We start from the raw sequence: 72089 nt of genomic DNA, 5'->3' as shown, positions 1-72089 counted from the left end.
AAACTGTTAACAAATCCTTTGTGTTCTTTTAAAAGGTAATTTATGGAGAATAATAGTATTAAGTATGAATTAAGTAGTAATAGTAATAAGTAAGAATTAAGTATGCAAGTGTATGTGTGTGAGAGAAACAGTGGGTACGTGACAGTTTTCTGACTAGGATGTCTTCTGTCTGCAGGTGTCCAGTGCAAGGTGCGGCTGGTGGAGTCTGGGGGAGACCTGGTGAAGACCGGGGGGCTGGTCCCTGAGACTTTCCTGTGCAGCCTCTGGATTCACCTTCAGTAGCTACTTCATGAACTGGGTCCACCAAACTCCAGGGAAAGGGCTATAGTGGGTCATAGATACTAGCAATGATGGAAGTAGTGCAAGCTACGCAGATTTTACGAAGGGCCAATTCACCATCCCCAGAGAAAACAGCAAGAACACGCTGTATCTGCAGATGAACAGCCTGAGAGCTGAGGACACAGCCGTGTATAACTGTGCAAGAGACACAGTGAGGGGACCTCAGTGTGAGCCCAGACAAACCTCACTGTAGGATGGGATTTGTACCACCAGAGGGTGCACACCACTCACCAATTCTGTCTTTAAGCACCAGGAGCAGCTGCAGATGGTGGTTATGAGCAGGCTTCCTGTCAGGGTCTGGGGCTTCCTCTCCATAGAGCAGTTCCCCACAGGAAGACTCTTTGAACACATGATTCTGTGCTTACTTCTTAATTCTCTGACTTAGAAAATTTGTTCTAATGGGAAAACAACTACACAAAATTTTTAAAAAAAGATATAAATACACAAAATACAGAGTCAGTTACATTGTTTATTTCCATTACTAAGTACCAATGGATTACAAATATTCTGGTGCTCATGAACTGATCCTTTACAGGAATCCTAGCAGCACTCAGTATGCATCTCAGCTCCACACAGCTCACAGTGCAAACTTGCTAGAAGGAACGTCCATGCTGGACATAAGGCTACAGAGGCATTGACAATGAAAATCAATGGAAGAGGACCCATATTAGGGTCACTGTCTTGAACCATGCTCACAGCATCAATATAGTGATGGTCTGGGAAAGCAGAGGGACACTCAGCCATACATGGTGTGAAAGTGGAGTCTGAAGCGCACACACACACACACACACACAAACACACGTATATAAAACCATCACCACCTTCACCATCATGCGTGCTGAGAGTGGGGCAGGCCTCTCAGCAAGGCATAAATGCTTGGATAGAATCAGAGAAGGACACTGGTTCAGGATGTGTGTTGCATGTCAGTGGTGGGGACAGGGTCCTGCTATGGGAGGGACTTGTGTGGAGTCAACCTTCCACCTGCACTGAAGTAAGGAGATCCCCTGGGTCCTTGCTGGATTTCCCATGTGTGGGGTATGAGGAGAAGTGGGAGGAATGAAGATCAAGGAGCTAGCAAGCAATGGTCAAGGGATACAGTGTGATGACAAATTCCACTAAGCAAGTACAAAACCAGTGAGAACAAAAAGAGAGAAAAGGCCATCTTAAGTAGAAAAAGGTCTGAGTTTCTGGAAAATGAGGAATGATCTATGGAAGCAACACCACAGAATTGCACTATGTTGCTATAGAGTATTTTCATTCTAGTCAGAGTTGAAAAGCACAGTCTAGGTCCATGATGACTGAAAGGAAATAAGTCCATGAAGTCATTAGGAAGCATACATGTTTCCATCCTCCTTATAAGCCTCAGAAAAGTTGGCAAATTCAACAAAAGGAGAGTCCACAGGGGTTAGGTATGCTCTGTGGGGTGTCGGCAGATGTTGCTGCAGAAATGGGTCCTCTCCATGCACTGGTGACCAGGAAAGAAGGCTCCTGGTTTGAGGCAAACAGTGGCTGTCATTCCCAGGTGGGGCCTGTAGCTCACAGCTGAGGTTAGCAGTGGAATCCAGTGGAGAACATGGGAGATATGGGCACAGTCATAGGCTGGCCACTTGACATAACTTCCATAGCCTGGTGCCTGAGTTTTGGATTTGCATGTGCACAGGTTCCTTCTGCAGCCTGGCAAGATCCTTCCATACTGCTCTTCCTTCCAGTGTCTGGCCTCTGCCAGTGAATGGAATTTCTGAGCTTCTACCTCAACATTCTCCTGGCCTGCTGTCTCTTGGCGCTCTTATCCACAGCCAGTGGGAAAGGTTCATGAACAACAAGGGGTTGTTTCTCTTTCTGGGATCGAAGAGCTCCTGGGAAAAGAAGGTGCATGGATGAGCCTCAAAGCAACCTGCTGCTTTCGGCCGCTTCAGATCTTCCTCAAGCTTGTGCTTCCAAACCTGTGCCTTTGGAGACACCAGTCTTGAAACCAGCAATTCCTGATACACACAGCAACATGGCTGTGTGTACAAGGATTGATGCTGAGCCAAAGAAGCCATGCAAAGACAGTACATGTAGTACAATGACCCATTCATGAATCCTACAAAATTAAAGTCTAAGGTGACAAGAGAAAGAACAACTATATGGGGAAAGGGTGAAGCAGTGAAGAAGAAGGAGGAATTCCAGGGAAAGTGGAAGAAATTTTCAGGAGAACTGATTTCCTCACTCTTGATACTGTTGATTTTGACACCTGTGTTTATCATGTCACACACTCCGCCTGTGCGCAGTTCATCTGGTGTCAAGTACATGCACCAAATCTATAAGAGATAATCACAGAGATGACTCAGGAGGAATGCGGAGATAGTGGACGGTTAAAGACTTGGAAACACACCTGCACGATCTGATTCTGTCTGTAATTCAGGTAAACACTACAACAAGCAAAATCATCCCATCTCCATCACAGGAGGTGTTCCACATTTTTCATGAGCCTGCCCAATCTGTCCTTCAGCTGATTCAGGGATGCAGCAGGTCCTGAGGGGAGGAACACTGTCCCATATCCTGGGATCACTCTCACCCTACAAATGATCATGGACACCTCACAAAACCTCTCCAATTCTGAGTGTAGGCTAACAACTTTCATGGAGTACATGACACCTACATTCTGAGATTTTTGCAAATATGGAAGAAAATAAGTAGAAGATATAGCCAAGGTATATACTCTGGAAATATATATAATAAAAAATTATATTTTTTTCAGAAGTGGTCAATACCACCAAATCAAAGACAGTCACACCTGCTACAGTCACTGCCCTCTCTCTGAGCTAAGATCCCAATCTGGCTATACACAGAGAACATGCAAATAGGGCCCTCCCCATGCATATTAAGCCAAGCCAGCCCTGACCCTGCAGTTGGGAGAGTAGCATCAGCTCCAGGATTCCCAGGTGTTCCCCTCAGCAATCAGGAAAGAACACAGACAACTCAGCATGGACTTAGTGCTTTCGTGTTTTCCTTCTTCCAGTTTTAAAAGATAATTTATGGAGGACATGGGGAGATGGAAAGGAGAAGTGAGTTGTGAGGAAATCAGAGGGGGGAGATGAACCATGAGGGACTGTGGACTCTGAGAAACAAACTGAGGGTTTTGGAGGGGAGGGGCTTAAGAGGGTGGGTGAGACTGGTGATTGGTATTAAGAAGGAGACATACTACATGGAGCACTGGGTGTGGTGCATAAACAATGAATCTTGGAACACTTAAAAAAATAAAATAATTTTTTTAAAAAGGTAATTTATGGAGAACAGAAGATATTGAGTATGTGACTGAATATGAGTGATAGAAACAGTGGATGTGTGACAAATTCCTGACCAGAATGTCATGTGTCTGCAGGTATCCAGTGTGAGGTGAAGCTGGTGGAGTCTGAGTGAGACCTGGTGAAGCCTGGGGGTACCTGAGACTCCTGTGCAGCACTTGGATTCACCTCCAGTCGCCGTGCCATGAGCTGGTCCACCAGGATCCAGGGAAGGGGCTACAGTGTGTCTCAGGTGTTAGCTATGATGTAAGTAGTAAAAGCCAGGCAGATTCTGTGAAGGGTCGCTCACTATTTCCAGAGACAAAACCAAGAACATGTTCTATCTGCAGAAAAGCAGCTTGAGAGCCAAGGACATGGCTGTATTTTACTGTGGGTGAAAGACAGCGAAGGGACATCAGTGTGAACTCAGACAAACCTCCCTGCAGGGACACACCAGGGCATTGGCTAAAGAGGCACACAGATCACCAGGGGATACTTAGGTCACCAGGGGAGACTTAGGTGATCAGCAGCATTCAAGACCAAACAATACCCTTTCCACACCAGAAGCAGGTGCAGGTGGAGATTAAACGCATGTTTCCTGGCACAGTTTGGGGCTTCCTTTCCATAAACCAGTTTCCCCAACGAGACTTTCTAGAATTATTTGATCTTACTTCTTACATCTGTGAATAGAAATGTTGGCTATCATAGAAGAAAACTATATGTACATTCACAAAATGCAGGAAGTCACTTACACTTGATGAATCTTTTCCCTCAATGACAATTACGGACATTCTGATGTAAGCCTGCTAAGTCTGTAAAAGTTTCAGCTGGACTCAACAACACAGCATCACACAGCCCAGTGTAGAAGCTGTGAGCCAGCATCATCATGTTCATGCTGGACATCAGGTACAGGGCCATCATGAAGCCAAAGCCAGAGAAGAATGGCCCCAATATGGGGGGTCATTGTGTGGAACACATGCTCACAGAATCTATTTAGCTGACACCATCCAGAGGCAGAGGACCTGAAACACTCTTGGTACAGTTGGTGAATCAGATGATACGATACACACTTACAAGAGATTATGAAATGTTAATCACCTCCATCATCAAAATGTCTGTTGATTTCAGGGAATGCCTCCCTGCATGTCAGAAATGCTTCACTAAACCTTAGAAAGGACACAAAATCAGGGATTTTTTATTGTTCTTGTGAGTTAGCGCTGGAAAATTCCTTAGGGATCTGCAACATCAAGGGCACAGAACCTAGGCTTTCATACAAGATTCCCCATGTATGGAGCATGAGAAGAAAGAGGAATGAGGCTTCTGGTGCTAGTAAAAAATCATCAGAAGATAAAATGTCATGACTAATTCCATGCAACAATTACAAAAAGGAGTGAAAAGGAATATAAGTGATCAATAGGTGTAGAAGACCATCTGAGAGGCACCTTGGTGGCTCAGTGGGTTAAAGCCTCTGCCTTCACCTCAGGTCATGGTCTCAGGGTCCTGGGATCAAGCCCCACATTGGGCTCTACTCAGCACAGAGCCTGCTTCCTCCTCTCTCTGCCTGCCTCTCTGCCTACTTGTGATCTCTCTCTGTCAAATAAAATAAATAAAATCTTTAAAAAAAGAAGAACATCTGAGTCCCTTAAAAATATGAATGATAATATATAAGTAGACAATAATAATAATAAATCTATGAGAATAGGGCAAGGGTAGTACCCAGTGTCTTAGGTGAAAGCTGTCCACTTCCCAAGATCACCAGCAGGTTCTGATGGTCTTGTGTCCCCTGTAAGCACACAAAGACTAGAAGCTACAGCAGGATCCATGAGAATGCTCAGGTTGAGGTGCTGGTTGGGAGGAGCCTTCCACCTGCAGAGATAAATTAATCCTTCAGTTACTGATATCAGCCCAATGTGTTTAAATTCTACCATCACTACATTGAAACCTAACACCAATTTAATGGAATGAGTGGGTGGGGACTTAGGGAGGCACTTAGGTCAGAGTGTGCAGTCTCATAATAGGATTAGGGCTCTTATACACCAGGAATGGGAAAGCTTTCTGCCCCTTGGGCCCATGTGAGTTAACAGGGAAAGGACCATCTAGGACGTGAGTTCTCTCCAGACACCAAATCTGACTGCACCTTCAGATGGCACTTCCCAGACTCCAGAACTGTGAGAAATGTGTGTCTAATGTTTGAAACCACCCAGTTCGTGTACATTGTTACACCAGCTGGAACACATGGAGACATTAGTGACACATGAACCTAAGCATTTTTTCTGGCATTTTCAGACTTTGTGGCAGAGATAACTGATGGGATTTGAGTCTTACCATCATTTTACAGAGTTGTGTTATGCTGATTGCCATGAGCTGTGCAGCTCAGTCACTGGACATAATGTTGTTACCCCATGTCCCCAACATGAAACCTAGGTTGTGGGTTTCTGTGACTCTCCATCTGATCGTGAGGGTAGGTTCCCCATGACGTGCTCATTACTGGAAACCCTCAAGGCACCTACATTACTTGTTTATCCTTTAATGTGTTGTTTATATGCAATCCTTTTTCTAATGCATTTTGCACCAACTAGGTAACAACAAATAATGGCAATACCTAACAGCTCTGCCATCCTATTACATAGTTAACCCATGAACACACCTGGTAGCAAACCTGTTTCAGTAAAGTTGAGTGCACTGATGATGAGTGGAGCAGTTCTGAATTACCAGAAGCAGTGGAGAGGTCCAGATTTGTCCAAGTTCAACAAGATTTGTACTTAGCTGCTGTCCCCCAAACTTGCACATCCATGACTTTAAGCATGAGAGGATCAAGGAGGCAGTGGATAAAAGAGGTTCTCTAACAGAAGGGAGCCCCTTGACTAGTGGTGGAGGTTGATGAATGTGTGAGCAGCCCCTGGGGCAGAGGAATGTAGTCTCTCCCTGCAGGAGGATCATCTCCTCTGTCTGTAACCAGGTCTCTGGGAAGCTCCATGTGGACATTCCCCACATGGGAGAAAGAGGGTCCTGGGCATGGTGAAGGGGGACCCCAGAGAGCACACTGAGGTCCCTAAGGGTACAGGGAGACCCTCCTCCCAGGGCACCCCCAGGAACTAGTATGCTCTCTCCCCTATTCCCAATTCCATATAAAGTCACCTCCCACATGCCCATCTCTACCTGGACAATAGATGGAACCCCAGCCCTCATTTACTTACATTTTGGTCCTCCTTACCCAGGACTTACCTATTTTCACCACCTCTTACATTTTTCTACATCTGTTCCATGGATTCATGATGTCACAGTGTCAAATTTCTGCACTGAGGTCCCTGCAGTCCTGAGAGCCAGGCACCATAGAAACAAAGACAACATTAGCAAACATTATAACTCCTAAAGACCAACCACAGGGTCTTTTACTCACCCTGAGCACAGAAGGTTCTAGGGAGGAAGACATTAATCTGAGTTTGAAAGAGAAGCTTGGTGTTCCCTTCCCAGGTAACCTGAGACATAGAGACCCTACTAAACAGGCACCTTCAGGGGCTCTAGCCCCAGGATGAACCACCCACCACCATCCAGACCCCAAATTCTCATGGGAAAGAGGAGGATGAGGGGGAGGCTGGAAGTGAGCTTTCACACAGGATCTAGAGTATGGAGATTCTTCAACTTGATTTCTCTGTCCTCTGTGGTCCTCATGGAAAGGTTCAGCATGTATGTTATGTTTTGGGGGTGTTGAGTATGAGAAGTTATTTCTAGATCATGGACACCAGCCCTTTGACTGTAGTGCCATTTAAGAATATCTTCTTCCATTTCATGAGTTACTCTTTATTTAGTTGACTACTTACTCTGTTGTGCAGAAGATTTTTATCTTGATGAAGTCCAAAAAGTTCATTTTTTCTTTTGTTTCCTTTGCCTTTGGAGATATGTCTTGAAAGAAGTTGTAGTGGCCAGTGTTGAAGAGGTTACTGCCCATGTCCTCTTCCAAGATTTTAATGTACTCCTGCCACACATTGAGGTCTTAAATCAATTTTCAGTTTATCTGTGTATGGTGTAAGAGAATGCTCGAGTTTCAGTCATCGACACACAGCTGTCCAATTTTCCCAGCACCATTGAAGAGACTGTCTTTTTTCCACTGGAATTTTTTTCCTGCTTTGTTGAAGATTAGTTGACCATAAAGATGACAGTCCATATCTGGGCTCTCTACTCTGTTCCACTGGTCTGTGTTTCTGTTTCTGTGTCAGTACCAGGCTTTCTTGGTGATCACAGCTTTCTAGTAAAGCTTGAAATCAGCAACATGATGTTCCCAGCTCTGTTTGTCTTCTTCCAAATTTACATAGCTAATTGGGATCTTTTCTGGTTCCATACAGATTTTAGGATTGTCTGTTCCAGCACATTAAAAAATGTTGCTGGTGTTTTGACTGGGTTGAAGTTGAAAGTATAGATTGCTCTGGGAAGAATAAACATTTTAAAAACGCTTATTCTTCTGATCCATTTGTATGGAATCATCTTCCATCTTTTTGTGTCTTCTTCAATTTCTCTCATGAGTGTTCTGTAGTTCCTTGAGTACAAAACCTTTACCACTTTGGTTAGGTTTATTCCCAGGTAGCTTATGGTTCTTGGTGCTATACTAAGTGGAATCAATTCTATAATTTCCCTTTCTGTATTTTCATTTTTAGTGTATAAGAAGGCAACTGATTTCTGTACATTGATTTTTTTATCCTGCCACATTACTGAATTGCTGTAGGAGTTCTAGTAGCTTGGGAGTGGAGTCTGTAGGGTTTTCCATTAAAGTGTCATGTCATCTGTGAAGAGAGAGATTTTGACTTCTTCATTCCCAATTTGAATACCTTTTATTTCTCTTTGTTGTTTGAATGTTGTTGCTAGGACGTCTAACACTATCTTGAACAAGAGTGGTGAGAGAGGGCAACCTTGTCATTTTCCTGATCTCAACAGGAAGGCTGTCAGCCTTTTCTCATTGAGGATGATATTTGCTTGTGTTTTTCATAGATATATTTGATGAAGTTCATGAATGTTCCCTCTATCCCTACACTTTGAAGCGTTTTAATCAGGAACAGATGCTGGATTTTGTTAAATGCTTTTTCTGCATCGATTGAGAGGACGATGTGGTTATTCCCTCTTCTGTTATTGATTTTTTCTATCACACTGATTGATTTGCAAATCTTGAACCATCCTTGCAACCCAAGGATGAATCCCACCTGGTCATGTTCGATATTGTTTTTTAAAGATTTTATATATTTATTTGACAGATATCACAGGTAGGCAGAGAGGCAGACAGAAGGAGAGGGCCAGGCATGCTCCCTGCTGAGCAGAGAGCTCGATGTGGGGCAAAAATTTCTCAATTTGCAATAATCACACCTCAGATAAACCTCATTAGCTACAATACTATGGTGGATAATCTTTTTAATGTGCTGTTGGATCCTATTAGCTAGGATATTATTGAGAATCTTAGCAACCATATACATTAGGGATAATGGTCTGAAATTCTCCGTTTTGGTGGGGTTTTTGCCTGGTTTGGGGACGAGGGTAATGCTAGGTTCATAAAAAGAGTCTCGAAGTTTTCCTTCTGCTTCAATTTTTGCAATATCTTCAGGAAAATAGGTATTATTTCTTCTTGGAAAGTCCGGTAGAATTCCCCAGGGAATCTGACAGGTCCTGGGCTGTTACTCTTTGGGAGGTTCCTAATCACTGCTTCAATCTCATTACACGTATTGGTCTATTCAGGTTGTTAATTTCTTTCTTATTCAGTTTTAGAAGGTTATGGGTTTCCAGAAATTCATCCATGTCATCTAGGTTGCTTAACTAACTGGCATATAACTGTTGAAAATAATTTTTTATTTCTTTTCAGCGTAACAGTATTCATTGTTTTTGCAGCACACCCAGTGCTCCATGCAATCTGTGCCCTCTTTAATACCCACCACCTGGTTCCCCCAACATCCCACCCCCCATGCCTTCAAAACCCTCAGATTGTTTTTCAGTCCATAGTCTCTCATGGTTCACCTCCCCTTCCAATTTCTCCCAACTCCCTTCTCCTCTCCATCTCCCCTTGTCCTCCATGCTATTTGTTATGCTCCACAAATAAGTGAAACCAAATGATAATTGACTTTCTCTGCTTGACTTATTTCACTCAGCATAATCTCTTCCAGTCCTGTCCATGTTGCTACAAAAGTTGGGTTTTCATCCTTTCTGATGGAGGCATAATACTCCATAGTGTAAATGGACCACATCTTCCCTATCCATTCGTCCGTTGAAGGGCTTCTTGGTTCTTTCCACAGTTTGGTGACTGTGGCCATTGCTGCTATAAACATTGGTGTACAGATGGCCCTTCTTTTCACTCCATCTGTATCTTTGGGGTAAATACCCAGTAGTGCAATTGCAGGGTCATAGGGAAGTTCTATTTTTAATTTCTTGAGGAATCTCCACACTGTTCTCCAAAGTGGCTGCACCAACTTGCATTCCCACCAACAGTGGAAAAGGGTTCCCCTTTCTCCACATCCTCTCCAACACACGTTGTTTCCTGTCTTGCTAATTTTGGCCATTCTAACTGGTGTAAGGTGGTATCTCAATGCGGTTTTAATTTGAATCTCCCTGATGGCTAGTGATGATGAACATTTTTTTCATGTGTCTGTTGGCCATTTGTATGTCTTAATTGGAGAAGTGTCTGTTCATGTCCTCTACCCATTTTTTGACATGATTATCTGCGCTGTGTGTATTGGGGTTGAGGAGTTGTCTATAGTTCTTGGATATCAGCCCTTTGTCTGTACTATCAATTGTGAATGTCTTCTTCCATTCCATGGGTTGCCTCTTTGTCCTGTTGACTGTTTCCTTTCCTGGGCAGAAGCTTTTGATCCTGATGAAGTCCCAAAAGTTCATTTTTTCTTTTGTTTCCTTTGCATGTCATGCAGTAATTTTTGGTGGAACTGAATCCACCAACCCCAAGTGACTGGGTGCAGTGAATTGGCTTATAAATCATAGATAAAACACACATGACAGCCCATCCTGTAAGAGCCACATGTCCTTCTCCAGAGTCACATCCAAGAACGAGTTCTTGCAGCTGAGAGATCTCAGTGCCACCAAAGTCCTGGCCATGTATTACTGTGAAGAGACTTAATGAGGGCATGTCGGTGTGAGCCCAGACCCAAACCTCCCTGAAGGGACACAGGAGAGGCTGGGCTGCAGAACAGTCAGGACACCAGGGAGCGCGCGTGTCACCAGGGGGCGCTCGGGTCACTAGGGGGAACTCAGGACACCAAGGGGCCCTCGGGACACCAAGGGGCCCTCAGGACACCAGGGAGCGCTCAGGCCCACCAAATACAAGGCAGGTCTAGCTACAGGTGAAGAAAGTGAATTGTTTTCCTTCTCAGCTAGAAAAATACCTACTGGGCTTGGGAGTCTGGATTTTTACAGGTTCTTATATTGTTAGTATTGTATGCTATAATCATTGAATTTCAAGGTGAAATAATTTTTACACTAAAATATATATCTTCTTTGGAAATAAAAGATGAAAAATATATATTCCAAAGAAATAATAATGTGCAACTATTTCCTCTTATCCTTCCAGATTTTACAAATATTTATTGATATTTCTAACTACAAAGCAATTGGATTTTAATGTATAATTGTAAATAAATGCATAGTTTAAAAATCTCTAAGGTAATCTATTTGTTAAATATTTTAATTAGATATTATTATTAAGTATTTTAAAACTATTTAATACTATTAAACACTCATTAAATATTTCAATAAGATAATTCTATATATAGTTCCTAAATAATAAGATTGAATGATGGACAAAGTATCAGTATTTGGGATTATCCATAACTGAATTCAGTATTTCCATATACTATATACAAATTAATTTTTAATTTTTCACTTCAAATGTACTCATTCATTAGACTGTTCCTATGACAACACCATTATTCTGTGTTTTGAAAAGATGACATCGTCCTGAGATGCTCATCTGCACTCTTGCTTCTGTAAGGCTCTAAGAATTGCCCCCAGGATGAACGGAAGCAGGTTTCCCCCATTGGTGTCCAAGGACCAGGGGTCTCTCCCTTCTTAGATCTGGTGATTTCTTCATCATCTCTTCACTCCTCATTATCCTCACCCAGCTCTTGTCCCAAACACACAGCATGACACTTCATTCATAGAACTTTGATTGTTAGGCCTTCATATGTCTGACATAGTTTGGCAGTTACAGTTAACCACAAGACATACTAGAATCTCCATGTATTAGTCATAGTTCTCCTGAGGAACAGAAACCATAGCTCATTGGCATAGATCACTGGAGAGGCTGAGAAGTCCTATGATCTACTACCACAAGGTGGAGACCCAGGATGGCCAGGGATGAAAGTCTCATCATATTCTCAATGGGGTCTAGCAGAGAACCTGGGGACCTGAAGGTGTAACTGCATCCAAGGACAGGATGTGACCAGTGTCACTGCTTAAGCATGCACACAGGAAGTAAACATGGAATTCCTCCCCCCACAGCCTTTTATTCTACTTAGAACTGTAATGGATTGGATGATGCCCATGTACATAGAGACCATGGATCCAAATGCCAATCTCTCTAGAAACAACATCACAGACCCCAAGAGAAACAATGTTCGGTCCTCTCACCCATGTCCTAGTCATGTTCATACATTAGATTAACCATCAACAATCAAGGTCCCATAATCTGGGCATCCATATTTGTTGCCTAATCACACTCATTCTGGAAAAAAAAAAAAAAAAAAAAAAAAAAAAAAAAAACAGAAAATTATGGGGGGGGACAAGATGGCAGGGAAGTGGGAGGAGGCGCCCTTTCAACCTGTACCCTAAAGTGAGCTGATTACCTACCAAAGAACTCCGATCACCCACAAAATCAGCCTGATATCAGAATTATACACGTCTGGATCTCTACAGGGACAGAAGACACCAGTGGGCATCTATCTATGAAAGACCCACAGCAAATACCATCATCAATGGGAAAAAGCTTGAGAGAGTCAATTATCATATGGTTTCACTTATTTGTGGAGCATAACAAATAGCATGGAGGATAAGGAGAGATGGAAAGGAGAAGGGAGTTGAGGGAAATTGGAAGGGGAGGTGAACCATGAGAGACTATGGACTCTGAAAAACAATCTGAGGGGTTTGAAGGGGCGGGGATTGGGAGGTTGGGGGATCCAGGTGGTGGGTATTGGAGAGGGCACGTATTGCATGGAGCACTGGGTGTGGTGCAAAAACAATGAATACTGTTATGCTGAAAATAAATTTAAAAAATTTTAAAAAAAGAAAGAAAATAACACAGTCACAATTTCACCATATATTATACAAATATCCTGCATACAAAAATTTAAAAAAAGAAAGAAAGAAAAAAGAAAAAGAAAAAACCACTCCAAACCCTTGCCCAGAAGAGGAGGTGAAGAACTTCAGTGGTGTTTTCTCTTCTCATTTATATCCTTCAGTTGAAATAATATGATGGAAAGTTAAGAATTCTTAAATACAATGATATAAAGACAATGCATCTTATGTTACATGGCAAATAAAAAGGGAACAAAACAAGACATACACATATTTATTTTTAAAAATAAGGAGGACATGAGCATGATAACTAAGATCCTCATTTTTGCAACTGGAAAGGACTGAAATCGGGATATAGAGCTGCTATCATACTATACCAATGATGTAATCTCCCTGTTGTCAGTCATATCTTCAAGCTGTGCCAGACCATTACCTGAGAGGATGACCAATATCCTCATTCCAGAACGATCTCGACTTAATCTCAAATTTGAAGATGTTGCCACTGAATTAATGCTGTAATCCTGTCTTCATTAGGGAATTTCTGTCATATAAAACAGGTGTTCCAGGGATATGGAGAACATGATAAGACTAGTGAGTTCCACCTTTAACTGGTGTCTGAATATCATGCAGAAACAAATGTGAACCAGGTTCAACTTTTACTTCCCCACTGGGGTAATTTCAGGACTCTTCCCATGAGGCCATATGTAGGTTGAGAGAGAGAAAGCAGTATAGGAGGACGGGGGATCATGGGCATGTGGAAAATACTTCATGTGACTTGCTTGTGTTTTCAGGATCTCTTCAGACACCATCATTTCTTCCATCGGCTGATGGAGTATCACTGTACATGCTCCACTTTATGGTTTGGACATTCAAATAATGCCCACTTCAAGATGGACAGCTCAATTTCCATGGCAACCTGTGACTCAGCCCTGAATCTATAGTTCTTAAAATCCAGGAACAAGCTTCCAGCTATTTCTCAAAAGAAGAATCATGATCTGCAAAGAATGGTGGGTCTTTACTCCAAAATTTTAAATGTCTAAGACTGTGATTTGCCTATAGATGTCTGTCACAGCTCTTAACAAATTGTGTGGCACAAACTTCACATGGGAATGGGCATGGGGTGACCATCTCCACCGCTACACAATCTATATCCATGACGGTAGCACTAATCTAGCAGTTCTGCAAGGAACATGTATCAGCATAATATCCTATTCTTCTAGAAAGTGGTAATTATATAAATCAGTAAAATGTTCATCCTTACAACATACCACTACACCTCCACTGAGGATGGGTACAATACAAAAAGACTGACAATACCATATGCCAACAAGTATGTACAGAATGTAGAACCTGCAGAAAGAACATATGTAATCCCATGGTAAGAGAGCCTGAGAAGTCTCAGGCTCCGTCCTCTACAAGCTGGTGGGGATGGTGGAGTAAATCATTCTCAGGCTGTTGAACAGAGAACCAGGGGATCCCTTGGTGTATTGCTCAGTCCAAAGTAGGAAATGAAAAGAGGAGATGAGCAGTTCAGGCAATGAGATTGAAATAAAAGGGGGTCTTCTTCCTTCTTATGCCTTTGTTCTCTTCAGGTTCTCAGTGGGTTGGAGGATACTCACCTCCTCTTGGAAAGGAAATCTGTTACACAGCATGGATCCAATCCTAAACTCACCTAGAAGTACACTCACTCCTATGGAAATTCAAGGTTTCTGTGCAAGACTTGTAGATTCAGGCAGGTCTGTGCCTCTCTGTATTGTGGGGATGGACACATCAGTGACCTCAACTTTCTAAGGGGACCAAGAAATGTGTCTTCCTTTTTCAGTATCTTCAATATTTTCTTGCTTCAAAGATGGTGTGGTAAGTAGCCAGTGCTTTATATATTGAGGGTCAAAAGGCACTCTGCTGTCTTATTTCAGATTTCTTACTTTTATTTCCCTTCCTCCTCTAATACAGTGGTCCTATGAGCACAACTCCTGTTTTAATGTAGAAAGCCCATTGAATATTGTTCAATTAGTATATCATTTTGCAGTAATGACTGTTGCCACCTGAGGTCAAGGCACATAATTTCACAAAACAAGTCACAAGAAGAAGAAAGCATTTGTCAGCAATGAGACAGGCACTTCGAGCAGGAAGTCGGAGGTTCTCCAAAAGGACGAGAATGGCAGGGATATTGTCAGCAGCACTCAGTATCCCAGCACAGCAGACACTGCTGCATTGTGGATGGTTTGGCAGGATGGCAGTGTTCCTGATGCACAGGATCCTTTCAGGAATGGAAACTACTAGATCTGCAGACAGAACACAAGTCCTCTGGTCACCCTGTGGGGTCAAAGGGACTGATCTAAGAAAACCTAAACTGAGGTTGATCAGAATTACACCTGAAACTGAATTCCTGAATCTTGTCATTTTCCCTAAGATTCTACCTTTTTTGGTGTACTACAAAACGCAGTTATGTTGAGGGTTTGGTGATTCAGAGAGATCTCTGGTGTGTACTGGTGTGTACTGTGTACTGTTTGTTCTCTGCTGTTCTGTTTTAGCAGAAATTACCTCCAGGCCAGTTGTCTACAAAGCCCCTCCTTGACTGCAGTGGTCAGTATTTGGTCCTTAGGCAGAATGTGGGAGTTTTAAGTAGGTGTGCTCTGCTGGGCTTGTTAAATGAGACCTGATACCACTTCCTCAGAACTGAGGCCCTGCAGAATTCCCTGGTCAGGAGATGTGGAGTGTGCAGGGCGCAGCCACTCTGGAAAACAGGGTGTAGGTTCCCCAATTACTTAAAAGTAGAACTACACTATGATCCAGCAATCACACAACTGGATATAAATCCAAAGAGCACAAAAAGACTTGTTCACAGAGAACCACACAGCCTATATTAACAGCAGCATTATTTACAATAGCCAAAATATGGAAACAGCCCATGTGTCCACTCATTGATGAATTATAAAGAAGAGGTGGTATATGCTGAGGGAGTGGAGCATTACTCAATCATACAAAATAATGAAATCTTGCCATTTCCAATGACTTGGATGGAGCTGGAGAGATTTATGCTAAGTGTATTAGGCAGTGAAAGGCAAATACCATATTATTTCACTCATATGTTGAATTTAAGAAATAAAATAAATGAGGAAAGCGGGAAGAAAGAGAGAAAACACGAAACACGCTCTTAACTACAGATAACAGGATGATGGTTAGCAGAGGGGTGGCAGGTGGAAGTGAGTTATGTAGGTTTGGGTCTTGTTAAATATGCCCTATGTTAAATAACTGTAATTTAAATAAAAACTTAAACAATAACTGCAAACAGTGATTGTGTTCATTCTCCTGAACTTCACAACATACAACAGAGGGTTTTTTCCATTAAACAAAGCTGAAATTATTCAGGGATTTACTAATTACCACTTCTGTGAAACTGAATGGTTAAGAAGCTACCAAGATCCAAATTCCTGAACTCTTGTTACTATACAGTGACTCATACTGGGAAACATAACGAATCCTTAGATTTTTCAGGTTTTATACCTTGTAGGGTTAAGGAGTTGCTTACCTTTTTTTTAATCTTTTTTTTTTTTAATTTATTTTCAGCATAACAGTATTCATTGTTTTTGTACCATACCCAGTGCTCCAGGCAATCCGTGCCCTCTCTAATACCCACCACCTGGTTCCACCAAACCCCCACCCCCCACCTCTTCAAACCCTTCAGATTGTTTTTCAGAGTCCATAGTCTCTCATTGTTCACCTCCCCTTCCAGTTTCCCCCAACTCCCTTCCTCTAACTCCCCATGTCCTCCATGCTATTTGTTGTGCTCCACAAATAAGTGAAACCATATGAAAATTGACTCTCTCTGCTTGACTTATTTCACTCACCATAATCTCTTCCAGTCCCGTCCATGTTGCTACAAATGTTGGGTATTCATCCTTTCTGATGGAGGCATCATACTCCACAGTGTATATGGACCACATCTTCCTTATCCATTCATCCGTTGAAGGGCATCTTGGTTCTTTCCACAGTTTGGCAACCGTGGCCATTGCTGCTATAAACATTGGGGTACAGATGGCCCTTCTTTTCACTCCATCTGTATCTTTGGGGTAAATACCCAGTAGTGCAATTGCAGAGTCATAGGGAAGTTCTATTTTTAATTTCTTGAGGAATCTCCACACTGTTCTCCAAAGAGGCTGCACCAACTTGCATTCCCACCAACAGTGTAAGAGGATTCCCCTTTCTCCACATCCCCTCTAACACATGTTTTTTCCTGTCTTGCTAATTTTGGCCATTCTAACTGGTGTAAGGTGGTATCTCAATGTGGTTTTATTTTGAATCTCCCTGATGGCTAGTGATAATGAATATTTTTTCATGTGTCTGATAGCCATTTGTATGTCTTCATTGGAGAAGTGTCTGTTCATATCTTCTGCCCATTTTGTGATATGATTACCTGTTTTGTGTGTGTTGAGTTTGAGGAGTTCTTTTTTTTTTTTTTTTTTTTAGATTTTTTTTTAATTTATTTGTCAGAGAGAGAGCAAGCGAGAGAGCACAGGCAGAGTGACAGGCAGAGGGAGAAGTAGGCTCCCCGGCGAGCAAGGAGCCTGATGCGGGACTTGACCCCAGGACGCTGGGATCAGGACCTGAGATGAAGGCAGCCGCTTAACCAAATGAGCCACCCAGGTGTCCCGAGGAGTTCTTTATAGATCCTGGATATCAATCTTTTGTCTGTACTGTCATTTGCAAATATCTTCTCCCATTCCGTGGGTTGCCTCTTTATTTTCTTTACTGTTTCCTTTGCTGTGCAGAGGCTTTTGATTTTGATGAAGTCCCAAAAGTTTATTTTAGCTTTTGTTTCCTTTGCCTTTGGAGACGTATCTTGAAAGAAGTTGCTGTGGCTCATATCGAAGAAATTACTGCCTATGTTCTCCTCTAGGATTCTGATGGATTTCTATCTCACACTGAGATCTTTTATCCATTTTGAGTTTTTCTTTGGGTATGGTGTAAGAGAATGGTCGAGTTTCATTCTTCTACATATAGCTGTCCAGTTTTCCCAGCACCATTTATTGAAGAGACTGTCTTTTTTCCACTGTATATTTTTTTCCTGTTTTGTCGAAGATTAACTGACCATAGAGTTGAGGGTCCATATCTGGGCTCTCTACTCTGTTCCACTGGTCTATGTGTCTGTTTTTATGCCAGTACCATGCTGTCTTGGTGATCACAGCTTTGTAGTAAAGCTTGAAATCAGGTAACGTGATGCCCCCAGTTTTATTTTTGTTTTTCAACATTTCCTTAGCAATTTGGGGTCTCTTCTGGTTCCATTCAAATTTTTGGATTATTTGCTCCAGCTCTGTGAAGAATACCAGTGGAATTTTGATTGGAATGGCATTAAAAGTATAGATTGCTCTAGGCAGTATAGACATTTTAACAATGTTTATTCTTCCGATCCAAGAGCATGGAATGGTCTTCCATCTTTTTGTGTCTTCTTCAATTTCTTTCATGAGTGCTCTGTAGTTCCTCGAGTACAGAGCCTTTACCTCTTTGGTGAGGTTTATTCCCAGGTATCTTATGGTTCTTGGTGCTATAGTAAATGGAATCGATTCTCTAATTTCCCTTTCTGTATTTTCATTTTTATTGTATAAGAAAGCCACTGATTTCTGTACATTGACTTTGTATCCTGCAACGTTACTGAATTGCTGTATGAGTTCTAGTAGTTTGGGGGTGGAGTCTTTTGGGTTTTCCATATAAAGAATCATGTCATCTGCGAAGAGAGAGAGTTTGACTTCTTCATTGCCAATTTGGATACCTTTTATTTCTCTTTGTTGTCTGATTGCTGTTGCTAGGACTTCTAATACTATGTTGAAAAAGAGTGGTGAGAGTGGGCATCCTTGTCGTGTTCCTGATCTCAACAGGAAGGCTGCAAGCTTTTTCCCATTGAGGATGATATTTGCTGTGGGTTTTTCATAGATAGATTTGATGAAGTACAGGAATGTTCCCTCTATCCCTATACATTGAAGCGTTTTAATCAGGAACGGATGCTGGATTTTGTCAATTGCTTTTTCTGCATCCATTGAGAGGACCATGTGGTTCTTCTCTCTTTTCTTATTAATTTGTTCTATCACATTGATGGATTTGCGAATGTTGAACCATCCTTGTAGCCCAGGAATGAATCCCAGCTGGTCATGGTGGATAATCTTTTTAATGTGCTGGTGGACCCTGTTTGCTAGGATCTTGTTGAGAATCTTAGCATCCATATTCATCAGTGATATTGGTCTGAAATTCTCCTTTTTGGTAGGGTCTGTGCCTGGTTTGGGGATCAGCGTAATGCTGGCTTCATAGAAAGACTCTGGAAGTTTTCCTTCTGCTTCAATTTTTTGAAACAGCTTCAGGAGAATAGGTGTTATTTCTTCTTTGAAAGTTTGGTAGAATTCCCCAGGGAATCCTTCAGGTCCTGGGCTCTTGTTTTTTGGGAGGTTTTGGATCACTGCTTCAATCTCGTTACTAGATATTGGTCTATTATGTTGTTGATCTCTTCCTGGTTCAATTTTGGGAGTTTATCGCTTTCCAGGAATGCATCCATTTCATCTAGGTTGCTTGGCTTATTGGCATATAACTGTTGATAATAACTTTTGATGATTGTTTCTACTTCCTTGGTGTTAGTTGTGATCTCTCCCTTTTCATTCATAATTTTATGAATTTGGGCTTTCTCTCTTTTCTTTTGGATTAGTGTGGCCAATGGTTTATCGATCTTATTGATTCTTTCAAAAAAACAGCTTCTAGTTTCATTGATACCTTCTGCTGTATCTCTGTTTTCTACCTCATTGATCTCAGCTCTAATCTGGATTATTTCCCTTCTTATATGTGGAGTTGGTTTGATTTGTTGTTGATTCTCCAGGTCTTTAAGGTGTAGAGACAGGTGCTGTGTTCTGGATTTTTCAATTTTTTTGAGGGAGGCTTGGATGGTTATGTATTTCCCCCTTAGGACCGCCTTTGCTGTATCCCATAGGTTTTGGACCGAAGTGTCTTCATTCTCATTTGTTTCTATGAATTGTTTAAGTTCTTCTTTGATCTCCTGGTTGATCCAAGCATTCTTAAGCAAGGTGGTCTTTAGCTTTCAGGTGTTTGAGTTCCTTCTGAGCTTTTCCTTGTGATTGAGCTCCAATTTCAAAGCATTGTGATTGGAGAATATGCAGCAAATAATCTCAGTCTTTTGGTATCGGTTGAGTCCTGATTTGTGACCCAGTATGTGGTCTATTCTTGAGAAGGTTCCATGTGCAGTTGAGAAGAATGAGTATTCTGTTGTTTTAGGGTGGAATGTTCTGTATATATCTATGAGGTCCATCTGGTCCAATGTGTCATTCAATGCTCTTGTTTCTTTATTCATTTTCTGCTTCAATGATCTGTCTATTTCTGAGAGAGGCATGTTAAGATATCCTACTCTAAATGTGTTCCTATCAATATGACTCTTTATTTGATTAACAGTTTTCTTATGTAATTGGCTGCTCCCATATTGGGGGCATAGATATTTGCAATTGTTAGCTATTCTTGGTGGATAGTCCCTTTAAGAATGATGTAGTGTCCTTCTGTATCTCTGACTGCAGTCTTCAGTTTAAAATCTAATTTATCTGATATGAGAATCGCTACCCCGGCCTTCTTTTGAGGCCCATTGGCATGAAAGATGCTTCTTCATCCCTTCACTTTCAGTCTGGGTGTATCTTAGGTTCAAAACGGGTTTCTTGTAGACGACATATGGATGAGTCCTGTCGTTTTATCCAATCTGCAACCCTGTGCCATTTTATGGGCACATTTAGGCCATTCACATTGAGAGTGATTATTGATTGATACGTTTTTATTGACATCGTGTTACCTTTGAAGTCTTTCTTTCTGTAGATTGTCTCTATATTTCTGTTCAATGCTATTCTTAGGATTTTTCCTCTTTTATAGAACCCCCCTTAATATTTCCTGCAGTGTCAGCTTGGTGGTTGCATAGTCTTTTAAGCCTTGCTGGTCTAGGAAACTCTTTATCTCTCCATCCATTTTGAATGTCAGTATTGCTGGATAATGTATTCTTGGCTGCCTGTTCTACTCATTTAGTGCCCTGAATATATCTTGGCAGCCCTTTCTGGCTTGCCAGGTCTCTGTGGACAGGTCTGACGTTATTCTGATGGGCTTTCCTCTGTAAGTAAGGAGTCCCTTTGTCCTAGCGGCTTTCAAGAGATTATACCTACAATTATGATTCCTCAATTTGACTCTCAGGTGCCTTGATGTTTTTCTGGAATCTATAATCTTGGGTGGAGGCCGTTCGGCCTCTAGTACATGAAGGCTGGTTCCATTTGCGAGATTGGGAAAATTTTCATGAAGAACTTGTTCCACTATATCTTCTAGACTTCTTTCTTTCCCCTCCCCTTCAGGGATTCCAATGATTCTGACGTTGGAACGTTTCATGGCATCATTTATTTCCCTGATTCTGTTTTCATGGTTTCTAAGCTGTTTGTTCCAGGCTTCCTCTTGATCCTTTCTCTCTATCTGTTTGTCCTCCAGATCACTAATTCTATCTTCTGTCTCAGTTACCCTAGCTTTGAGAGAATTTAGATTAGATTGGAACTCATTGAGAGCATTGTGAACCTCAGCCCTGGTAACTTTTAGCTCTGCCCTAACATTGTGAACATCCTGTCTGGTCGCTTTCAGGTCAGCCCTAATCAATTCTGTTTTGTCATCCATGGCTTTCTCCAACCTAGCTATTGCCTGGATAATTGTTAGCCTGAATTCTCTTTCCAACATATTGTTTATGTGGATAGCCATTAGCTCTGTTTCAGAAGGTCCATCCTCTGTATTTTTCTTCTGTTGGGCATTCCTCCTCCTAGTCATTTTGGTGAGAGATGACTGAACAGATGCAGCTGGTTGTATCGACCATGGTGCAGTCTGGGTGCACCCTGGAACACTTCTGAGCAATCAGGATTCCCCACCCAAATGAGAGAAAAAAGAAAAGAAAAAGAAAAAATAAAAGAGAGAGAGAGAGAGAGACAGGAAAGCAAGGGAAGATGAAAGAGAAGGTTCAGCCCAAATGGGCCCCAAGGTAAGATTTATGAGGTATACAAACAAAAACAGACAAACAAAAAGACTGATAAAAGTATATGACAGGAGAAAAAATATATATATGCAAATAAAGGAAGAACCTTGTCGAAAAGAACCTCAAGTGTAAGGTTTATATACTATCAGGACAAACACAAAAATACAGAAACACTGGTGGAAGAAAAAGATGGGAGAGTGGTTATAAATTCTCAGTGTGGGCGAGGAAGGTTGTTTTGATTCTTTCTGGATGTATCTTGATATCTTTGTTAAAGGACTCAACTTTCCTAGGCTAAAGGGGGAATAAAAATTGGTTTACCTATAGGGGTAGTATTGATTGGGGAAAGGGGATTACTTTGAAGTTTAACTCTATATGAATATTAGAAAATAAAAATAAAAAAGGAATAAACTAGACTAAACTAAACTAAAATTTTATTTTTTTTATTTTTTTATTTTTTTAAAGATTTTATTTATTTATTTGACAGAGAGAGATCACAAGTAGGCAGACAGGCAGGCAGAGAGAGAGGAAGGGAAGCAGGCTTCCTGCTGAGCAGCGAGCCCGACGCGGGACTCGATCCCAGGACTCTGGGATCATGACCTGAGCCGAAGGCAGCGGCCCAACCCACTGAGCCACCCAGGCGCCCCTAAACTAAAATTTTAAAAAAATTTTAAAAAAAGGAAATGTAAAAGAAAAACACAGGTGTATGTATCAAAATGTTCAGATTAGAAGGTTATTATGGAATTTGATGTACTGGACAGCTCACTGTGCTGGTAAATAGGTTAAAAAAATATCTATAAAAAATGAGCCAGAATAGTGGAGACAAATTAAAAATTAAAGTTGTCCTATGAAGGGCGCCTGGGTGGCTCAGTGGGTTAAGCCGCTGCCTTCGGCTCAGGTCATGATCTCAGGGTCCTGGGATCGAGTCCCACATCGGGCTCTCTGCTCAGCAAGAAGCCTGCTTCCCTCTCTCTCGCTCTCTGCCTGCCTCTCCGTCTACTTGTGATCTCTCTCTGTCAAATAAATAAATAAAATCTTTAAAAAAAAAAAAAGTTGTCCTATGAAGTAGTGGTGGTGGTTTTCCTGTAGTCTTTTTTTTTTTTTTTTTCCTGGTTGGTTTTGTGGGGGAGGGGCCTGCCACGTGGGTTTTCAGTCAATAATGTTTCCTGAGTTAAGTCCTCCAGTCCTGCTCAGGGGGTGGGCTCTGAGAAAACCAGTTTTTTCAGGCTTATGTTCTCTGGAGGTTTTTATGTTTGTTCACCTTTTTTTTTCCCCTCGCCTTGACCACTTTTGATTGTTTTTGTAGGTTTAGAGGAAAGCAAACTGCACCCTGACCTCCCTCTCAGAGAGAAGCCTCAGTCTGTTCTTCTGTGGGTGTTGCAGAGCCCATATAAATCCCCCCTTGGCTGCTGGCAGAGCAGATTCTGAGTCATGGTCCCTGGGGAAGCAGGATCTTCTGCTTGTACCCAAAACCATGGCAGTGGTGGTTGTCTGGGCAGCTCCAGGCCGCCAGAGAGGTTCCAAGCAGGGATCACACACTGAGATTTTCCCACTGGCCTTGGTTGAGAGTGCCTGATCTTTCTGGGTCTAAGAGCGCCCAGCTTTCATGCACCTCTTTCAGGGGAGAGTCTGGGGCAAGGGTCTTAGGCTCTGAAACAATGGCGCTTGTCAAAGAGCGCTGGCTGGGCCTTTATACCTCTCTCAGAGGGGGATGAGGGGCGTGAGCATCTCAGGCTCTGTAGCAGGGCTCGCGTGTTCTGCCCTCCTGTGTGGCTCCCATCCCCTCACAGGGGCCAGAACCCACACAATCTCAGGCACGCTGGCATCTCAGGGACCAAGACCTGGTTTCTCCGCTGCACTCTCTCTGGCTCCGCTCCAGGGGAGGCTGTCCTGGGACTGGGGACTTAAGCCCCTGTCCCTAGCCACCCCAATTCCCACAATTTCCCCCCTGCGCTCTTTTGCTCTTTTGGAGTGCGTTCAACCAGTCTCCAAGTTAATGCTGGTCCCCAGATGCAGGGCACTCTCACTCCTATTAAGGGTATTACTTTCCAACCAATCACATCTGGTGGCTCCCTCCCCCTTTTGTTTATCTTCCTGTATCAGTATGCCTTTTCCACTCTGCTTTCCCTGCCCACTGGCATCTTCTGCCCCTGTAGAGATCCAGATGTGTATAATTCTGATCTCAGGCTGATTTCATGGGTGATCAGAGTTCTTTGGTAGGTAATCAGCTCACTTTAGGGTACAGATTGAAAAGGCGCCTCCTCCTACTTCCCAGCCATCTTGTCCCCTCCTCTGGGTCCTGTCTTCTTATCCAATCTGAAACACTGTGCCATTTTATGGGAGCATTTAGGATGTTCATGTTGAGAGTGATTATTGAAAGATATGATTTTATTGTCATCATGTTGCTTGTAAAGACCTTGTATCCATAGATCGTCTCTGTAAATTTCTGTTCTATAACACTCTTGGCATCTTTATCATATTTAGGACCCCCCCCTTAATATTTCCTGTAGTTCCAGCTTAGTGGTTACATATTCTTTCAGTCTCTGTCAGTCTTGGAAGTCCCTTGATTCTCCATCCACTCTAGGTGAGAAACTTGCCAAAGTATTCTTGGCTGCACATTCTTTACCTTTATGCCCTGAATATATCCTACCAGCCCTTTCTGGGTTGCCAGGACTCTGTGGACAGGTCTGACATTATTCTGAGTCTCCTCCCTCTGTACATAAGGAATCTCTTCCCCATAACTGCCCTTAGCATGGTTTCCTTGCTTTTAAGATTTGCATATTTTACTACTACGTGCCGTGACATTGGTTTATTTTCCTTGATCTTGAGAGGGGTCCTCTCTGTCTCTAGGACATGAGTGCTTATATCATTCCCCAGATTAGGGATGTTCTCTGTAGGCAGCCGCAGACTGGGCTAGAGTCAAGAGACCAAACCAGGCCCCAACTTGCGCCTCCTTGAAGCCCAGGGGCTAATAGCGCTGTGGGTGGAAAAGTTGAGCAGCACTTGAGAAAGGGCCTGAGCTATGGATCCTAAGACTCGCTGATGTGGTTGCCTGCATGTGCTTATCTGGAATGGGCAAAACAGGCCTGTTCATTAAACCATTGTGGGATTGTGCTGTCCTTGCACAGGCCATAAACTATGTCTTGAGCCACGCTGAAGATAGTGCACCTGGTTAAAGAATTATCTGAAGACAGAGACCACTGGTGTCAGAGGTCTGCTATTAGTGCTTGGGAAATAGATAATAGGGAAGCTTGAGGGGTTTTATGTGTATGTTGCAAATTCTTTAGTAATCAGCTAAAAATAGATACTTTTTTATGATTGTTTCTGTTAGCTATATAATGCCTCATAGCCTTGAATAAAATTGGCACTGCTTGGACATCATCCACATTGCCCCTCCTGTCCCCATTTCTTTGTGTCTCATCTTTGTCTCACCATCCTCTTGCCCTCTCGACCCTGGTCGTGTTGTCGCGCCGGCTGCGACGGTTCTCACCTAAGATTGGCTCAAATATATATTCTAGTCCTCTCTCTCTCCACCCACTAAGAGATCCCAATAATTGTATATTCATACAATAACTATGTATGAAACATACATGAGTATGTTTCATGGGGTCATTTATTTCTTGAACCCTGTTTTCATGGATTCTAAGCTGTGTGTTCCAGGCCTCCTCCTGATCCTTCTTTTCTATCAGTTTGTCTTCTACTTCACTAATCCATTCTTCTCCCTCATTTATCCTGGCTTTTAGACTATCTAGATTAGAATGGATCTCACTGACAGCATTTTTAAGTTCTTCCAGATCATCTCTCACTTCTTCCTTTAGAGAATCTATGTTGCCATTAATGGTTCTCTCCAACCTAGCCATTATCTGTATAACTGTTACACTAAAGTGTATTTCTGACATGTTGCTTATATGCATATCCATTAGTTCTGTGGCAGAGGTCACAGTCTCCAAATTTTTCCTCTATTGAGTATTCCTCCTCCTAGTCATTCTGCTGATGAGTGGTTGAGGGAATATACAAAGTCCAAGTTATTGACCATAACCCAAGCAAAATGCACGTGTTTTATAGGGACCTCAGGGTTGTAGGCCTCTTGTTCTTTCACCCAGTCTTCTGGAGAAGGGGACTGCATCAGCATTACTCAGGCAACCCTTATTGGGCAGAGTTGCCCTGCCCCTTGTGGGTGGATGGGCTCAGTGAAAGCCAGTATTGGGGGGCTTTTCTTCTCTCAAAGTTTTCCCTGGTGGCTTTCTGTGTCTCTTCGGAGAGTCAGAGAAGAAATAACTGTATTCAGTCTTTTGTATCAGAACTGAGAGATCGAAATCTGTTCTCCAGAAAGTCCTCCAGGCCACTCTGACTCCATTTTTGTCTGTGCTGCTAAAAACCACAGCGTCATGGGTTCTGCAACCCACAGCAGCATTCCCAGCCCTTGCTACAAGATCCATGCATGTCTCTGCCCTTTGTGCTTCTAAAACAACCAGCCACCCCAAGTTTGCATGCAAGACACTGCAGCTCCATGTTTCAGAGAGGCAGCTACCCTAAAATCCTTTCTCTGCTGCTACTGGTCTGTAAGTCTGTGCATGACCAGCAGCACAGGATAATTTTGCACTCCAGGGTTGCAGGAGCTTAGAGGCTCCCTCCTTCTCCCATTTCTCTTGCATTATCTGCCCACAGAATTATGGCTTCACATTTCATGTCTCAAAACTGGCCACCAGAGATATTCTGTACGTATAGATCCTGATTTATCTTCTTACATCTCAGATAGATTTTGCGGGTGTTCAGAGTTGTCTGGTATGTATCCAGCCCAATTCAGGGGACCAATTTAAATAAGGTCCCCTATTCATCTGACAACTTGTTCACATCTAGAATCAACATTTTAAAAAACAAGTATGTAGAGCACCAAAACTCCTTCTTACTCAGTTCAGTAGATGTCTTCCAGGACCATTCTCATCCTAGGAAAGATTGAGATTTATATTCTGTGGATGTTCTGAACTTCAAAATACTGGGCACTTGCCCTGAGCCCTAACCCTTAGTCCCTAACCCTTAATCCTGAAATCTAAACCTAACTCTAACACTAATACTTAAAAATAACACTCTGAAGGAAATGAATAAATAAATAAATACTAATTCCCATCTGTGAAACTGAGCTTCTAAAAACAACTACAGAACCCCAATATTCATAGCAGCAATGGACACAGTTGCCAAACTGGAAAGTACCGAGATGCCATTCAACAGATAAATGGATAAAGATGATGTGGCCCATATATTCTATGGAGTATTATGCCTCCATCAGAAAGGATGAATACCCAACTTTTGTATCAACATGGAAGGACTGGAGATTATGTTGAGTGAAATAAGTCAAGCAGAGAGTCAATTATCATATGGTTTCACTTATTTGTGGAGCCTAAGGAACAACTTAGAGGTCATTAGCAGAAGGAAAGAAAAAATCAATTGGGGAAAATCAGAGGGGAACATTAACCATGAAAGACTGTGAATTCTGAGAAAAAAAAAAACTGAGGGCTTGGGAAGGGAAGGGGAGGGAGGTTAGGTGACTCTGATGCTGAGTATTAAGGAGGGCATATATTGCATGGAGCACTGGCTATGATACATAAACAATGAATTCTGGAACACTGAAATAATTTAATTTAATTAAAAAAATCAATTACAAAATAAGAAAACCCTCCCAAGTCGGATAAACTCCCACATTGATGCAAATGTGTGCCTCCACACTACTTCCCGTTAGTTGTTGTTGTGGAAAGTGTATAAATAACACATTCTCTGAACACTACACCTTCAAGTCCAGGCTAGGAAGCAACTTTATTGAAATACCTGAAACTGGAAATGATCCCAATCCTAAAAAACTACTGAAAAAATAAAATTCTCCTGTGTTCATTGTCTGAAATGCTGCCAAAAAATAAACTGATGATTTTTGCTACACACAGCCAAATGGATATATTCCCAAGGATTGATGCTGAGAAAAGTAAGCCCTAAAAATAAAAGGACATACAGTAAAACTAACATTTTTACGTTCTAGAAAATTGAACCTAGTGTAAGGTAACATGAGAAAGATCAATAGTTATGTGGGGACAGAGTGAAGAAAGGAAGAGAAGAAGGAGGAATTCCATTGAAAATACAGGAAAATCTAAGGGGACATGACCTTCTCACTCTTGAGAATGTTGACTCTGACCCAGTGTTTCCCATATCACACATTCCACACGTGTGAACTTCATCCTGTGTCAAATACACACACCACAGCTATTACAGATAATCCGAGAGATGACTCAGGAGGAAGGCAGAGATAGTGCAATATCAGAGACTTTAAAACACACCTCAGAAGCCTGATTCACTCTGTATTTCAGGGAAACTCTAGAGTAAGCAAACCACCTTGTCCCCACAAAGGATGGGTTCCTCATTCCTCATGAGACTGCCCATTCTGTTCTGCAAGTGGTTCATAAAGGCAGGAGGTCCCATGGGGAGGAGCACAGGTATACATCCTGAGGCTCATTCTCACAACATATCTGCTCTTGGACGCCTCACAAACCCTCTACAATTCTGGATGTAGGTTCACATCTCTTTCTGCAGTAACATGACGTCTATGCCCCAAGATTTGTGTGAATATGTAAAAACTACATAAAACATGAACCCCAAGTGTGTATTCTGGAAAATCATTTAGTCAAAAATCCTATTTTGCAAATGTTGTCAATACCACCGAGTCAAAAGCCATCACATCTGATCTGGTCGCTGCCCACTCTGTAAACACAGATCCCAAACTAGCTGTATAGGAAGAGGGCACGCAAATAGGGCCCTCCTTCTGCTGATTAAAGCAGCCCAGCCCTGACCCTAGAAATGAGAGAGCAGCTCCAGGACCAGGAATCCAAGGTGATCCCATGCAGTGATCAAGACAGAACACAAACAACTCAACATGTATTTGTGCTTCACTGGGTTTCCCTAGTTACTATTTTAAGAGCTAATTTATGTTGAACAAGAGACATTGAGTATGTGACTAGATGAGTGAGAGAAAGAGTGGAGAACTCATGTCTGCAGGTGTCCATGTGAAGTGCGGTTGGTGGAGTCTTGGGGAGACCTTGTGAAATCCTTGGAGTCCCTGAAACTTTCTTCTGCAACCTGTGGGTTCTCCTTCAGTATCTGCAGGATGAGCTGGGTCTGAGAAGCTCCAAGGAAAGGGCTGCATTGGTCTAATATATTAGCTTTGTTGAAATAGCATAAGTTGGAGAACCTGGAGATATGAAAGAGTAATTGTCTCCAAAGGCAGAAGTACAGGACTGTTCCTGTTCCAGAACAAGCATGTTCCAGATCAAGCATACAGGAAAGAACAATGAGGGGATTCCTCCCTCTGCATTTCATTCTATTCAGAACCTTAATGGATTGGATGAGGCCCACTGGCCCAGAGACCATGGTTACAAATACCAGTCTCTTCTGGAATAGCATTATAGGCTCCCACAGAAGTAATGTTTAATCTGGGCACCCATGACCCAGTCACTTTGACACATAGACTTCACCATCACACATCAGCTTTCTGTAAATGTGGGCATCAGTATGCATCTTCTTAAATCAAACTCATTCTGAATATAGAGAAAATAACATGGTCATAATTTCACCTTATATGAAATAAATATCCTGCATATAAACAAAAACGTGAACCCCCTTTCCAGAGGATTAGGTGAGGCTCTTGAGTGATGTTTACTCTTCTCCTCAATAAACTGTAACTGAGCTATTACGATGTACAATTAAGAGTTCTTAAATGCACTGATCAAGCAAGATGGTAAATGAGTCAGAGACTTCGTTTCATCTGCTTCCCTGGATTTAGCTACATAACTATCCAATCACTGAGCACATCTATGAGTTCAACCTGAGAGGTAAGGAAAAAAATGCTGGAATTCTATAAATGGAAAAAGAACCACTTTTTTCAAAGAAGGAGGGCCAAGAAGTGAAACAAAGGAGACATATCAGAAGATAAACAACAGGGGAGAGAACTTCAGAAAGCCAGTCAACATAAATGATATAGCCCCTGATGGCAAAACCAGAACCTTTAGAAATCTGCTCCAGTGAGAGAAATTCCTGCTTGAAGGGTGCTCTTTGGTGAAGGGGGGGGCAGAATCTTAGCTGGGACTGTGTGGTTTCAGGATCATGGAGACACAGACAAATGGGAATGGTTGAACCTGCAGAGTTTCTCAGCATTGGAGCAGAGAAACTGGTTATGGTCTGAGAACTTGGGAGGGGCTCTCAGCTCAGTTTGCTATAAACCCAGAGCCCTGCCAGCTCTGGTGATAGATCTCAGTGTGGAGGAGGAATGTTGCAAACCCCAAAAAATGTGGTAGCCCACCGCCATCCCACAGGAGAGGTGGCTAAGGAGCACACATGACCAGGGACCACTTTCCGTGGGGATCTGGAGGACAGAAAGGCACGAGCGCCACCTACCCAGGAGGACTGTGCAGGTGCATACCACAGGAGTCTACACAGTGGCACACACAAAAGGGAAGACCTCTTATCCCTGAGTGTTAACTGTAGAAAGGAGCTGGGATCATTCACCTCCCTGGCTGGAGATCACCATATGGCCATTTTTATTCTCATCCTCTAAAGAGACTCAAATGCCTTCAGGGAACAAAAGCCACATAGAAAAACTAGAAACAGCTTACACTGACCCCGACCCCTGGCAAGGGGTGGTACAACCAGTGACACAGAGACACCTGAGAATCAGTGCATTCTCTGGAAGAACACAGAACACCACGTGTACAGAGCACTCAGCACTGCACAACTCCAGCTCTAGAGGAAAATACTACACAGAATTTGAGGTTGTTTCTCATGATTCATTGCTATTTCAATTTAAATTTATTTTCTCTTTTTTTTTTTCTTTTCAATGACTTTGTTATTTTAACAACTCTGTTTTGAAGTCTTTTTTAACTAGAATTTCGAACACATACTTTTTACACATATATGTTCATCTTTGGCTTACTTTCATTATATTCAGGGTTTTTTTTTAATATCTATAAGTTTTGCTTTCTTTACAATTATGGGATTTAGTTTCTTCTAAAACGCAGTCCAAAATATACAGAGGACCAAGTGAATCCGACTGTTTTGTCCACAGGGAGATTATATTCTCTTTTCCACACCCAGCATTTTTCTTTGTTTGGTTCTGATCTCTTCAGACTTCTCTACTGTGTATTTTGCTTGCGTTTGGGTGATATTTGTGCTTTTGTTCACTCATTCATCCACACTTCTCTAGGTGAAATGGCTAGAGACAGGAAGCCAAAGCAGAAGAAAGTTCCAGAGGTAAAACTCTCTGCCACAGATGTAATCTATAATATAAAATTCAAAAATTTTTAAATAAATAAATAATTAAAAATACAATAAAATTGGGCAGCAACACACAGAGGAATTAGACTGGACCATTTCCTTACACCACACACAAAAATAGACTCAAAGTGGATGAAAGACCTCAATGTGAGACAGAAATCCACCAAAATCCTTGAGGAGAAGACAGGAGGCAACCTCTTCAACCTCAGCCAGAGCAACGTCATCCTAGAAACATCAGCAAAGGCAAAGGAAGCAAGGGGAAAACTAAGCTATTGAGATTTCACCAAGATCAAACCTTTTGGAAAGCAAAGGAAACAGTTAACAAAACCAAAAGACAACTGACAGAATGGGAAAAGATATTCACAAATAACATATCGGATAAAGGGCTAGTATTCAAAATCTATAAAGAAGTTATCAAACTCAACACCTAAAGAACAAATAATCCAATCAAGAAATGGGCAGAAGACATGAACAGACATTTCTGCAACGAAGATGTCCAGGTGGCCTACAGTCCCAAAAAAAGTGCTCCACATCACTTGGCATCAGGGAAATACAAATCAAAACTACAGTGAGATACCACCTCACACTACTCAGAATGGCTAAAACTAACAAGTCAGGAAATGACAGATGCTGGTGAGGATGAGGAGAAAGGGGAACCCTCCTACACTGTTGGTGGGAATGCAAGCTGGTGCAACCACTCTGAAAACAGCATAGAGGTTCCTTAAAAAGTTGCAAATAGAGCTACCTACAACCCAGCAATCACACTACTACCCTATGACCCACCAATCACACTACTGGGTATTTACCCTAAAGATACAAATACAGTGACCTGACGCAGCATGTGCACCCAAATATTTATAGAGCAATGTCCACAATAGCCAAAGTATGGGAAGAACCTAGATGTCCATCAACAGATGAATGGATAAAGAAGATGTGGTATATATACACAACGGAATACTATGCAGCCATCAAAAGAAATGAAATCTTGCCATTTCCAATAATGTGGACGGAACTAGAAGGTATTATGTTGAGTGAAATCAGTCACTCAGAGAAAGACAATTATCATATGATCTACCTGATATGAGGAATTTGAAAGGCAGGACAGGGGGTCGTTGGGGGTAGGGAGTGATAAAATGAAACAAGATGGGATCGGGAGGGAGACAAACCATAATGGACTCTTAATCACACAAAACAAACTGAGGGTTGCTGGGTGGTGTGGGAGTAAGGATAGGGTGGTTGGATTATGGACATTGGAGAGGGTATGTGCTATGGTGAGTGCTGTGAAATGTGTAAGCCTGATGATTCACAGAGCTGTACCCCTGGAGCAAATAATGAATGTTAATAAAAATAATTTTAAAAACAAAAAAAAAAACAATAAAATAAAATTATGCTATGTTCACTCCTTGGGTAACTGCCAAACATTAAAATAAATGATTTTTGCTACAGACAGCAACATGCTTGAATTTTCAAGGATTTGTGCAGAGCAAAAAAAAGTCCTACAAATAAAATTACATACAATATAAATTCTTGAAAATTACAACTAGTCTAAGGAACATGAGAAAAGCCCATAGTTATGTGTCGACAGGTTGAAGAAGGGAAGAGGAAGGAGGAATTCCAGAGAAAATACAGCAAGTTTTATGGCGGGTTGATTTGTTCACTCTGGATAATGTTGATTCTGACACCCATGTTTATCCTATCACACACTCTGCCTATAAGCCATTCATTCCATTCAAGCACACTCACCAAAATTCTTACAAATAATCCCAGAGATGACTTGGGAGGAACACATAGACATTGAAATGTTAGAAAATACATCTACACAAAGCCGATGCTCTCTATATTTAAGGGCAACATAGAGAGGAAGTAAAATCATCCTGTCTGCATTACAGGAGGGATTCCACATTCCTCACCAGCCTGTGCACTCTGTTCTCCAGGTGGTTGGGGACAGTGTGTCCTGTGGGGATGAGCTCAGGACCACATACCGGGGCTTACTCTCACCCTGTGTGTACTCTTGGACACCTCCCAAAACCCTCTAAAATTCTGGGTGTAGGTTTACATTTCATTATGGCCTAACATGACATCAATTCCACAACATTTGTGTGAATATGTAAAAAGAAAGTAGCACATGACGAAGTGTATATCTGGAAAGTTATATAATGGAAAATCAACTTCTTTTTTTTTTCTAAAGTGGTCAAAACAACTAAAACGAAGGCAGTTAGATGTCTTCTGGTCATTGCCCTCTATGGTCACATAGATCCCAAGCTGAATATATAGTCAGAGAACAAGCAAATAGGGCCCTCCATCTGCTGATTTAAAACAGCCCAAACCTGACTCTGCTGCTGGGAGAGGAGCCCCAGGACCAGGATTCCCAGGTGTCCAGTCAGTGATCAGGACAGGACACAGACAACTCACAATGGAGTTTGTGCTTGGCTGGGTTTTCCTTGTTGCTCTTTTAAAAGGTAATTCAGGGTGAACAAGAGACGTTGAGGATGTGAGTGGATAAGAGTGAAAGAAACAATGGGTGTGTGACAGTTTCCTGACTGGCATGTCTTGTGTCTGCAGGTGTCCAGTGTGAGGTGCAGCTGGTGGAGTCTGGGGGAGACCTGGTGAAGCCTGGGGGTCCCTGAGACTCTCCTGTACAGCCTCTGGATTTACCTTCAGCAGCTACAACATGAGGTGCGTCTGCCAGGCTCCAGGGAAGGGCCTGCAGTGGGTCGCATGGATTAGATATGATGGAAATAGCACAAGGTACGCAGACTCTGTGAAGGGCAGATTCACCATCTCCAGACACAACAGCAAGAACACGCTGTATCTGCAGATGAACAGCCTGAAAGCGGAGGACACGGCCATGTATTATTGTGCAACAGACACAGTGAGGGGACGTCAGTGTGAGCCCAGACACAAACCTCACTGTAGGACGGGATCTGGACCACCAGGGGGTGCACACCGCTCACCAGTTCTGTCTTTAAGCCCCAGGAGCAGATGCAGATGAAGATTATGGGCAGGTTTCCCCTCAGGATCTGGCGATTCCTCTCCAGAAAACATATTCTCTGCACACTTGATTCTTTGCTTACTTGCCAAACTCTCTGACTTTGGAAATTTGTTCTAATGGGAAAACAATTATACTAAAATGCACAAAATACAGCATCACTCACGTTGTTTATTTCTGTCCCTAAATAACAAAGAAACACAAATATCCTGGTGCTCATGAAGTGAGCCTTTACAGGACTCCCAGCTGCTCTCACTGTGCATCACAGGTCCACCCTGCTCAACGTGAAAACTCGCTAGAAGCAGCATAAAGTGCATGCTGGACGTGAGGCTACCAGAGGCATCGACAATCCAAAGTAAAAGAAGAAAGGGTCTGGTTTGGGGCATGACTGTCTTAAACAATGCTCACAGCATCAATGCTCACAGCATCAATTTTAGTGACAACATGGGAAAGCAGTGGAACCCCCTCCAGATGTGATGTGTAGTCTGGACATTACACACACACATGCATAAACACACACACACACACACACACACACACACACACACACACTAGTATGAAACCTTTTTCACTTTGCACTAATTTCTCTGCAGCAAAGGTGGTCCTAGACAAAAATACACAACATACAGAAAGACCTCAAGAAGCAAGAAAAATCTGAAAGAAACACTCTAATGTTATATCTGAAGGAGCTAGAGAAGGTACGATGACTAAAGCCTAAATACAGGAGAAGGAAGGAAATAGTAAAGATTAGAGCAGTAATAAATGATATCAAAACAAAACAAAACAAAAAACAAACCCAGAACAAAACAAAAAAGCAAGGTCTGTTTTTTTGGAAAAAAACAATAAACACGCAATAAAATTGAGAAACCTCTGCCTAGATTTATCAAAAGGAAAGGAGAAAACCCGTAATAAATGATATCAGAAGTCAATATGTTTCTCTGTGGAACAAACAGGATTTTGAAGGGGTTAGGAGGGGAGGGATGGGTAAATTTTGTGATGGGCAATAAGGACACATGATGGGTGAGCACTGGGTGTTACACGCAAATAATGAATTGTTGGACAATACATCAGAAACTAGTGATGTACTATGTGGTGGCTAACAGAATATAATTTTAAAAAGGAATTTAAAGAGATAATGTGAGAAAATAAATAATTAAAGCTGGAATTCTGAGTGAAATAAGTCAAGCAGAGAGTCAATTATCATATGATTTCACTTATTTGTGGAGCATAACAAATAACATGGAGGACATGGGGAGATGGAGAAGAGAAGAGAGTTGAGGGATATTGGAAGGAGAGATGAACCATGAGAGACTATGGACTCTTAAAAACAATCTGAGGGTTTTGACGGGGTGGGTGGTGGGAGGTTGGGGGAGCCAGGTTGTGGGTATTATGGAGGGCACGTATTGCATGGAGCACTGGGTGTGGTGCCTAAATAATGAATTCTGTTACACTGAAAAGGAATAAAAAAAAAAGAAAAAATAATAAAGCTAGAATTCTAGGAGAAACATTTCCAATCCAAATCCTGAAATTATACTCAAAATTTGTGTTCAAACTAACATCCCAAGGGAGATATAAAATAATTTGTGACCAAATCAGGGCAACAGCTTTCAGGGCTGTGTGGCCCATGAAAGGACACTGGAGAGGCACCTGGCCGTGAACTGGTAGCCACACAAGAGGGTGCATGTGTGAGCCCAAGTCTTGGTGCACAAAGTGGCTACATCCACAACTGGGTAACGGCTCTAAGAAGGATGTGACACCCGACAGGACACTGGATCAGCACCCAGCATGACCTGGGAGGTGTGGAGGAGGATATACTCACGAGACCACACCCGCTAATGGTTGCAAAGTCAGAAAGTACGGTGACACTCATGGGTCCCTGGAACTTTCCCCAGAGAGTTGCAGTGGACATCAATAATGCAAGTCTGTGGATTTTGGTACACATAGAATTAGAGATGGGTTGACCTGGAGGATTTCCTGAGGTGGTGGTGGGGGTCCGGACCATCACAATGTGGCTCTGGTCTGGATTCCCGCAGGACCATGTGTGCTTTGACCCTCTGAGGAGAAGCAGAAAGCCACCAGGGAAAAAGAACCAGACACAGGGGTGGCTCACATTAAGCCAGTGACCCTGACAAGGGTGGGGCAACTCCACCTTGGCCAAGATGCCTGAGAAGCCAAGCAGCAGGCCAGTCCCCCAGAAGACAGACTGGAAGAACAGGTGAAGGATAAGCTTATTTCCCACAGGAATGTGAAACTCCAGCACCACGGGAAAATTACATACAGAGCTCCAAGTGTTCCTCACGACTTGCTTATACTGTGGATAAAATTTTATATTTCCATTTTCTTTTCTATTTCCCTTGCTTTTTCTCTTTTACCCTGTTCCCATTTCAAAGTCTTATTTCCTAACTTCAGTTTCTAAATTTCAAATCTTCATTGTATAGGTTTATGCCCCACATAATCCCATTTTTCCCTCTATTCAATTTATATAAAAAATAAGTTCTGATTTCCTTAACATTTTCAAATATAGTGTCTTCTAACATATACCAAAAATCAATCAGGAACAGGGAGATCATGAAGCAAGATGGCGGAGGTGTAGGGGACCCAGTTGAAGCAGGTCCCTTGAATTTAGCTGCATATGTATAAAACTATTTTGAACATACATGAAGTCAACCTGAGATGTAAGGATTTATGTGTGGATTCTACAAAAATTGGCAGTGTTTGACAAGATGTCTATTACACCAGCTCATTTCTTCATAGGCATTTTTAACTTGTATTTTTACAAACCTATATATTTAACAGGTATATGCTTTATTTTAGCAATTTGTTCACTCTACTCAGTTTTACCTTCTTATATATCCATCTTTTAATTTTCTAGTGATTTTGAGATTTAGTGTCCTCTAACATACAGATCAAAATTCACCCAGGAACAACTGAAGCACTCTATTTTGTCCAAAATGAAAGTTACAGCCTCTCTTTACTTGCCCTCTTTTTTATTTTCTACTCTATATAGATTTTATATTTTTAAAAAATTTTCAATGTTTTTAATTGTAATTTTTTTCAGTGTTCCAAGATTCATTGTTTATGCACCACACCCAGTGTCCATGCAATACGTGCCCTCCACAATACCCACCACCATGCTCACCTATCCTCCCACCCGCCTCTCATGCAAAAACATCAGTTTGTTTCTCAGAGTCCACAGTCTGTCATGGTTAGTCTCCCCCTCCAATTTCCCACAACTCCTTGTCCTTTCCACTTCCCCACATCCTCCATGTTATTCCTTAAGCTCCACAGATAAGTGAAACCATATGATAATTGACTCTCTCTGCTTGACTTATTTCACTCAGCATAATCTCTTCCAGTCCCGTCCATGATGATACAAAAGTTGGGTATTCATCCTTTCTGATGGAGGCATAATACTCCATAGTGTGTATGGACCACATCTTCCTCCTTATCAACTTGTCCATTGAAGGGAATCCTGGTTCCTTCCACAGTTTAGCGACTGTGGTCATTGCTGCAATGAACATTGGGGAAAACATGGCCCTTCTGTCACTACATCAGTATCCTTGGGGTAAATAAACAATACAGCAATTGCAGGATCATAGGATATCTCCATTTTTAATATCCTAAGGAATCTTCACACTGTTTTCCAAAGTGGTTGCACCAACTTGCAAACCCATTGCATTCCCACCAACAGTGAAAAGGGTTCCCCTATCTCCACATCCTCTCCAACATGTTGTTTACTCTCTTGTTAATTTTGGTCATTCTAACTGGTGTTAGGTTGTATCTCAATGTGGTTTTGATTTGAATCTCCCTGGTGGATAGTGATGATGAAATTTTTTTTTTCCATGAATTTTTTTATTTCTTTTCAGCATAACAGTATTCATTGTTTTTGCACCACACCCAGTGCTCCATGCAATCCGTGCCCTCTCCAATACCCACCACCTGGTACCTCAACCTCCCAAACCCCACCCCTTCAAAACCCTCAGATTTTTTTTCAGAGTCCATAGTCTCAGTATGGTTCACCTACCCTTCCAATTTCCATCAACTCCCTTCTCCTCTCCATCTCCCCTTGTCCTCCATGCTATTTGTTATGCTCCACAAATAAGTGAAACCATATGATAATTGACTCTCTCTGCTTGACTTATTTCACTCAGCATAATCTCTTCCAGTCCCGTCCATGTTGCTACAAAAGTTGGGTATTCATCCTCTCTGATGCAGGTATAATACTCCATCGTGTATATGGACCACATCTTCCTTATCCATTCATCTGTTGAGGGGCATCTTAGTTCTTTCCACAGTTTGGTGACCGTGGCCATTGCTGCTATAAACATTGGGGTACAGATGGCCCTTCTTTTCACTACCTCTATATCTTTGTGGTAAATACCCAGTAGTGCAATGGCACAGTCATAGGGAAGCTCTATTTTTAATTTCTTGAGGAATCTCCACACTGTTCTCCAAAGAGGTTGCACCAACTTGCATTCCCACCAACACTGTAAGAGGGTTCCCCTTTCTCCACATCCTCTCCAAACATGTTGTTTCCTGTCTTGCTAATTTTGGCCTTTGTGAGTGGTGTAAGGTGGTATCTCAATGTGGTTTTAATTTGAATCTCCCTGATGGCTAGTGATGATGAACATTTTTTTCATGTGTCTCATAGCCATTTGTATGTCTTCATTGGAGAAGTGTCTGTTCATATCTTCTGCCCATTTTTTATATGATTATCTGTTTTGTGTGTGTTACGTTTGAGGAGTTCTTTATAGATCCTGGATATCAACCTTTTGTCTGTACTGTCATTTGCAAATATCTTCTCCCATTCCGTGGGTTGCCTCTTTGTGTTGTTGAATGTTTTGATCAAAATTCCACAGTATTTTTCAAAGAGCCGGAGCAAATAATCCAGAAATTTGTATGGGATCAGAAGAGACCCCCGAATCGCTAAGGAAATGTTGAAAAATAAAAATAAACTGGGGGCAACACGTTACCTGATTTCAAGCTTTACTACAAAGCTGTGCTCACCAAGACAGCATGGTACTGGCATTAAAAACAGACACATAGACCAGTGGAACAGAGTAGAGAGCCCAGATATGGACCCTCAACTCTTCGGTCAAATAATCTTCGACAAAACAGGAAAAAATACAGAGTGGAAAAAAAGACAGTCTCTTCAATAAATGGTGCTGGGAAAACTGGACAGATATATGTAGAAGAATGAAACTCTACCATTCTTTTACACTGTACACAAAGATAAACTCAAAATGGATAAAAGGCCGCAATGTGAGACAGGAATCCATCAGAATCCTAGAGAAGAACATAGGAAGCAACCTCTTCGATATCAGCCACAGCAACTTCTTTCAAGATATGTCTCCAAAGGCAAAGGAAACAAAAGCGAAGATGAACTTTTGGGACTTCATCAAGAGCAGAAGCTTCTACACAGCAAAGGATGATGAACATGTTTTCATGTGTCTGATAGCCATTTGTATGTCTTCATTGGAGAAGTGTCTGTTCATGTCTTCTGCCCATTTTTTTTTAAAGATTTTTTATTTATTTATTTGACAGAGAGAGATCACAAGCAGGCAGAGAGGCAGGCAGAGAGAGAGGAGGAAGCAGGTTCTTTGCTGAGCAGAGAGCCCGATGCGGGGCTCGATCCCCGGACCCTGAGATCATGACCTGAGCCGAAGGCAGCGGCTTAACCCGCTGAGCCACCCAGGCGCCCCTCTTCTGCCCATTTTTGACAGGATAATCTGTTTTGTGTCGGTTGAGTTTGAGGAATTCTCTATAGATCTTGGATATCAGCACTTTGTCCGTAATGTCATTTACAAATATCTTCTCCGATTTCATGAGTTGCCTCTTTGTTTTGTTGACTGTTTCCTATGTTGAGAAGATGCTTTTTTTATTTAGCATAACAGTATTCCTTGTTTCTGTACCACACCCAATGCTCCATGCAATCCGTGCCCTCTCTAACACCCACCACCTGGTTCCCCCAACCTCCCACCTCCCCACCTCTTCAAACTCTTCAGATTGTTATTCAGAGTCCATAGTCTCTCATTGTTCACCTCCTCTTCCAATTTCCCCCAACTCCCTTCTCTTAACTCCCCATGTCCTCCATGCTATTTGTTATGCTCCACAAATAAGTGAAACCATATGATCACTGACTCTCTCTGCTTGACTTATTTCACTCACCATAATCTCTTCCAGCCCCGTCCATGTTGCTACAAAAGTTGGGTCTTCATCATTTCTGAAGGAAGCATACTACTCAATAGTATATATGGACCACATCTTCCTTATCCATTTGTCCATTGGTTCTTTCCACAGTTTGGCGACCGTGGCCATTGCTGCTATAAACATTGGGGTACAGATGGCCCTTCTTTTCACTACATCTGTATCTTTGGGGGTAAATACCCAGTAGTGCAATGGCAGGGTCATAGGGAAGTTCTATTTTTAATTTCTTGAGGAATCTCCACAGTGTTCTCCAAAGTGGCTGCACCAACTTGCATTCCCCCCAACAGTGGAAAAGGGTTCCCCTTTCTCAACATCCTCTCCAACACATGTTGTTTCCTGTCTTGCTGATTTTGGCCATTCTAACTGGTGTAAGGTGGTATCTCAATGTGGTTTTAATTTGAATCTCCCTGATGGCTAGTGATGATGAACAATTTTTCATGTATCTGATAGCCATTTGTATATCTTCATTGGAGAAGTGTCTGTTCATCCTTTAATTGTTTTTTTTCAAAAATAAAATAAGAAGAGGGGGAAAATTAAGACATATATATTGAGGATTTGTCTTAATGAATGCTTCTTAAATAGAATATAGATCACAAATAAATAAAATATATATAAATGAAAAAAGTAAAAATAGAAAAAATAAATATATGTATTTATAAAAATTAAACCTAAAAAAATGTAAGGAGCAAGTGTATAAAAAGCAAAGAAAGATGAATCACAAAATAAATTAAAAAATAACAATAAATGGACACCTGGGTGGCTCAGTTGGTTAAGCAGCTGCCTTCGACTCAGGTCATGATCCCAGTGTCCTGGGATCGAGTCCCGCATCGGGCTCCTTGCTCGTCGGGGAACCTGCTTCTCCCTCTGCCTCTGCCTGCCATTCTGTCTGCCTGTGCTCGCTCTCTCTCTCCCTCGCTCTCTCTGACAAATAAATAAATAAAATCTTAAAAAAAAAAACAATAAAAACCTTAAAATAAAAAGAAAGAAATCTAAGCCTACTTCCCTGGGAAATGAAAGTGTGCCATACTCTGATCATTTAACTTGGTGAGATGGAATTGTTCTGTGGATCTTCTGGCCAAGGTGCCTGTTATGATTATTCTCAGAGTTTTGGCCTCATGGAAATGCACATCTTGGGAACAGGGGACAGGGCTTGGTGTAAGCAGGTCTGCCCTCCACTAGGTGCCACTGTTTTGCTTCCTGATGGCACTGATGTGTAGGTTGAATATGGCATCTGCTCTCTAGGCAGGGGTTGAAATTTCACATACACCCCACTCTTCAGTGAGCCCTCACCAAAGAGCAACCAACCACTTTCTCTCCAATGTTTCCATCTGAAACCCATGTTCACCCTACTTGTGTCTCAGCTGCTGTATCCCAGGCACATGATTGAGTTTCAAAACTTCAAAATTAGGGGCTCCTATGGTGTGGACCCATGCTATTCGTCCAGGAGAGAGTCTCATACCTTTTTCCATTTGCCCACAGGTCTCAGGAAAGAGATCACGTGACCAGATTGTGGTTCACCGTTTATGGCAAATCAAAGCAGAAAACCTGCACTTAGACTCACTGTTCAACCGGGTTCCAGGCCCTTTGCCTAGCATCTGTGAATCACAGTGGTGCCACACATCCTTCTTGTGACTCAGCAGACCTCAGACCCTGGAATTCTGCCCCACTTTGCCACTTCAGCACCTTTATGATGGCCACATCCCCACAGTTGCACACTTCTAAAAGTTCAGATGTTGTGCTCTGCTGCTACAATACATTGTGGCATATTCCAGAAGCAGGCTCCATCCCTGATGTCACCACCACAGCTCTATCTGCCCCAAGACAACTCTCTGCACCTGCTACATAACCTAAGGAGATCAATTTTCTATGAAGACTTGTAGGTTTTGTTCTCTCTGACCTCTGATTGACTTCTTGGCTGCTTAGAATGACTTGATGATTACCTACCTGTGTTCCAGGAATCCAAGTCTAGGGACCCCATAGCCTCTGCCCTCCTAACCACCCCATCCCACATTTTCTTGTAGCAAAGAGGGTGTGATAAATTCCTTCTTCTGTATATGCTAAAGCTCAAACTTGAAATCCAGTGTTTTATTTCAGCATATCCTAATTTATTTCTCTCTTTGCTCTGATCCAGTTGTCTTATGGTTCAATTGCTCTTTCGATGTGCAGTCCCATTAAATATTATGCAATTATTATATTATTTTGCAGAAATGGTTAACATATGTTGTCCACCTACATAACCTCACTCCCTAGGAGACTCAGAGAGGAATGCATGTCCTGGCATTGAGCCCGGGGCTATGAGCAAGTAGTGAGGGGTGCTCCCCAAGGACAAGAATTGCGGGAATATTACTAGCACCACTCCATGTATCCATGCAGTGAACACAGGTGCATTTTGGATGGTATGGCCAGTTTGCAGTCTTCCTGATGCACAAAATCCACTCAGGGATAGAAACTGCAGGATGTGGAGACAGAGCAGAAGTCCCGTACTCATCCAGCAAGGTCAAAGGGTCTGAGCTGAGAAAAGAAAAACAGAGGTAGATCAGAGCTGCAACCTAAAGTTGAATTGGAATTGAATTTCCCTGTTGCGTTTGTTGTCAAAAGTCCCTGTAGGGGCGCCTGGGTGGTTCAGTGGGTAAAAGCCTCTGCCTTCGGCTCAGATCATGATCTCAGGGTCCTGGGATCAGGCCCCGCATGGGGTTCTGCTCAGCAGGGAGCCTGCTTCCCCCTCTCTCTCTGCCTGCCTCTCTGCCTACTAGCAATCTCTCTCTCAAATAAATAAATAAATCTTTTTTAAAAAGTCCCCGTAAATCCTTCAAAGAGGTTGAAGTGTAGCATTTATTTATTTATTTATTTATTTATTTATTTATTATTTACTGCTCTCCCATTAGGTTGAATTTACTGATTGAAAGTCAGAGGACTTGGAACACTGAAAAAAAAAAAAACATTTTAAAAAAGAAAGTCAGAAGGCCCATCCTCTGTATTTTTCTTCTGTTGGGCACTCCTCCTCTTAGTCCTTTTGGTGAGAGATGACTGAACGGATGTAGCTGGATGTATCAACCGTGGTGCTGTCAAGGTGTACCCTGGAATGCATATGAGCAATCAGGGTTCCCCATCCAAACGACAGAAAAAAAGAAAAGAAAAATAAAAGAGAGAGAGAGAGAGACAGGAAAAAAAAGGGAAGATAAAAGAGAAGGTTCAGCCTAAATGGGCCCCAAGGTAAGATTTTTGAAGTATACAAACAAAAACAGACAAACAAAAAGACTGATGAAAATATATGACAAGAGAAAAAAAAAAAAAAAATATATATATATATATATATATATATATATATATATATATATATACATATGAGCAAATAAAGGAAGAACCTCATCAAAAAGAACCCCAAGTATAAGATTTATATACTATCAGGACAAACACCAAAACACAGAAACACTGGTGGAAGAAAAAGATGGGAGAATGGTTATAAATTCTGTGTGGGCAAGGAAGGTTGTTTTGATTCTTCCTGGATGTATCTTGATATCTTTGTTAAAGGACTCAGCATTCCTAAGATAAAGGGGGATTAAACATTGGTTTACGTATAGGGGTAGCATTGATTGGGGAAAGAGGATTACCTTGAAGTTTAACTCTATATGAATATTAGAAAATAAAAATAAAAAAGGAATAAACTAGACTAAACTAAACTAAAATTTTTAAAAAATCAAAAAAATAGAAATGCAAAAGAAAAACACAGGTGTATATATCAAAAATTCAGGTTAGAAGGCTATTATGAAATTTGATGTACTGGACAGCTCGCTGTGATGGTAAATAGGCTAAAAAATTATCTATATAAAAAAAAATGAACCAGAGTAGTGGGAATGAGTAAAAAATAAAAGCTGTCCTGTGAAGTAGTGGTGGTGGTTCTCGTGTAGTCTTTTTTTTTTTTTTCCTTTCCTGGTTGGTTTTCTGGGGGAGGGGCCTGCCACGTGGGTTTTCAGTCAATGATGTTCCCTGAGTTAAGTCCTCCCGCCCCCCTCAAGGGGGTGGGCTCTGAGGAAACCGTTTTTTTTTTTTTTTAGGCTTTTGTTCTCTGGAAGTTTTTATGTTTGTTCACTTTTTTTGTTTTGTTTTGTTTTTTTCCTCTTGCCTTGACCACTTTTGATAGTTTTTGTAGGTTTAGAGGAAAGCAAACTGCACCCTGACCTAGCTCTCAGAGATAAGCCTCAGTCTGGTCCCCTGTGGGTGCTGTAGAGCCCATATAAATTCCCCCTTGGCCACTGGCAGAGCAGATTCCAATTCTTGGTCCCTGGTGACGCAGGATCTTCTGCTTGTACCCAAAACCACGGCAGTGGCAGCTGTCTGGGCAGCTCCAGACTGCCAGAGAGGTTCCAAGCAGTGATTGCACACTGAGATTTTCCCACTGGCCCGGGCTGGGAGTGCCTGGTCTTTCTGGGTCTAAGAGCACCTGGCTTGTGCACACCACTCTCAGGGGAGGCCATGGGTCACACGCGCATCTCAGGCTCTGATAGCAGGGCATGGGTCCAAGAGCACCAGGCTGGGCCTTCTCGCACCTCTCTCAGGGGAGGGTGAGGGGCGCACACGTGTCTCAGCCTCTGTAGCAAAACTTGGCATTCTGCTGTCTGGCGAGGCTCCCAGCCCCTCACGGGAGACAGACCCCATGCATTCTCAGGCATGCTGGCAGCTCAGGAACCAAGACCTGGTTTCTCCGTCACACTTTCTCTGGCTCAGCAACAGGGGAGGCTGTCCTGGGTCCGGGGACTTAAGCCCCTGTCCCTAGCTGCCCTGATTCCCACAATTTCCCCCCTCCCATGATCCTTTGGTCTTTTTGAGTGCTTTCAACCAGTCTCCAAGTTAATGCTGGTCCCCAGATGCAGGGCACTCTCATATTTGGGGTGTTCTTTCCAATCGGTCGCCTCTGGTGGCTCCCTCCAACTTTTGTTTATCTTCCAAAATCAGTCCGACTTTCCCACTCCACTTTACCTGCCCACTGGCATCTTCTGCCCCTGTAGAGATACAGACGCCTATAATTCTGATCTCAGGTTGATCTCATGGGTTATTGGAGTTCTTTGGTAGATAATCAGCTCACTTTATGGTACAGGTTGAAACGACACCTCCCCGCCAACTTGTCTCCCCCTATTCCCAAATAACTGCTTAAAAAAATAAAATCCTGCTATGTCCATTCTTTGGACAGGTACTAATCATTAAATCCAGTGATTCTTTTTTAAGGTCTATATTATATTAATTGTTTCAAACACATTTTATCTTGGTAGTTTTCACTTAAAAAAGAAAGAAACATCTTTAAGAACTGAAATCCCAGGGGCGCCTGGGTGGCTCAGTGGTTTAAGCCTCTGCCTTTGGCTCAGGTCATGGTCCCAGGGTCCTGGGATCGAGCCCCGCATCGGGCTCTCTGCTTGGCAAGGAGCCTGCATCCCTTCCTTTTTCTCTCTGCCTGCCTCTCTGTCTGCTTGTGATCTCTCTCTGTCAAATAAATAAATAAAAATCTTTAAAAAAATAAAAGAACTGAAATATCATCCCCAACAGGAATCTCTACACTCCCACAGTACTTTTCCTGTCTCATATTAATCAGTCACATCTTACCTTGTGTTCCAATGAGGTGTCCAGGTCTCTTCTCCATTAAACACTGGAGCAGCTCCAGTGGAGACCTGTTTATCAAGCAAAACTCCACTTTGCTGGGACACACTGTGGAGAACCTCTGAATAGAACAAAACAGCAGTCAAGTTGGCAACAACAGAGGGTCCTTCAAGAAATTGTGGGAATTCTAACAATCTACATATGTGCATGAGCTAGGAGCTTTGAAAAATGGATAACCTAGAGTAACAGACGTATTTCTCAGGAAAAGTCAGTAAGTTCCTATCAGAGGATGTGTTCATTGCTCAGGAAAATTTCAGAATGACCTCTGAGTGTGCCAGGACAAGCTCCCTCTAGGATATGGCCTAAAAGGAGAAGACTCTGGCATTCTCTGGTAGATAAAAGTGCAGATTTTGAGCTTTAGAACAAAGGGAAGGCTGCACCATAAATGAAGGTAATCGACGTGTTTCTGAGAGAGGGAACCCAATTTTAGGCAGACCATGATGAGGAGACATAGATGGTCACTAAGAAGCAGAGGGTCTCTGGGAAGCAGGAGGCAGTGAATACCCATGTCTCAATTCTAAGCTATTTTCACTGAAGTAATGTAAACCCTCTGCACTGTCACACATGATCATCTCATCATGGTTGTGTCTGGAGGGGGTAGTTTGGAATGGAGAGAATGGGGTAGAAGTATCCTCCCCATCTGTGCTTCTCAAGGACACAATTTCCAGAAACCTCAACATAAGGGCTGAATTTACTCTCCTACCTGAATGAAGCAAAATAAAAAGTAGGCAAATTATGTTGCAAAAATTAAGCCAGATGGAAATACATGAATGATAGTGATGCATCAGAGAACTGTTAATACAAGGTGCAGGGTGGGGATGAGAATTCTAGAGAGGATAGACAGACAGAAAGGACCAAAACATGGACAGAAGGAGAAATAGCTAAGCCAGAGATAATTAGACACAGTGAACAAACCCTCCAGGAATCCACAAGAGATACGAGGACTAGGATGGAACTGCCCTTCTCACAGGATGAAGGATGGAGACCAAAACTCTGGAGCTGATAGCTGAGTGCTCTCCTTAATTGCCTCTTTTTCTCAGTTCATGGCCAATTAGTCAGCAAGTCTTGCCAGTGACAAGTTCAAGACACACTCAGAATCCAACCATTTCTCACCCCTTCGCTGCTGCCACCCTGGACTCAGCTCCTATCCGTTTTCACTTGGACACCAGCAAGAATCTCCTCACCTTGCATATTCCAAGCTCCCATGTCCCTGTCTCACTCCTAAATACTCTCCACACCAGAGTCAGTCAGAGAATCCTTTCCATATGGAGAAAATGAGGATTGTTGCTGGTCTATGGTCTGTCTTCCCTCCTCAAAGGTAAGCCCCATGAAGGCAAGTTCTTCTATTTCTGTTCATTGCTGTAATCACAGAGACCAGGCAGGGATACAGTTTGTGCAGTTAGAACCAAATAAATATTAGTGAAGTACACAAACAGTTATAGAACTGTACACTAGACTTCTGAGTAAAGAATAAAGGATCTGCATTTTGTATTCATTTGTGGGTCTTCAGAATGGTTGGGGTCTGGAAATCATGTCTTTTTTTTTTCTTTTTTTTTTTTTGTCATCATCACTGAGACTACAATGGCCTCTTCATAACGTTCACTGCATGAACTAGTGGAAAGAATGTCTGATAGGTTGACTTCCTTACTTGGTGCCTAGAACTGGCCTGGGAAGAATATGGATGCTGTTCTGTCCCCACACACAAAAGCAGGTACATGTAAAGAGTAGAGTTCATAAGCAACAGCCAGTCTGCAGGAAAACCACTCTTCAAAATGGGCTGAATGAAGTCTGCACCAGCGACACACAGTGCAGAGGTGACAAAGAAAACTCTTGTCTTCAAGAACTAAGAAAATTGTAGGCATATCTGCTTCTACCTGCTTGTGAACAAGTACCATGGTGGTATATGTGTTCTGAGGGAGATGCACACGGGGAATATTGGGAGCCACGAAGAAGTAAGTGATCATCTTACATGAAGAGGCCACGTGGTCAAGGAAGGACTTCTGAGGAAGTTTTTACCTGAGCTGAACCAAGGCTTAGGAGGATGTCTAGCAGGTGAGAAAAAGTACAATGAGGGAAGAAGACACAGACTGTGTGAAGGCTCAGCACACATGGTTGCCTTCCCAAGTGGATCCTGGGAGGAAGTTAACAAAATGGGGAAGGACAGGAAACTCTTATAGCACACATTCCTCTAAGGACAGAACCTGTGCTTTCCAACACTCATGGACACTCCTCCTCTCAAACTACTCATTTTCCCCTAGAAAGGTGACCAATAAAGGGGCTTAACAGAGTTAAAAACACTTGGAGACAAAATCAAAGAAGGGAGATATCTATCTGGCTTCCATTCCAGTTTATGGGAGGACTGATGCATGTGTGTAGAGCACAGTGTTCCCTGTTATTGTCAGCACTTATAAGGAAGAATGTGGCTTCACACCAGCTCTGTCCCAAAGCATGGCATGGCTGCTGGGAGGCTCCATGTGGGGTAACACAGTCTTCCTCCTGGTTGTGCAGTTCTGAGGCATTCCCATTAGAGTTCCACTCCTTTGTTCTAAATGCACTTTGTACAAAGAAACGGACAGAATCTGAAACAGGGATGATGTTTTCAGGAAAGCATAATAGTTCTTATCTTCCTATTAAAATAGAAAACCAGGAGGGTGGGAGAGTAGCAATAAATTTGCACTGTTTTGACAGAGACTACATTCTAGTCACAGTTAATACCCACAGTCATGTCCACAATGGCTCAAGGAAAATAAGTTCTTGGAGTCAGTGGGAGACACACATATGTCGAGCCTCCTAATGAGCCTCAGTAATGCAGGAAAACTATTCTCAACAAGAGGAGATTCCACATGTGTCAGGTACACTCTGTGGGGGTGTAGGCAGGTGTGCCTCCAGAAATGGGTCCTCTCCGTGCACTGGTGACAAGGAAAGAAGGATCCTGGTTTGAGGCAAAGAGCAGCTGCTATTCCCAGGTGGTGACTGCAGATCACAGCTGATGTTAGCAGTGAAACTGAGTGGAGAATGTGGGAGTTATGGACATAGTCAGAGTCTGGCCACTTGACGTGACATCCACAGGCTGGTGCCTGAGTGTCGGATTTGTTTGTGCACAGGTTTCTTCTGCAGCAGGACAGCTCCTCCCATGCTGTTCTTCCTCCTCGTGCCTCACAGCTTCCACCGAGAGGTCTTTCTGAGCTTCTAACTCAACCTTCTCTGGTCCACCTCTTGTTGCCTTTGGTTCTCTTCTACAAAGCCAGCAGAAATGGTTCCTGAACAACAAGGGAGTTCTCTTTTTTGGAACAAAGAACTCCTGGGTAAAGAGGGTGTTTGGATGAGGCTTGAAGCAAGTGGCTTCTTTCTGCTCTTTCAGATCTTCCTCCAGCTGGTGCTTCCAAATGCTGCCTTCAGAGCTGTCAGTCATTAAAACCAGTGCTTCCTGATACAGACAGCAACACGACTGTATCCACAAGGACTGATTCTGGAGCAAAGATGCCCTACAGAGAAAGTACATAGAGTACAATGTCCCATTGATGAATTCTACAGAATTAAAGCTAGTATAAAGTGGCATGAGAAAGAACAATAGTTATGTGGGGACAGGGTGAACAAGGGAAAGGGAAGGAGAAATTCCAGGGGGAAATGTGGAAATTTTAGGGAGAATTGGTGCACTCACTGTCAATAATGTTAATTGCAACACCTGTCTTTATCATATCACACACTCCATATGTGGGCCGTTGATCTTGTGTCGCATATACACATTGAACTTATTATAGGTAATAACAAAGGTGATTCTGGAGGGACACAGAGAGAGTGAATGTTAAAGACATGAAAATACACCTACATGATGCTGATTCTCTCTGTATTTATGGTAAAGTATAAAATAAGCAAAATCAATCCATTCCCATTACAGGATGGGTTCCATATGCCTCATAGCTTGACACTCTGTCCTGCAGATGATTTGGGGTGGAGGGCAGCAATTTCTGTGGGGAGAGCACTGACCTAGATCCGGGGTCAACCTCACCCCATATATGTTCATGGACACCCAACAAACCCAATTATACACACTGGACACTGGAAAGTTTATAATAAAAAACATTTTTTTTTTTTCAAAATTTGTCATTGGCACTAAATTAAACGTATTCACAATGGCTTGGGTCACTGCCTCTCTGTCAGAATAGATCCCCAAGCTGAATATATAGCCAGAGAACATGCAAATAGTGCCTTCCCTCTGCTGATTTAACCAGCACAGCCAAGATCCTGCAGCTGGGAGAGGAGCCCAAGGCCCGGGATACCCAGGTGTTCATTCAGTGATCAAGACAGAATACAGACAACTCACCATGGAATTTGTGCTCGGCTGGGTTTTCTTTCCTGCTCTTTTAAAAGGTAACTTATGGAGAAAAAAAGAAATTGAGTATGTGAGTGAATGTAAGTGAGAGAAAAACAGGATATGTGATAGTTTCCTGACCAAGATGTCTTCTGTCTGCAGGTGTCCAGTGTGAGGTGCAGCTGGTGGAGTCTGGCAGTGACCTGGTGAAGCCAGAGGGATCCCTGAGACTCTCCTGTGAAGACTCTGGATTCACCTTCAGCAACTACTACATGTACTGGGTCCGCCAGGCTCCAGGGAAGGGGCTGCAGTGGGTCATATATATAAGCTATGATGGAAGTAGCACAAGCTACACAGACTCTGTAAAGGGCCGATTCACCATCTCCAGAGACAAATGCAAGAACACGCTGTATCTGCAGATTAACAGCCTGAGAACTGAGGACACAGCCATGTACTACTTTGCAAAGGACACAGTGAGGGGCCCTCAGTGTGAGCCAGGACAGAAACCTCGCTGTTCACTGTTGCAGCCGGCGCGACAAATCGATAAGGAACGTGAGGGTAAGAGGATGGTGAAAAGAAATTAAGAGACAAAGAGATGGGGGCAGGAGGAGCACCAAGGAGGATGTCCAATAGTGCCAATTTTATTCAAGGCTGTGAGGCATTATATAGCTAACAGAAACAACTACAAAAAGTATCTATTTTTAACTGATTATGAAAGAATTTGCAACATGCACAGAAAACCCTTCAGGCTTTCCCATTATCTATTTCCCAAGCACAAATAGCAGACCCTCTACCGCCAGATGTACTAACTTCAAGGCAACTCAAGACATAGTTTATGTAAGCATAGCGCAATCTTACAGTGGTGTAGTCTATGGCCTGTGCAAGGACAGCAAGGACCAGCCAAGAATTCATGACCCCAACCAAATCATCAGAGGTTATCAGTAAATGAATCATACTAAAGATATTATGGAAATAAGTATATGACAATTAAGCAATGCATCCAGACATTTTCTGCTAATGTTTGTATATTAGAACAGAAAGAAATGTATATATACCTCATAAGAAAAAGAGCTGAGGACAGCCTGCTTATTATGCACAGAAAATACTGAGAGATGAGATTTGGGGAAGAATGGAGAATACTGAAAGTCCACAGTTGTTCAAGAGAACTTCGTGGTGACACAGGTAAGTGAGAGAGTCTGTGAGGTTCTGCACACCTGGGACTCCTTGTCCAGGTTCATCTGGATCAGTGCACACAACACAAGGAGACTCACAGGAGGCCGGTACACTAGATTAGTAACTATTCTTAGACATTTCTGTAATGTATTAGCTACACACACAGAACAGCTGACAACACATAGAAGACCCGCTAATGAGTTTCCCTCTTCTTGGGAACGACCATCACAAGGAGTTTCATGCTGAGATGAGCAGTGGGCCTGACCCTCCTCCCGCTATAGGCAAACAGATTCACCTCAGACACAGAAGACGCATTCCATGCAGACCCCCCTCGATGTTACAAGAATAGAAAGACTCTGAGTGGAAGGGCCATTCTTGTGATTCCCCTGATGTGTGGAGATCAGTACTGGTTTCACAGGAAATCAAGAGAGCAAACAGCCCAGAAGTTATTTATGAGTTCTCTAGGGGAAATCCTGGCCAGTTCGATGGGACAATAGCAGAGATATGAAAGGAAGTGACAGTATTGTCTCATATAGTACCTGATATATTATTTTATTTCTGGATCATGGTTTGAGCCATAGATCCCCATTTCAGCCCCACTTTAGAGCCCTGCCATCATGGTAGACATTCATTATTGAGCCTTTCTCCATCTGAGACTTGGTGAAGATCTGGACAGTGTAACAGGACACCAGTTCCATGGGGCTCAGGATCCAGGACAGGTTGAGGGAGAAGTCAGAAGGAAAGAGTGAGGTTGGGGGGTGGTTTCTGATGGATATTCAACGGACAGCACAGTGTGGGCAGGGATATGGGACCTGCCAGCTGGACCTCAGGATTCACATGGATTCCCTGTGTGGAAGCCAGGAAACACGTCTCAAACACAGTCACCAAGGATGCTCTTATGGACTCTCCCTACCAGAACAGGACCCAGCAGGAAAGGGATGGGTTTTCCTCTCTGGATTGTCATCCCACCAGTTTCATGGGGGAAATATGAGTGCCCCTCATAGCAGGTGGGCTCCTTTTCCATCCAGAAAATGGAGCGGTGCCTACAGAAGGGCAGTTCCTGATCACCTGTGTCCACCCACATGTATAATGAGCCAGAGGATACACTGGAGCCAGGAGGACAAGAATTGACTTGGACAGTCATCCTGGGAGAAGCTCATAAACATGTGGGGACAGTGTGTGTCCCCTGAGGGCAGAGAATAGGCATGCAGCATGCAGAGAGCCTGGGATGTGCAGGTACTTCTCAAGGACGATGGGAATTTGCAGCATGAGCTTCTGTGGAGAACGAAAATGGGACATAGAAGAGGTTGATGAATGGAAGTTCCCCAGAGACTGGTGAGATCTCTGCTGTGTGGAGGCAAAGTTATATTCTTGTGGTTGGCTGCACAGAGAACATGAGGTACTAGAGATGAAAGAAAAAAAAAATCTCTGTGGACAGCTAAGAGTCTGGAGAGGAAATTTCTGATCACAAAAGGAAGCCCTACCTCACTGCACCTGCTCCTGGGTCTGATCTCTGCTGTGGATGCTGAGCACTCTCTGCTGCCCTGACTGCCCCTGCAGCTCAGCACATCCTGTGTGAACTGTGGGAGGCCATGGTAATGCTTGAGATGAGGACAAAACCTGGCCCTGACTTGTGCCTCCTTTAAAGGCTGAATAGCCAAACAAAGGCTTAGGTCGATAAAGTCGAGTAGCACTGAGGAAGGGTCTGTGCTATGTGTTGTGCGCTCGCCTATGTGACTTCCCACATGTTTGCTAGTCAGAAAGAAACGATTTGGTCGGGGTCATGAATTCTTGGCTGGTCCTTGCTGTCCTTGCACAGGCCATAGACCACACCATTGTAAGATTGTGCTATGCTTACATAAACTATGTCTTGAGTGGCCTTGAAGTTAGTACATCTGGTGCTAGAGGGTCTGCTATTGGTGCTTGGGAAATAGATAATGGAAAAGTTTGAAAATAAATCCATATATTTTTAGATTCTGCTACTCCAAGAAGTATTATTGGAATTACTTGCATAACTGGTAATATATTTTACAACCAAGAAGAGCTCACATAATTATATTTAATAGATGAATTTACTGTGCAATATAACTTATAAAAAACAACCTAAAGTAACAATCTGCTTCGGATTTTCATTCAAGATGTTATAATGCCCACTTCCCATTATTTTATTATTTGTAGAGTTATTTAGTATAAAATTTAAAACATAATAGTGAGGGGAAGACAAGATGGTGGGGAAGTAGAAGGAGGCACCTTTTCAACCTGTACCCTAAAGTGAGCTGATTAACTACCTAAGAACTCCGATCACCCAGGACATCAGCCTGAGATTAGAATTATATACATCTGGATCTCTACAGGGGTAGAAGATGCCAGTGGGCAGGTAAAGTGGAGTGGGAACGTTGGACTTATATTGGAAGATAAAAGGGGAGAGAGACACCTGAAGCAACCCATTGGAAATACGAGAGTGCCCTGCAACTGGGGACCAGCATTAACTTGGAGTCTGGTTGAAAGCACTCAAAAAGAGCAAAGGATCACAGGGGGAAATTGTGGGAATCAGGGCAGTTAGGGACAGAGGCTTAAGTCCCCAGACCCAGGACAGTCACCCCTGGCGCTGAGCTGAGAGAGTGCAGCGAAGAAACAAGGTCTTGGTCCCAGAGGTGCAAGCAAGTCTGAGAGCGAGTGGGGTCCAGCTCCCGTGAGGGGCTGGGAGCCTTGCCAGGCAGCAGAAGCACAGACTTTTTACAATCCCCATGGACACGCCATGCCGTGCCATTAGAGCCTGAGTCGCGCCCCACACCCTCCCCTGAGAGAGGTGTGCGCAGGCGCCAGCACGCCGCTCTCCATTCCAGAAAGCCTGAGTACTCTCAGCCCAGGCCGGCAGGAAAATCTCAGTGTGCGATCACTGCTTGGAACCTCTCTGGTGTCCTGGAGCTGCCCAGACAGCCGCCGCTGTTGTGGTTTTGGGTACAAGCAGGAGTTCCTGTGTCCCCAGGGACTGCAACTCGGGACGTGCTCTTCCAGCAGCCGAGTGGGAACTTATGTGCTCTGCAACACCCAGAGGGGAACAGACGGAGGCTTCTCTCTGAGAGGGAGGTCTGGGTGCAATTGCTTTCCTCTAAAACTCCAAAAACCATCAAAAGCTGTCAAGGCGAGAGAAAACAAACGAACAAAGAAACATAAAAACCTCTAGAAAACAAACGTCTGAAAACCCGGTTTCCTCAGAGCCCACTCCCTTGAGGGGGGTGGGAGGACTTAACTCAGGGAACACTGCCTGAAAACCCATGTGGCAGGACCCTCCGCCAGAAAGGCAACTGGCGGTAAAAAAACAAACAAACAAACAAACAAAAACGACAGGAGAACAACCACCATTACTTCATAGATACAACTTTTATTTTTAATTTGTTCCCACTGTTCTCGTTCATTTTTTTATATAGATAATCTTTAACCTGTTTACCATCACAGTGAGATGTCCACTACATCAAATTCCGTGATAACCTTTTAAGCTGAACATTTTGATACATACACCCGTGTTTTCCTTTTGCTTTTCTATTTTTTTATTTTAGTTTAGTTTAGTTTAGTTCATTCTTTTTTATTTTTAGTTTTTGATATTAATATACAGTTAAACTTCAAGATAACCCCCTTCCCCAATCAATGCTAACCCTATAGGTCAACCAATTTTTAATCCCCCTTATCTTAAGAAAGTTGAGTCCTTTAACAAAGATATCAAGATACATCAAGGAAAAATCAAAATAACCTTATCGCCCACACTGAGAATTTATAACTACTCTCCCATCTTTTTAATCTGCCAGTGTTTCTATGTATTTGTGTTTTTCGTAATATTATATAAATCTTATACTTGGGGTTCTTTTTTTAAAAGATTTTATTTATTTATTTGTTAGAGAGAGAGAGAGAGCATGAGCACAGGCAGACAGAGTGGTAGGCAGAGGCAGAGGGAGAAGCAGTCTCCCAGCTGAGCAAGGAGCCTGATGTGGGACTCGATCCCAGGACGCTGGGATCATGACCTGAGCCGAAGGCAGCCACGTAACCAACTGAGCCACCCAGGCGTCCCACTTGGGGTTCTTTTTGACAAGGTTCTCTTTCTGTTTGCTTTTATATATATATATATATATATATATATATATATATATATATATATATATATATATATATTTCTCTTGTCATATACTTTTGTCAGTCTTTTCGTTTTTCTGTTTTTGTTTGTATACTTCATAAATCTTACCTTGGCGCATATTTGGGCTTAGCCTTCTCTTTTATATATATATTTTTTACTGTCCCTCTCTCTCTCTATCTCTTCTTTTTTCTTTTTTCTCTCTTTCTTTTTTAATTCATTTGGGTTGGGACTCTTGATTGTTCAGAAACGTTCCAGGGTGCACCTTGACTGCACCACGGTCGATATATCCAGCTACAACATTTCAGCCATCTCTCACCAAAATGACTAGGAGGAAGAATGCCAAACAGAAGAAAAATTCAAAGGGTGTGCCTTCTGCAAAAGAGCCAATGGCTATAGATATAAACAATATGACAGAAAGGGAATTCAGGCTAACAATTATCCAGGCAATAGCGAGGTTGGAGAAAGCCATGGTTGACCAAACGAAATTGATTAGGGCAGAACTGAAAGCCACCAGGGATGATGTTCACAATGTTAGGGCAGAACTGAAAGCCACTGAGGATGATGGTCACAATGCTCTCAGTGAGTTCCAATCTAATCTAAATTCTCTCAAAGCTAGGGTAACTAAGACAGAAGATAGAAGTAGTGATCTGGAGGACAAACAGATAGAGAGAAAGCATCAGGAGGAAGCCTGGAACAAACAGCTTAGAAGTCACGAAAACAGAATCAGGGAAATAAATGATGCCATGAAACATTCCAATGTCAGAATTACTGGAATCCGTGAAGGGGAGGAGAAAGAAAGAAGTATAAAAGATATAGTGGAACAAGTTCTCCATGAAAATTTTCCCAATCTCGCGAATGGAACCAGCGTTCATGCAGTAGAGGCAGAAAGGTCTCCACCTAAGAATATAGAATCTTGAAAGTCCTCGAGCCACCTGATAGTAAAAATGAGGAATTATAATTGTAGTCAGGCCCTCTTGAAGGCAAGTAGGACAAAGAAGCTCCTTACATAAGGAGGAAAGCCCATCAAAATAACGTCACACCTGTCCACAGAAACCTGGCAAGCCAGAAAGGGCTGGCAAGATATATTCAGGGAACTAAATGAGAAGAACATGCAGCCAAGAATACTTTATCCAGCAAGACTGACATTCAAAATGGATGGAGAGATAAAGAGTGTCCAAGACTGGCAAGGCTTAAAAGACTATGCAACCACCAAGCCAACACTGCAGGAAATATTAAGGGGGTTCTATAAAAGAGGAAAAATCCTAAGAATATCATTGAACAGAAATATAGAGACAATCTACAGAAAGAAAGACTTCAAAGGTAACATGATTTCAATAAAAACATATCTATCAATAATCACTCTCATTGTGAATGGCCTAAATGCGCACATAAAATGACACAGGGTTTCAGATTGGATAAAACGACAGGACACATCCATATGTTGTCTACAGAAAGTAAAGGGATGGAGAAGCATCTTTCAAGCCAATGGGCCTCAAAAGAAAGCCGGGGTAGCGATTCTCATATCAGACAAATTAGATTTTAAACTAAAGACTGTAGTCAGAGATACAGAAGGACACTACATCATTCTTTTTTTTTTTAAGATTTTATTTATTTATTTGTCAGAAAGAGAGAGAGAGAAAGCACACAAGCAGGCAGAGAGGCAGGCAGAGGCGGAGAGAGAGGCAGGCTCCCCGCTGAGCAAGGAGCCCGATGTGGGACTCGATCCCAGGACCCTGGGATCATGACCCGAGCCGAAGGCAGCGGCTCAACCCACTGAGCCACCCAGGCGTCCCGACACTACATCATTCTTAAAGGGACTATCCACCAAGATGATCTAACAATTGTAAATATCTATGCTCCCCAATATGGGAGCAGCCAATTACAGAAGAAAACTGTTAATCAAGATAAAGAGTCATATTGATATGAAAACATTAATAGTAGGAGATCTTAATACACCTCTCTCAGAAATGGACAGATCATCGAAGCAGAAAATCAATAAAGAAACAAGAGCATTGAATGACACATTGGGACAGATGGACCTCATAGATATATACAGAACATTCCTCCCTAAAACTACAGAATACTCATTCTTCTCAAGTGCATATGAAAACTTCTCAAGAATAGACACATACTGGGTCACAAATCAGGACTCAACCAATACCAAAAGACTGAGATTATTCCCTGCATATTCTCAGATCACAATGCATTGAAACTGGAGTTCCACAAGAAGGAAGGAAGGAACTCAAACACCTGGAAGCTAAAGACCACCTTGCTTAAGATTGCATGGATCAACCAGGAGATCAAAGAAGAACTGAAACAATTCATGGAAACCAATGAGAATAAAGACACTTTGGTCCAAAACCTATGGGATACAGCAAAGGTGGTCTTAAGGGGGAAATACATAGCCATCCAAGCCTCCTTCAAAAAAATTTAAAAATACAGAATACACCAGCTGTTTCTACACCTTAAGGAACTGGAGAACAATGAGAGACTATGGACTCTGAAAAAAAATCTGAAGGGTTTGAAGAAGTGGGGGGGTGGGAGGTTGGGGAAACCAGGTGGTGGGTATTAGAGAGGGCACGCACTGCATGGAGCACTGGATGTGGTTCAAAAAAAATGAATTCTGTTATGCTGAAAATAAATTTAAAAATTTACAAATAAATAAATAAATAAATAAATAAGGAACTGGAAAATCAACAACAAATCAAACCAACTCCACACATAAGAAGGGAAATAATCAAGATTAGAGCAGAGACCAATGAGCTAGAAACCAGAGATACAATAGAACGCATCAATGAAACTAGAAGGTGCTTTTTGAAAGAATCAATAAGATCAATAAATCATTGGCCAGAATAACACAAAAGAAAAAAGGGAAAGCCCAAATTAATAAAGTTATGAATGAAAAGTGTGAGATCACAACTAACACCAGGGAAGTAGAAACAATCATCAGAAGTAATTATCAACAGTTATATGCCAATAAGTTAAGCAACCTAGATGAAATGGATGCATACCTGGGAAACTATAAACTCCCAAAATTGAACCAGGAAGAAAATGACAACCTGAATATACCAATATCTAGTAAGGAGATTGAAGCAGTGATCAAAAACCTCCCAAAAAACAAGCGCCCAGGACCTGATCAATTTTCTGTGGAATTCTACCAAACTTTCAAAGACGAAATAACACCTATTCTCCTAAAGCTGTTTCAAAAAATTGAAGAGAAAGAAAACTTCCAGACTCTTTCTATGAAGCCAGCATTACCCTGATCCCTAAACGAGGCAAAGTCCCCAACATAAAGGAGAATTTCAGACCACTATCACTGATGAATATGGATGCTAAGATTCTCAACAAGATCCTAGCGAACAGGATCCAACAGCACATTAAAAAGATTATCCAACATGACCAGGTGGGATTCATCCCTGGGGTACAAGGATGGATCAACATTTGCAAAACAATCAATGTGATAGAACAAATCAATAAGGAAGAGAGAAGAACCACATTGTCCTCTCAATTGATGCAGAAAAAGCATTTGACAAAATCCAGCATCCGTTCCTAATTAAAACGCTTCAAAGTATAAGGATAGAGGGAACATTCCTGAACTTCATCAAATCTATCTATGAAAGACCCACAGCAAATATCATCCTCCTTGGGAAAAAGCTCACAGCCTTCCTGTTGAGATCAGGAACACGACAAGGATGCCCACTCTCACCACTCTTGTTCAACATTGTATTAGAAGTCCTAGCAACAGCAATCAGACAACAAAGTGAAATAAAAGGCATCCAAATTGGCAATGAAGAAGTCAAACTCTCTCTCTTTGCAGATGACATGATTTTTTATATGGAAAACACAAAAGACTCCATCCCCAAACAACTAGAACTCATACAGCAATTCAGCAACGTGGCAGGATACAAAGTCAATGTACAGAAATCAGTGGCTTTCTTATACACTAACAATGAAAAGACAGAATGGGAAATTAGGGAATCAATTCCATTTATTATAGCACCAAGAACCATAAGATACCTTGGAATAAACCTAACCAAAGAGGTAAAGGATCTGTACTCAAGGAACTACAGAACACTCATGAAAGAAATTAAAGAAGACACAAAAAGATCGAAGACCATTCCATGCTCTTGGATCAGAAGAATAAACATTGTTCAAATGTCTATATTGCCTAGAGCAATCTATCCTTTTAATGCCATTCTGATCAAAATTCCACTGGTATTTTTCAAAGAGCTGAAGCAAATAATCCAAAAATTTGTATGGAATCAGAGGAGACACCAAATTGCTAAGGAAATATTGAGAAACAAAAATAAAATTGGCGGCATCACGTTACCTGATTTCAAGCTTTACTACAAAGTTGTGATCACCAAGATAGCTTGGTAATGGCATAAAAACAGACACATAGGCCAGTGGAACAGAGTAGAGGGTCTTGATATGGACCCTCAAGTCTATGGTCAAATAATCTTCGTCAAAGCAGGAAAAAATATATAGTGGAAAAAAGACAGTCCCTTCAATAAATTTTGCTGGGAAAATTGTACAGCTATATGTAGAAGAATGAAACCCAAACATTCTCATACACCACACACAAAGATAGACGTGAAATGGATAAAAGATCTCAACATGAGACAGGAATCCATCAGAATCCTAGAGGAGAACATTGGCAGTTACCTCTATTATATCAGTCACAGCAACTTCTTTCAAGATATGTCTCCAAAGGCAAAGGAAACAAAAGCGAAAATGAACTCTTGGGACTTCATCAAGATCAAAAGCTTCTGCACAGCAAAGGAAAGGTCAACAAAACAAAGAGGCAAACCACGAAATGGGAGATGATATTTGCAAATGACAGTAAAGACAAAAGGCTGATATCTAGGATCTAGAAAGAACTTCTTAATCTCAACACACACAAAAGAAATAATCATATCACAAAATGTGCAGAAGATATGAACAGACACTTCTCCAATGAAGACATACAAATGGCTATCAGACAAATGAAATAATCTTCATCATCACTATTCACTAAGGAGATTCAATTTAAAACTACATTGAGATACCAACCTACATCAGTTAGAATGGCCAAAATTAGCAAGACAGGAAACAAAATGTGTTGGAGAGGATGTGGAGAAAGGGGAACCCTCTTCCACTCTTGGTGGGAATGCAAGTTGATGCAGCCACTTTCGAGAATAGAGTGGAGATGACTCAGGAAATTAAAAATAGAGCTTCCCGATGACCCTGCAATTGCACTACTGGGTACTTACCCCAAAGATACAGATGTAGTGAAAAGAAGGGCCATCTGTACCCCAATGTTCATAGCAACAATGACCACAGTCCCCAAACTGTGGAAAGAACCAAGATGCCCTACAATGGACGAATGGATAAGGAAGATGTGGTCCATATACACTATGGAGTATTAGGCCTCCATCAGAAAGGATGAATCCCCAACTTTTGTAGCAACATGGACGGGACTGGAAGAGATTATGCTGAGTGAAATAAGTCAAGCAGAGAGAGTCAATTATCGTATGGTTTCCCTTATTTGTGGAGCATATGGAATAAAATAGAGGACATGGGGAAATGGAGAGGAGAAGGGAGTTGGGGGAAACTGGAGGAGGAGACAAATCATGAGAGACTGAGGACTCTGAAAAACAAATGAGGGTTTTGGAGAGGATGAGGATTGGAGGATGGGTGAAGCTTGTGGTGGGTATTATGGAGGGCATGTATTGCATGGAGCACTGGGTGAGGTGTAAAAACAATTAACTCTGAACACTGAAAATAAGTTAAAAAATAAATGAGTTTTTTTAAAATATTTTATTTATTTATTTGACAGACAGAGATCACAAGTAGGCTGAGAGGCAGGCAGAGAGAGAGAGGAGGAAGCAGGCTCCCCGCTGAGCAGAGAGCCCGATGCGGGGCTCGATCCCAGGACCCTGGGATCATGACCTGAGCTGAAGGCAGAGGCTTTAACCCACTTTAACCACCCAGGTGCCCCTAAATGAGTTTTTTTTTTTTTTTAATGCTTTAATAATCCCGTGAAAAGATAGTAAATCAGGGATTCAATTGTGAGTCAATTGAAAATTTGTGATGGCTCTGCCAAATCAAATACAAATAATTAGTCTTTCTAATAAGGCTTAGCATTTGTATAGTAGAAGGTGAAGGAATGAACCTTATGGTTGTAAGTAATGAATCACTGGACTAAAAAGACTGATGACTAATTTCTGCAAGAACTATAAAAATTAGTGAAAGAGAAAATAAGTGACCAATAGGTGTAAGGGATAAACAGAGTCCCTGGACAATGGGAATGGAAATACCTAAGAACATGATGTTAATAAAACTATTAGAAGTAGGAAGAGGGCTTACCCAAGATCTCAGGTGAAATTTCCCCAGTCCCCAGGTCACCAGCTGGTTCTGAAGTCTTGTGTTTGCTGTGTGCACAAGGAGAACAGAAGCTTCCAGTGGGTCCATGAGAATGCTCAGATTGAGGTGCTGGATGGGAGAAGCCTTCCATCATAACTAACTGATCCTTCAGTTGCTGATATAATTTCCACGTGTGTTTCATTTACCATCCCCATGTGAAACCTAACATGATGTGATGAGGACGTGGAGACTTTGGAAAGGGTGTTATCAGGAGGGTAAGGTTTCATACTGGGAATAGTGCCCCTCCTCACAGAAGAAAACCCACACCACGGACACAGGAGGGGATTAAAACTGAGGGGCTACAAAATACAGATCTTTCTGAGGACAAGAAAGGGACACTCAAGGACAATGGTGATACCAGGTAGAGGACAAGGACCCTACAACACTTTCCAGACCAAATCCTGGATCCTCCATCGTGGGCCTCACACATTTTTCCCTATGTCCTTGTGGTCTTGACCAGTACCTCTCTCTATTCTTCATTGGATTTTCCAGGAACATCTGTGAGGCTTCTGGAAGCATCACAGGAGAAAGTGTTGCTTGAGGTACAAGGGGAAGGTGTCAGGAGAGGGGATGACCAGCAGAATGCAGCCCCATGAATGGACAGAACGAAAGCTGTCTGGTGAAGTGTGATTGTCTGGAATCTGGGGAAGCTCTTCGAGCACTGACTGCACTCACCTGCCCTCTACTTCCCTGCCCACCAGGAGATGTGGAGCCACATCAGCTGAATCAGCTAACTTGGCACTGCTTCTCTTCCAACCCAGTTCTCAGGATTATCTCTCCCAAAGGCATGGGGTCAACATGGCTCCCAGTTGCAGGTACAAGATAGTCAGGGGATGACTTCTCATGCCTCTCCTCAGTCCCAGAACCAGCCTCACACCTGCTGGTGTCCACACTCTCCACCAGGAGCAAGCATATTCCAGAATACATTCACTAACCAAACCTCCTGTTTGGTGGGCATGAACCCAGTATCCAGCCAGGTATGATGGACACACACCACTGATCCTGCTGTGTGGCGTGTGCAGCCCAACTGTACAAGCCCAGTGTACAGGCTGGAGAATGGGACACTCTTGCAGTCACCAGAATCCTCCCCAGACCCAGAAGCACAGCTGTCCCTGAAGAAGAACCACGAGGACTTTCTACATATAACATAAAGCTCTTGTGATGAGACAGTTTATCCAAACCAGAAGCAAATGCGTCTCCTCCACTGTGGCTTCTTATGTGAATTACCAGCTGTTCTGGAAATGTTACCAAGACAGGCCAGTTCTTCATGGAGCCCATATGCACAGGTGAGAAGGTGGTTGAATTCTGGGATGGACACCCCTATCTCAGAGACCCTTCATTGTCACTCAAGCAGGGAACCCTGACCCAACAAGACAGCATTCCAGATCACCTGTCCCTGCATCAGCACCTGCCTTTGTTTTGGAAAAATTTCCCTGTCCAGGGACCTCCATGGTCCTGTCCTTAGTATCCTGGCTGTGCCCACTGGGAAAGGGGAACTGCTGGGGCTGAAGGTCAACTGGGGCCTTCCCCACATGCCAAGGGCTCAGTGATGGCAGCAATGACAGGGTGGGTCAGCCCAGGAATGACACTCTGAGGAGCAAGCATGGACTCTTCTCTCCACAGCGTCTGCAGGGTCCCAGGTGCTGGAAGAACACTAAAAACCCAACGTGCATGCACTTCCCTGTCTCTGCTTGAATTATTTGCTTTTGTTGTGTCGTTATGAATGGAGGCACACACCTGGTCCCAGCATCAGTGTGGAGGGCATTGTCCATGTGCTGAGTACAGGGAAAAGGGAAATTTGGATCCCTACTGCTAATATCAGCTACAGCATTGGTGCACGTTATTGGATAGTGGGTGTGGAGTGGACTGTGAGCTACATGCGTGTGCATGAGCACATACAATCAGACGTAACTTTCAATCCCAGGAACCTAAAGGAGATAAGAGGCCCCACCCCGATATCTCCCATAGTTTATGGACTCCCAATGAGTACAGACTGTGTCAATGCAGCTGGGGGCTCCAGGGAAGGGGCTCCTGGGTGGATTCTGAGATCCCTTACTTAGGGTCTCCCTGTAGAGTGTGCAGGTCTAGTAAGGCCATCTCACTATTACAGGAGATGTTGTCAGAGCACATGGTGTCACTGGAGGAGCTCCCTGAAGGCACAGCACACACATTGTAGGGGCAGAAAGTTTTACCACATTCCTTTCTAGGACCTTCAGCTGTTTTAACAATTAAATTGACATAAGAAAACCAGTAGAAAAATGAATTTAATTTTGCATTTATTTTATTTTCATTGTTTTTTTAATAATTTTTCTTTCAAAAGCAGATTTGGTTTTTTTAATTTTTATTTATTTTTTTAATTTTTTTTCTATTTAATTTTTTTAACTTTATTTTTCCACTGTTCCAAGATTCATTGTTTATGCAACACACCCTGTGCTCCATGCAACACCTGTCCTCTTTAATACCCACCACCAGCTAGATTTTTTTAGATTTTTTTATTTTATTTTCAGGGTAACTGTATTCATAGTTTTTTCCCCACACCCAGTGCTCCTGCAATCCGTGCCCTCTCTAATACCCACCACTTGGTTCCCCCAACCTACCACCTCCCGCCCCTTCAAAACCCTCACATTGTTTTTCAGAGTCCAAGTCTCTCATGGTTCACCTCCCCTTCCAATTTCCCTCAACTCCCTTCTTCTCTCCATCTCCCCTTGTCCTCCATGCTATTTGTTATGCTCCACAAATAAGTGAAACCATATGATAATTGACTCTCTCTGCTTGACTCATTTCACTCAGCATAATCTCTTCCAGTCCCATCCATGTTGCTACAAAAGTTGGGTATTCATCCTTTCTGATGGAGGCATAATACTCCATAGTGTATATGGACCACATCTTCCTTATCCATTCGTCCGTTGAAGGGCATCTTCTGTTTTTTCCAGTTTGGCGACTGTGGCCATTGCTGCTATAAACATTGGGGTACAGATGGCCCTTCTTTTCACTACATCTGTATCTTTGGGGTAAATACCCAGTAGTGCAATTGCAGGGCCATAGGGAAGCTCTACTTTTAGCTTCTTGAGTAATCTCCACACTGTTCTCCAAAGAGGCTGCACCAACTTGCATTACCACCAACAGTGGAAGAGGGTTCCCCTTTCTCCACATCCCCCCCAAAACATGTTGTTTCCTGTCTTGCTAATTTTGGCCATTCTAACTGGTGTAAGTTGGTATCTTAATGTGGTTTTAATTTGAATCTCCCTGATGGCTAGTGATGATGAACATTTTTCATGTATCTGATAGTGATTACTTTATTAAAGATATCCATTGATGTGTACAGAGAGATCAGGTGGAAATACCCCTTGTGGTTGTTGATAACCCACATTGTCTCCAGCAGATCTTTGAGTCTCTGTCAAGGCATCTCAGTGTCTCTAGGTTTCTGTAACAGAAATACCTGGTCTTCACCCATCAGTCTACTGGGACTTCTGGACATTCAAGAAGCCTGCAAATCTCACGTCCACCACTGTCCTGCAGAAGGTTAAAGGGGGCAAACAGGTTCCAATGTGAGGAGCACAGACTCACACTCTGGGGCTTAATTTCACCTGCTGTGCACACCTGGACTTTCACACAGGCAATCTGTGCTACAGTGTGTACATATCCACCTGTAAAATAGTGGTAAAATTGGCACCTACATCATGATAATGGGGTCCATATGAGAAAAAAGGAAGATAATGGGTGCTAATCAGTTTATCTAGCAAAATCACAAAATAAAAGAGTGCGGTTTCCTCAATGATATCATGGTGACTAATCTTCCCTAGGACCCTCACAAATGCTGTAGGTCAGTGCCATCATGAGGATGCTACCTGGAAAATGTGTTATATACTCAGAGAATATGCAAATAGGGCCTTCCATCTGCTGATTAAAACAGCCCAGCCTTGACTCTGGAGCTGGGACAGGAACCCCAGCCCAGTATTTCCAGGTGGTCCAATCAGTAATCAAGACAGGACATGGACAATTCACCATGGAGTTTGCACTTGGCTGGGTTTTCCTTGTTGCTCTTTTAAAAGTTAATTTATGGTGAGCAAGAGACGTTGAGGATGTGAGCGGATATGAGTGAAAGAAACAATGACTGTGTCACAATTTCCTGACTAGGATGTCTTGTGTCTGCACGTGTCCAGTATGAGGTGCAGCCGGTGGAGTCTGGGGGAGACCTGGTAAAGCCTGGGGGTCCCTAAGACTCTCCTGTGCAGCCTCTGGATTCACCTTCAGTAGCTACCACATGAGCTGGGTCCACGAGGATCCAGGGAAGGGGCTGCAGTGGGTCGCATGGATTAGCCATGATGGAAGAAGCACAAACTATGCAGACTCTGTAAAGGGCCGATTCACCATCTCCAGAAACAGTGGCAAGAATACATTGTATCTGCAGATGAACAGCCTGAGACCCGAGGACAGGGCGAAGTATTAATGTGCAATGATACCATGAGGGGATATCAGTGTTAGCCCAGACACAAGCCTCACTGTGGGGGGGGGGGGCGGTATCTGGACTACCAGGGGGTGCACACTACTCACCAGTTCTGTCTTTTTTTTTTTAATTTTTTATTTTTTATTTTTCAGCATAACAGTATTCATTATTTTTGCACCACACCCAGTGCTCCATGCAATCCGTGCCCTCTACAATACCCACCACCTGGTGCCCCCAACCTCCCACCCCCCACCCCTTCAAAATTCTCAGATCGTTTTTCAGAGTCCATAGTCTCTCATGGTTCACCTCCCCTTCCAATTTCCCTCAACTCCCTTCTCCTCTCCATCTCCCCTTGTCCTCCATGCTATTTGTTATGCTCCACAAATAAGTGAAACCATATGATAATTGACTCTCTCTGCTTGACTTATTTCACTCAGCATAATCTCTTCCAGTCCCGTCCATGTTGCTACAAAACTTGGGTATTCATCATTTCTTTTTTCTTTTTTCTTTTTTTTTTTTTACAGCTTTATAAACATATATTTTTATCCCCAGGGGTACAGGTTTGCGAATCGCCAGGTTTACACACTTCACAGCATACTACTACTACTACTACTACTACTACTAATACTACACTACTCACCATAGTACATACCCTCCCCAATATCCATAACCCCACCCCCCTCTCCCAACCCCCTCCCCCCATCAACCCTCAGTTTGTTTTGTGAGATTAAGAGTCACTTATGGTTTGTCTCCCTCCCAATCCCATCTTGTTTCATTTACTCATCTCCTACCCCTTCATCCCCCCATGTTGCATCTCCTCTCCCTCATATCAGGGAGATCATATGATAGTTGTCTTTCTCTGATTGACTTATTTCGCTAAGCATGATACCCTCTAATTCCATCCACGTCGTCGCAAATGGCAAGATTTCACTTCTTTTGATGGCTGCATAGTATTCCATTGTGTATATATACCACATCTTCTTTATCCATTCGTCTGTAGATGGACACCTAGGTTCTTTCCATAGTTTGGCTATTGTAGACATTGCTGCTATAAACATTCGGGTGCACGTGCCCCTTCGGATCACTACGTTTGTATCTTTAGGGTAAATACCCAGCAGTGCAATTGCAGGGTCATAGGGTAGTTCTATTTTCAACATTTTTAGGAACCTCCATGCTGTTTTCCAGAGTGGTTGCACCAGCTTGCATTCCCACCAACAGTGTAGGAGGGTTCCCCTTTTCCACATCCTCGCCAGCATCTGTCATTTCCTGACTTGTTAATTTTAGCCATTCTGACTGGTGTGAGGTGATATCTCATGGTGGTTTTGATTTGTATTTCCCTGATGCCGAGTGATATGGAGCACTTTTTCATGTGTCTGTTGGCCATCTGGATGTCTTCTTTGCAGAAATGTCTGTTCATGTCCTCTGCCCATTTCTTGATTGGATTATTTGTTCTTTGGGTGTTGAGTTTGCTAAGTTCTTTATAGATTTTGGACACTAGCCCTTTATCTGATATGTCATTTGCAAATATCTTCTCCCATTCTGTCAGTTGTCTTTTGGTTTTGTTCACTGTTTCCTTTGCTGTGCAAAAGCTTTTGATCTTGATAAAATCCCAAAAGTTCATTTTTGCCCTTGCTTCCCTTGCCTTTGGTGATGTTCCTAGGAAGATGTTGCTGCGGCTGAGGTCGAAGAGGTTGCTGCCTGTGTTCTCCTCGAGGATTTTGATGGATTCCTTTCTCACGTTGAGATCCTTCATCCATTTTGAGTCTATTTTCGTGTGAGGTGTAAGGAAATGATCCAATTTCATTTTTCTACATGTGGCTGTCCAATTTTCCCAACACCATTTATTGAAGAGGCTGTCTTTTTTCCATTGGAGATTCTTTCCTGCTTTGTCGAAGATGAGTTGACCATCGACTTGAGGGTCCATTTCTGGGCTCTCTATTCTGTTCCATTGATCTATGTGTCTGTTTTTGTGCCAGTACCATGCTGTCTTGATGATGACAGCTTTGTAATAGAGCTTGAAGTCCGGAATTGTGATGCCACCAACTTTGGCTTTCTTTTTCAATATTCCTTTGGCTATTCGAGGTCTTTTCTGGTTCCATATAAATTTTAGGATTATTTGTTCCATTTCTTTGAAAAAAATGGATGGTACTTTGATAGGAATTGCATTAAATGTGTAGATTGCTTTAGGTAGCATAGACATTTTCACAATATTTATTCTTCCAATCCAGGAGCATGGAACATTTTTCCATTTCTTTGTGTCTTCCTCAATTTCTTTCATGAGTACTTTATAGTTTTCTGAGTATAGATTCTTAGTCTCTTTGGTTAGGTTTATTCCTAGGTATCTTATAGTTTTGGGTGCAATTGTAAATGGGATGGACTCCTTAATTTCTCTTTCTTCTGTCTTGTTGTTGGTGTAGAGAAATGCAACTGATTTCTGTGCATTGATTTTATATCCTGACACTTTACTGAATTCCTGTACAAGTTCTAGCAGTTTTGGAGTGGAGTCTTTTGGGTTTTCCACATATAGTATCATATCATCTGCAAAGAGTGATAGTTTGACTTCTTCTTTGCCGATTTGGATGCCTTTAATTTCCTTTTGTTGTCTGATTGCTGAGGCTAGGACTTCTAGTACTATGTTGAATAGCAGTGGTGATAACGGACATCCTTGCCGTGTTCCTGACCTTAGCGGAAAAGCTTTCAGTTTTTCTCCATTGAGAATGATATTTGCGGTGGGTTTTTCATAGATGGCTTTGAAAATATTGAGGTATGTGCCGTCTATCCCTACACTTTGAAGAGTTTTGATCAGGAAGGGATGCTGTACTTTGTCAAATGCTTTTTCAGCATCTATGGAGAGTATCATATGGTTCTTGTTCTTTCTTTTATTAATGTGTTGTATCACATTGATTGATTTGCGGATGTTGAACCAACCTTGCAGCCCTGGAATAAATCCCACTTGGTCGTGGTGAATAATCCTTTTAATGTACTGTTGAATCCTATTGGCTAGTATTTTGGCGAGAATTTTTGCATCTGTGTTCATCAAGGATATTGGTCTGTAGTTCTCTTTTTTGTTGGGATCCTTGTCTGGTTTTGGGATCAAGGTGATGCTGGCCTCATAAAATGAGGTTGGAAGTTTTCCTTCTATTTCTATTTTTTGGAACAGTTTCAGGAGAATAGGAATTAGTTCTTCTTTAAATGTTTGATAGAATTCCCCTGGGAAGCCGTCTGGCCCTGGGCTTTTGTTAGTTTGGAGATTTTTGATGACTGTTTCAATCTCCTTACTGGTTATGGGTCTGTTGAGGCTTTCTATTTCTTCCTTGTTCAGTTGTGGTAGTTTATATGTCTCTAGGAATGCATCCATTTCTTCCAGATTGTCAAATTTGTTGGCGTAGAGTTGCTCATAGTATGTTCTTATAATTGTCTGTATTTCTTTGGTGTTCGTTGTGATCTCTCCTCTTTCATTCATGATTTTATTTATTTGGGTCCTTTCTCTTTTCTTTTTGATAAGTCTGGCCAGGGGTTTATCAATCTTATTAATTCTTTCAAAGAACCAGCTCCTAGTTTCGTTGATTTGTTCTATTGTTTTTTTGGTTTCTATTTCATTGATTTCTGCTCTAATCTTTATGATTTCTCTTCTCCTGCTGGGTTTAGGGTTTCTTTCTTGTTCTTTCTCCAGCTCCTTGAGGTGTAGGGTTAGGTTGTGTACCTGAGCCCTTTCTTGTTTCTTGAGAAAGGCTTGTACCGCTATATATTTTCCTCTCAGGACTGCCTTTGTTGTGTCCCACAGATTCTGAACCATTGTGTTTTCATTATCATTTGTTTCCATAAATTTTTTCAATTCTTCTTTAATTTCCTGGTTGACCCATTCATTCTTTAGAAGGATGCTGTTTAGTCTCAATGTATTTGGGTTCTTTCCAAATTTCCTCTTGTGATTGAGTTCTAGCTTTAGAGCATTGTGGTCTGAAAATATGCAGGGAATGATCCCAATCTTTTGATACCGGTTGAGACTTGATTTAGGACCAAGAATGTGATCTATTCTGGAGAATGTTCCATGTGCACTAGAGAAGAATGTGGATTCTGTTGCTTTGGGATGAAATGTTCTGAATATATCTGTGATGTCCATCTCGTCCAGTGTGTCATTTAAGGCCTTGATTTCCTTGTTGATCTTTTGCTTGGATGATCTGTCCATTTCAGTGAGGGGAGTGTTAAAATCCCCTACTATGATTGTATTCTTGTCGATGTGTTTCTTTGATTTTGTCATTAATTGGTTTATATAGTTGGCTGCTCCCACGTTAGGGGCATAGATATTTAAAATTGTTAGATCTTCTTGTTGGACAGTTCCTTTGAGTATGATATAGTGTCCTTCCTCATCTCTTATTATAGTCTTTGGCTTAAAATCTAATTGATCTGATATAAGGATTGCCACTCCTGCTTTCTTCTGATGTCCATTAGCATGGTAAATTCTTTTCCACCCCCTCACTTTAAACCTGGAGGTGTCTTCGGGTTTAAGATGAGTTTCTTGTAGGCAACATATAGATGGGTTTTGTTTTTTTTATCCATTCTGATACCCTGTGTCTTTTGATTGGGGCATTTAGCCCATTAACTTTCAGGGTAAGTATTGAGAGATATGAATTTAGTGCCATTGTATTGCCTGTAAGGTGACTGTTATTGTATATTGTCTCTGTTTCTTTCTGATCTACTACTTTTAGGGTCTCTCTTTGCTTAGAGGACCCCTTTCAATACTTCCTGTAGAGCTGGTTTGGTATTTGCAAATTCTTTCAGTTTTTGTTTGTCCTGGAAGCTTTTAATCTCTCCTTCTATTTTCAATGATAGCCCAGCTGGATATAGTATTCTTGGCTGCATGTTTTTCTCATTTAGTACTCTGAATATATCATGCCAGCTCTTTCTGGCCTGCCAGGTCTCTGTGGATAAGTCTGCTGCCAATCTAATATTTTTACCATTGTACGTTACAGACTTCTTTTCCCGGGCTGCTTTCAGGATCTTTTCTTTGTCACTAAGACTTGTCAATTTTACTATTAGGTGACGGGGTGTGGACCTATTCTTATTGATTTTGAGGGGGGTTCTCTGAACCTCCTGAATTTCGATGCTTGTTCCCTTTGCCATATTGGGGAAATTCTCTCCAATAATTCTCTCCAATATACCTTCTGCTCCCCTCTCTGTTTCCTCTTCTTCTGGAATCCCAATGATTCTAATGTTGTTTCGTCTTATGGTGTCACTTATTTCTCGAATTCTCCCCTCGTGGTCCAGTAGCTGTTTGTCCCTCTTTTGCTCAGCTTCTTTATTCTCTGTCATTTGGTCTTCTATATCGCTAATTCTTTCTTCTGCCTCATTTATCCTAGCAGTGAGAGCCTCCATTTTTGATTGCACCTCATTAATAGCTTTTTTGATTTCAACTTGGTTAGATTTTAGTTCTTTTATTTCTCCAGAAAGGGCTTTTATATCTCCCGAGAGGATTGCTTTAATATCTTCCATGCCTTTTTCAAGCCCGGCTAGAACCTTGAGTATCGTCATTCTGAACTCTATATCTGACATATTACCA

The 72089-nt window shown here is 42.3% G+C and overlaps 1 protein-coding gene and 1 gene segment (V, D, J or C); both read left to right on the top strand.

Annotated features, from left to right (window-relative positions):
- Positions 1-282, top strand: part of LOC125104558 (immunoglobulin heavy variable 3-74-like) — a 16999-nt gene extending 16717 nt beyond the window's left edge. Inside the window, 1 exon segment of the V gene segment in view lies at positions 176-282. Coding sequence covers positions 176-282 — 107 coding nt within the window.
- A 33283-nt stretch (positions 283-33565) lies between these two features.
- On the top strand, positions 33566-66535 carry LOC125104556 (uncharacterized). Its single transcript, XM_047737108.1, has 6 exons — positions 33566-33680; positions 33784-33840; positions 50318-50437; positions 50541-50936; positions 65543-65633; positions 66340-66535. The coding sequence occupies exons 1-6, from the start codon at positions 33635-33637 to the stop codon at positions 66533-66535; spliced, it is 906 nt and encodes a 301-aa protein (XP_047593064.1). The 5' UTR covers positions 33566-33634.
- The last annotated feature ends 5554 nt before the right edge of the window (positions 66536-72089 follow it).

Source organism: Lutra lutra, chromosome 7 (genome assembly GCF_902655055.1).
Source record: "Lutra lutra chromosome 7, mLutLut1.2, whole genome shotgun sequence".
Lineage (NCBI taxonomy): Eukaryota > Metazoa > Chordata > Mammalia > Carnivora > Mustelidae > Lutra > Lutra lutra.
The sequence above is the reverse complement of the archived record's forward strand: the minus strand, read 5'-3'. Positions and strand labels throughout refer to the sequence as shown.

What these genes read in the sequence shown, in the direction of transcription:
- LOC125104556 (XM_047737108.1), top strand. Translation starts at nt 33,635, where the DNA reads ATGGAGTTTGTGCTTGGCTGGGTTTTCCTTGTTGCTCTTTTAAAAG. An exon ending in AATCGATAAGGAACGTGAGG is followed by an intron (nt 50,937 to 65,542) that starts GTAAGAGGATGG and finishes TTCACCCATCAG; the next exon opens with TCTACTGGGACTTCTGGACA. An exon ending in GGGGGCAAACAGGTTCCAAT is followed by an intron (nt 65,634 to 66,339) that starts GTGAGGAGCACA and finishes ATTCACCTTCAG; the next exon opens with TAGCTACCACATGAGCTGGG.